General features: G+C 53.1%; 1 long non-coding RNA gene across 1 annotated transcript; it reads right to left on the bottom strand.

Annotated features, from left to right (window-relative positions):
• Window positions 1-27523: 27523 nt before the first annotated feature.
• Window positions 27524-54019, bottom strand: LOC122466842. The gene is made up of 2 exons (XR_006292726.1): window positions 53827-54019; window positions 27524-34107 (listed from the first exon to the last, which is right to left on the bottom strand). It is a non-coding gene; the product is annotated as an uncharacterized LOC122466842 (long non-coding RNA).
• Window positions 54020-71080: the final 17061 nt, after the last annotated feature.

Genomic DNA, 71080 nt, shown 5'->3' with positions numbered 1-71080 from the left:
GGCCAAAGGGAGAAAGGAGTACAAATCCCACTGCTTCGTGCTATTAACTCACTAGGTGCTTCTGAAAATCCCATGCTTAGTTCATAGTAGGCAAGTGTCTGGTCAGCCATTGATTCTGATGCTTCAGCCAGGGCTGTAAGTAGAAGAATGTGCTGTTTTATTTTCCCCATAAACAGCTCCACTCCGCCAGCCTCCATCATTTGCTCTGATTCCAATTTCCCAGCCGTCCCCCTGCTGTTATTAAAGGTGACGCCCCCCTCAGCCTGTGCTTTCCAGCCGGGAGAGGGAGAATGGACGAGTGGGTTATTTATTGCCTACCTTGCGTACAGCCAATGGGATAGCACCTAGTGCAGAGTTTGGCTGTTGGCCCAGTGGGGCGCAAACCAAAGTGGCGCACTCCGCTGTCTCTGTTACAGAACTGTCATTGGAAGGCGGTTGGCTCAGGGCGGGCAGCGCATTCTGACTGCCTGACAACGGCTGCGAAGTGTGCCCCGCCTGCCCTTTGGCCTCCCAGCACCGGCACGGCCCCATTCAGCAGGAGCTCTGCTCCTGTTTGAGGCCATCCTGTGGCGTAATTGCATTTCCTCAGCATTACCGAGAAAAGGAGACGACACTGCCTAAGGTTGTGTCTCTGCTGGAAAAACCAGGCTGTTTAACACCTTAACAAACACAGTGAAAATCCTAGTGTAGATAAGGTAGTCTAGTTTTAACACACTGGCTGGGGCCATCACCTGGCTTTAAAGCTAGTGTTAAATGCTGCTAGCATCTACACAAGCATGTTAGCGTGTGGCACGCATTACAAACTCATCTCTCTTTCCTAGTGAAGACAAGGTCTAAGGCTTTCATCTCATGTTCTCCTTCCATCATCACTGTGCTCACCATAGCTCACCAGTGAAGAAGGCTTTATTCCTGCTCCAGCTTCTATGGTCTACCATAGGCCAGCCCTCGCCAGGGCAGCTAGGTGAAAGGATTAGCTGTGCTCCATCTGATCAGAGCAGCTCGGCTGGGTGGCTGCGCAGCCCCAGTATAAGACACCATGTTAGGACATGGTGGCAGAATCCTCCTAGAATCCTCCCTTCTCCCCCCTTCCACAAAGAGAACCGCCTCCAACTGGACTCCCCGCGTCTCCCCTGACCCCCATTGCGCTGCAGTTCGGCCTTTCTGTGTCCCAGTTCCCGCCAAAAAAGCCCCCATAGTGCTGCTAAACCAAACTGCAGCCTCCCTCCTCTCAAATCCTCCTCCCATCTTGCTACTCCGCTCCTAAACGTGGCATCCTGTCGTTATCCCGCCAGAGGGCGCTGAGCCTGGTGTAATATTTAACAGTGAACTGGGCAATTGATTTAACAATGCTGGTTGTACTGAGCTTTGTGAACATGCTGGATTCAAAGATCCACGGGTATGTCTACAGGGTAGTGCACTGTAAATCCAGCCTGGTGGACTCGGGGTGTCCACACTGGATTGTAAACCTGAGCTTACAATTGCTGGATCCAGGTCTCAGAGTCATGCTAATGTGTCCATACTGCACTATGCAGCCCTTCTGACTTGGGTCTGCTGCTTGAGTTGTGTCCACTTGGCAAAATGACAGGGCAAGTTGGGCTCTGACCCACCCTCCTAGCAAGGTCCTAGGATCTGGGTCCTGAATGTTTGCTGACCTGAGTCAGACTGGCCTGTGTGTGGAGGGAAAGAGGGCTTGGGCTCAAACCTGAGTTAGAGCCCGGGCTTAGTGTGCAGTGTAGACATACCCCAGGTGGCTCTAGTGCTTCTAGCCCCAGCTGTTAAAGTGGAAGAACTGTAATCGGCTAACATCAATCAATAGACTTCTCAAGCAGTGCAAATGGAGCATGCCTAGTGCTGGATCACCCTGGTCGCTGTCAGTAGCTAGAACTTGTATCTTTCTGGATAACTCATGACATTCATGTTGTGGTGGTTGGTCTGTTCCCACTCCAAAGCCTGGTCAGGGAGGAAGGATTGTTTTGTGATGTCGGCACAGCACTGGGTTGGGAATCAGGTCATCTGGGCTCTAACACCTGCTCTGTCACTGACTTGCTAAGTGAGCTGAGAAAACCCCTTGTAACGAAAACAAGAGGCACTTCCTTATCTCCCAGGGGTAGTAATTCATGTGTGCAAAGGGAAGTGTCTCTGTGCTTTATGCCAAGTTAATTACTCTGCCTGCTCCAGGTGCTCAGAGTCCTAGCTCAGTGAGGGTTGAGGGGACTGGGAGGGGAGGTTGTCAAGATCAACAGGCCCTGAACTCTCCTGGCCTCTCCTTAAAGGTCTTCCAGGCCATAGTGCTGGGTCTAGGAATATGCCAGCAACACTGCTGTCCTGATCCTGTGATGGGCCTTCATGAAAACAAGAAAAGGAGGACTTGTGGCATCTTAGAGACTAACCAATTTATTTGAGTATAAGCTTTGGTGAGCTACAGCTCACTTCATCGGATAGTTTCCACAGTATGCATCCGATGAAGTGAGCTGTAGCTCAAGAAAGCTTATGCTCAAATAAATTGGTTAGTCTCTAAGGTGCCACAAGTACTCCTTTTCTTTTTGCGAATACAGACTAACACGGCTGTTACTCTGAAACCTGTCATAAAAACAAGGACACTACCAGCTGGTTATATCCCTACCCGAAACCTGTGGGCTGGCTTGGTCTGTGCACTCCTGGTGCCACAAGCTATTGGCCTTGAAGATGCATTTGAACACAGTCTCCTTGAGATGAAGTAAGATTTATAACAGAGGGACAACGGCATCAATCTATTGCCCTAGGGCTAAGGGTGCAATCTGAAGCCAGAGCAGTAGATTCTGGCCCCAGTACAATGAATTGTCCTAGTTTAAATTGCTAATCTTTGATGGAAGGCAAACAGAACTCATGCCAGTGCCAATGATGGTTTTGCATAAGTAGCGGGGGTGGGGGGTGATTCCCTCAGGGAAGGGACTCCAGTGGAGCTGAGGCCGTAGAGATCAGGCATTCCAACAGGTAAGAGCGTGATTTTCCAAAACATTCACCGTTGGCCTAACTCTCTGCTCCCATGTGAAGCCAAAGGCAAACTGATCAGCCAGCACCGAGTGCTTCTGAAAATCCCCTCCTCTAGCAATGAGGATTTTTAATCATTTCACCCCCTTTTTGCCCATATGTCCTCCAAAGCATTGAGTTGTTAATTACACACAGGCCCGAAGTTGCTCTAGTTCTCATATCCCGTGTTGTCTTTTGCAGCCATAGTGATATAAATACGGGCTGCAGCCATTCGAAACCGAGGGGTTTAGTCTGAGCACGTAGGATGCTTTGCTAACGCTGCAGGAAGTTGGACAATAGAGTCCTGAACTAATTGTGTCAGTTTTCTGCAGAGTTTCAGGAAGGGATAGCCCCAAAATGGTTATTAGCAGAAGAGAAATGGCAATAAGAGTACGTCCCAAGGGTGGGGGTGGAGGGTGAGACGGAGAATGTGTTGTTTGCACAGAAAGGGTCATCATAGGACACTTTTCAAACCAATTGTTGAGAGAAAGAAATAGCAATGCTGTCTAAGTTCCTTTCATGAAAACTTCTGTGCCCTACTCCCTCCTCCAGCCCCTCTCCACACACCTCTGGTGTTGACCTCCAGCCCCCAGCACTACCTGAGCCATGTACCCTGTCCTTGCACCCAGGAGTGTGACTGGCTTCCTTGGGTGACAAGGGAAAGAAGGGGCCATGTTGAAATATTGAGTCAAATTTACAGCTGCAGCATAGGAGTCTACTGTCCAGTCTAGGCATTCAGACGCCATGGTGAAGAGCATGGGCGTCATGGTCTTGTATGGCCACCTCCTGCTGTGGACGATGCAGTAGGTCCAAAACGCCCCGCTCTCTGTAATGAGACCCAGGAGCCTCCAGTTACCCTCCTCCTTCTAATGCCCCAGAAGTGACAGTCGTCTGTCTGCTCAGGGGCTGCTGTTGGAACTCAAGAGCCAGGATTGAGTTTCTAGCTGTTTTCTTAGCCATCCAGTGTAGAGCATGGGGGTGGGGAGAGGAAGGGGAGTCCTGCCACATGTCGTCTCCCTTGACCATCATTCAGACCTGCCTCCTGAGCTTTGCCCTCCTGCCTGCACCCCGCAGTCCCTCCTGTAGTTCCTCGCTGCAGGTGCCTACCTACGTTAACAGAATGGCTGGTTTCAGGTTTAAGCCGCGTTGTCTGTGGGTCTGGTAGGAACCTGTCAAACCTCTCTAGCAATGGAAGCCCAAGGGACTTGGTGTCAGAGGGGCGGGCCCTCCTGCTGCAGTCTGTGCTAGCAGTTGTGTGTTCGTATCGAGAGGCCGGTGTTCCCTACTTTAAATGCTGACATGCTTCTGGGGAGGAAATTGTTAAATGGGACCGGGGGACTGGATCAAACCAAGACCAGCGCCAGGAGGGAGAGCTCTTCGTCTCTGTGTCGCTGCTCTGAGTCCAGCCACAGGCCCGTAGCATCTGTCTGAGATGCAGAATGGCTGCCACTGTCCTGCCAGAGCTTTCCGCCCCGTTCCTACTGGATGTGGGTGTCTGCAGCAAGTTCTGCCGATCCACAGAGCCTGGGGGACTCGTCCGTCAGGGCATGGTGCAAGGGCCTGCCTTATTTACTCACATGTCTTACAGCCATGGTGGAGTTGACTGAACTCTCCTTGAGGGCCAGAGCAGTCTCCTTTGATTGCTAACCAGCTTTGCACTGCACCGGACCCATCAGCATGGGAGCACGGCACCAGCTCTCCACCAGCATAAGGCATGACCTACGGGGTGGGACTCTGATCAGTTGGGCCCAGGGTGCCTGATGCCAGGGTGAGGGGAGTACCTTGGAAATCCCCAAATAATTGGGCCCCATCCTGCAACCCAGTGGAAAGGCCAATCCTGGAGCAGAGACCACGCCAGCCTTCTCACCACTGCACAGACCCAAGGGTCTCACCAGGCTCTGGGTAGAGCAAACAGATTCCATGGTGCTGGGTGAAGCCAAGGGCTGGAGTGAGGAGAGGGGCACCGGGGATCAGTATTGAGGTGCCGTGGTAAATTGGAGGGGAGAGCTCAGAAGTGGAATAACGGGGGGGAACTGGAGGGGTAGGCAGCTTGTCAGGGCTGTGTGGAAGAAGAAATCTCAAAACTAACATCCTTAGTTTCACGCAGGCTAAACGAGCCCATGTGGCTGGAGTGTTGCCTCTCACACCCCACAAGCCCCTGGGCCCTTTCCCTGCAGAAGGGGATGAGCAGTGCAGTGTGGGGTGCAGCTGGTTAACAGACTGAGGAACCCCTTGGGCCTGCTCTCAATCCAGGTGCAGCAGCTGGAGCAGCAGGAAGGCAAACAGGCCCTACCCTGCTCAGGCGGTAATCCTCTGCAGGATTGCGTGCGCTTAGCTTTTCACTCTGTCCCCTGGCAACAGCAGGTGAGCGAGAGCAGCCCGGCTGAAGCGGATCCTTTAGACAAGAGCTGGTATTGGCCCAAATACAAACTGATCCCTCCACCCACTTCCTGTCAGGACTGATTTCAGCTGCAATTGCCGAATTATTTACATAGCCTCCCTGCGACCAGCCAGCCCTGATGGGCCAGGCTCCCGGGAAAGGGCTGGGGCGAAGGCGAAGTTCAGCAGCAGGCCGGGTTGCTGCAATGGTGATGCCCCAGCCAGCCAGGAAGCAGCTCGGTCCCCATCACAGGCAGGGGCTGGGAACAGAATCACGGGGAAAAGCTAGAGAGGCAGAACTCCTGCTGCCCTGACGCGTTGCAAGTTGAGATTTGAGCTGGGACGGGGAGGGGGTTCTCTTTGGAGCAGAGTCAGCTGGCTAGGGCGAGCCCCTCGTTCCCTGGGTGGAACCCCCCCAGCAATGACAATGTTGTATTTTTCCTCATTCCTGTGGCCAGCCCGTTGTGCTAGGGGTTGTACGCTCACAGAATGGTAAGATGGCTCCTGCGCTGGAGAGCTTTGTCCCCTGTAAGCAAGTCCGCCATCTCTCTCCTGCATCTCCTGTCAGGGCAGGCAGGGGCAATGCTGTGGCCCATTCCAGCAGGAGTATTCTCTCTTCCATGGTGATCCTCTAGCAAAGATATAGCTGGGGAGTATGTAGCAGACTCCTAATTCAAAAGGCACTGGGGGAGAGGGGAAACGTGCTTCTTTCTGTGTCCTCTCCTACGTAGCTGTTGTTATGCTGGTTAAGTCCCGCAGTTTGAAGTGGTAAAAGAGAGCCTGACAGCCCTGGCTTCTTAACTCATCAGGGAACACTCTTCCTGTCCTGTCACTGCAGTCCCTTTGGTTTGCAGCCCCTCGTGTTCCCACGCAGCTACCACAGCCTGTCAATGGCTGCAGACCAGCAAAGGACGCCGTGTGTGTTGGGGGGACCTGTCTACTGAAAAGCCACTGGAATGTGCAGAGTAAAGTCCAGCTCTGCAGGCTGGCGAGGGTCAAGCTCCTTTCTGCTGTAGCTGCAGGAGCTCCTGCCCAGGCTATAGGGTAGGAGCGGGCACTTAACCCCTACCAGCAGGTGCTCCTGCACCTGCAGCCAAAGCTGCTAAGTCTGCTTCACTTGTGTTTTATGGGTGTCATAAAGCGCCACCAGCTTTTGAATGGCTCAAAAGAAGAAGAAAGGAGCTAAGTAGAGGGCACTACCCTCCTTTCCCAGGTATTTCCCGCCACCAGCCTGGGGCCCAGAGGTCAAAGTGCAGGCTGCTTTGGTATCCGCCCCAACGGCCAGAATTCAATTGCTGATCTCAGGGGAGAGCAGGAAAGGACATGACTGGCATTTGCCTGCTTGCCCTAGCCCTGCCCTAGGCTCTCTGTGACCCTCCCACCCCTTCCTCTCCGCTAGTTTGGCCAACCTCCAGGCCCCCTTTAGCTCCTGGGCCTGTGCGTGACCCAGCTTGCCCTGCAACCACACCTCAGGCTCTTCCTAGAATGCCTGCAAGAAGAGAACAGCCCTCTCTCCCCACCAGGTCCTCCTCAGGGCCTCCTGGTGTGCCCCTTCTCCCTCTGTTGGTGTGTGAGCTCCTGGGGGCAGCTAATTTCCTGCCTGGTTCAGGGCTGTGCTTGCCACCCGCACTCAGCACCATGAGGCGCACGCCCAAGTGGGGGTGGAAGATCAGAGCTGGGCTCTATTCCTGGCCCTGCCATGAACGGGGGGCTTTCCCCCCACCTAATGGGGTGCAGGGGATGGATGTCTTTGCTGCTGCAGCCTCTCGCCTCCAGAGGACTCTCTGGTTGCCATATGCCAGGGCTTGCGTTTTGTCTGCACTCAGCTCACTTTCTGGTGCACTGGCCCCTTATCTCACTCCTGGTGCTTGCACAGCAGGCTGCGGTGCCCTGGGCGGGGCGGGAAGCAGCGGCCCCACCTCTCTGCTTTGCAGCACTGCTGTGGCCCATGGCCCAGCCCAGCCCAGCCGAGCAGGTTTTGAGCTGCTCTGCTCATCAGCATGGGCGGGGATGCCAGCTCCGCTCTGGGCCAGGAAGGTTGCTGACGATGGAGCTTTCAAGCCCTGCTTTTGGCTGACAGTCTGGGCATGTCTGGGCCGTGGCTCCCTCTCCAGGGCAGGGCTTGGCCTGGCCCTCCTTTCTTCCTGTGCCATCCTGCCCGAGAGCTTCGGGCTCCCATTTGTCTGCTGGCAGAGGAAGCTGAGGGCCACACCTGGCTTTATCCCCTCTATTAAAAAGGAGCAGAGAGCTGGGTCAGAAAGCCCCACACTGCCAGTGCCAACAGCAAGGGTGGCTGAGTGTAGCTGACGCTGCTGGCTCACAGGCCCGGGGGGCAGTGGGACAGGGCAGGGATGGGACGAGTAGGGTGTTAAGGCCATGGGTGCGGGTGGGGGCACTGGCATAGCTAGGTTGGCAGGGGGCACTGGAATGGCAGGCTAGACTTCATACCAATAGCACCAACATTTCCAGCCCCTCAGGTCTCGCTGCTCTCTTGTACTGGGGTCGGCAGCTCCTCCTGAAAAGTGACAGCCCCAGCACGGCCCCTCCCCTCGCAGTGCCATCTCAGGGGGGCAGGAGTATGACCTCCGCTCCTCTGCTGTCTTCCCACGGGCACCACAACCCCAGTGTACCCGGCCCCAGGCGCGCCCCCTCTGCTGCACCCTGGCCCCTTGGGCCTTTCCTGTGTGGTCCCCTCTGCTGAGTTTGCTTTCTCTGTGCTCGGCTGTGCCCGAGCTGCATAACGCAGCTGTTATCACGCACACGAGGCAGGCCTGGAAAACGCACTCGGGCCCTTCGGTGTTTACATGAATCTCCTGAAGTGCTGACTCAGGCAGGCGGGGAGCGGGAGAGCTGTGCTGCACTGTAGTAACTCCCCTGCTGTTGCGTTTGTGCTGTGATGGGTGAAGGGCAGACAGCGGGAATGTGTGCCTGGCCGGGGAAGGGCACCCAGCACCCCCTTCATCCCTAGCTTCTCAGCCTTGTCCTTCCTAATCACTCATACTGCATCTGCACTGCCACCCCTCCAGCAGCCCCTGCCAGGTGCTCTAGGCATGGCCTCTGGTCCACGCGATGCCCAGGGGATCGCTCTGAAGGCGAGCCTGGTTTGGGGTGACCCAGCTGGTTCTTTGTCCGCAGACGGAGGGAGAGAGACTATGAACCCAGCTCCTTCAAATATTTGTCTGCCCCATCAGCCAAGAGTTAGGCAAGTGGGTGCGGAGGCCTTCAATAAGCTGGCAGGAGAGCAGCTGTTGAATGGTTAGCAGGAAATGCTATTGTGACCACCCTGTGGGATTTAATGCCTCAGGAGGCCAGCTGGGCAAATGGTCAGACTTTGCAGCTCAGGGTGTCCTGACATTTGCCAGTGTCATGCTTCAAGGTGCAAACTGATCCCCCACGAGTCAGGAAGGAAACGTCCCCGTGTATGCCATCCAGGTTGCACAGCATTGCACCATGGCCTGGGTCTTCACTTGCCTCTGAAGTAGCTGGTGCTAGCAGTGCAGGCAGGGCACTGGCTGGGTCAATGGTCTCATCTAATACAGCACAAAGCAGCATAACTCAGTAGGTGGGTCTGTGCCTCCTGCATGGCAGAAGCTGGGCCCCCACGGCTCTGTCCCTTGTGGGTGGGGGGGTCAGGGTGCACTCTCTCGGGCAGGACTGGTTTGCTCCTGGTGACAGCTGGGTGCCCCGGGAATCACCTACAGAGAAGGCACTGGGGTGGGTCCTGGCTGGCAGAGGCCTGTGCAGGGGATTCCCGTGAGGCAACCAAGGGGCTTTGGTTCATCTTCCTCTCTCTCTCCCATCCTTTCCTGTGCCGGGGAGCGAGCGTGCTCCTACATGTGGGTCTGCTGGGGGTGACTGGGCCAGAGTCAGAGTGCAACAGAGGCTAATTACAGCCACGGTGCCCTTCACCCATTAGCAACCATAATTAGCAGCTGTGCTGCTTCCCCTTACAACATGGCAGTGAGGTGGGCCTCGGGGGTAGGCTGGGGACAAGCTCCTTGTTCCTGAGCAGTGCCTGAGGACAGAGGAGTGCACTAGCCGCACCCTGAAGAGCGTGTTGGGCCAGGCCTCCTTTGAGCTGACAAGCTGGGGCTTGAGCCAACCTGCTACCTCTCCCCTGGGGAGCCAGGGACACGTGGCTGCCCCGCCCAGGTTCAGCGTCGCCTGAAACGGCCATAAGTCACACATGGAAATGAGACCGACCAAGGCCTCTCTGAGCCAGCCCTGCTCGGTCACTGCAGGCGTATCTGCTCCAGTGCATTGGCAGCAGTTGTATCATGCCCCAGGAACGGTGTGAGCCCACTGCTGTGCAGTAGAATCCATGGACCGAACGCCCTGCCCCATCACACCGGGCACGGACTGGCTCCCTTTTGGGAAGTCATGGCAGAGAGGCCAAGGACTGAGTGAGCCAGAAGGGTCCCTCCAGCTCAATGGTATGACTCATGCTGAAGGTGTTTAGGCTCCCGGGCTCTCAGCCAGCTCCTCCCATGAGCAGGAACTCCAGGAAATCCTGGTCTACAAATACTGAGCACAAATGAGATGGGGGGGTGGGAGAGGAACTCTGCCTCTACTTACAGATGTGCTTATTTGTTCTAATTAGGAGGTCTGCAAAAGCATGTGTGCTGAGCAGGTGGCTGTCCCCAGCTCAGGGCTAGAAGACAAGCAGACCTGTGGCCCCGTGCTCCAAAGCACAACCCGCGGGGCGTGCAGGGATTGGCACTTGGAGCAGGCAGGTGGGTCTCGCTGCACAGGAGCTCGGAGCTGGAGCAGCCATGAGGACTTGGGCTAGCCCAGTGCCTTCCTGACCCCCACCAGGCCAAACAATGAACCATCCACTTCAAAACAGGCCCTGACTCCGGGTGAAGCTAGAGCTGTTGTATTGGCATGTTGCCCAGCGGGGCGGGGGAAAGGGTGAAATGCGGAGCTGAGGGTGCTTCCTGGGCCACTGCACAGAGAGGCTGAGCTGTATGAAAGGGTAACTCATTGGTGAGTGTGAGTTTCAGGGCCCCCTCTGGGCCGATCCATGGACGATCTGGGTTGGTGACGTCCCACAGCTATAACGCTTTAGCTTCGTGCTTTTAGCTCAGGAGGTCCATGGTTCAGTGACAGCATGTCAGCTAAGATGGCAGCCAACACGTAAGCACAAGGCGGGTGCTGCTCATACGGGAGCCTGTCTGTGTCTGCGGAAGGCGACTGTCGGACAGAGCTGGGGCGGACGCTGCTGGGGTGAAGGTGCTGTGTGACTGGGCCTGGAGGGGGCAGAGTCTGTGCTATTCTTGGTGGAAGCACAGGGTAGAGATTAAACCCCAGGGACTGTGGGTTCTGTTTTCAGGCCCTATTCCTGGCCCTGCAGACTTCAGGGCAGACTTCCTGGGGGACCTTGGGCAAAGCACTTACTCACTCTGTACCTCAGTTTCCCCATCCACAAAGTGAGGAGCAGGGGAGTGTGGGTGTCCAACCCAGAGAGCTCTGGCTGGAGCTGAGCCCTGGGGCTGCCTGAAAGATGGACTCCAGAGGCGTGTGCAGGGCTCGGCCATGTACACTCTCCTGGCACCGACCCAGCCGCAGAACCATGGCTCTGCTCCCCTCTGGCAGCTCGAGCAGCTGATGATGGGTGGATTCACCAACACAAGTTGCTCTCCTAGGACATGACTCCTTCCCCTTCCCGTTGGCACCAGATAAAAGCACGGAGGCCTCAGCTCCTGCCCATGGAGTGGTGCAGCATGTGAGAGGAAGCCTCTCTAGGGCCCTGGAGGCCAAAGCAGGACAAGGGGGATTAGTTTTAAGCTGATTTCTGCCACCTGTTAGGGAAGCGCTGACACTGAGGAGATGCTTCACGTCACTCCGCAGTCTCCCCCGCTGCTGGCAAGTCACGTGGTGCCCGCATGCGCCTGGGATGGGGTGGAATTAACATGGCACTGTCAGAGCAGAGAGGGGGTGTGGGAGGAGAAGGGAGTCCCAGCAGGGCCCCTCTGCCTGCCCAGACAGACCTGATGGCCCCGTCCAAGCACGGATCTCCCCCGTTACAAAAAAGCCTGGCTGGCGGGAGGCAGGTTTTGGAGAAGGGCAAAGTGAAGGCCAGAGGGAAGCGGCCCCTTTTCATCAGAACCCAGTTCAGCTCTCTGGTACGGCGCGACCCACCAAACTCTGAACCACTCGTCACCCTGGGGTGGGAGCCCCCTGCCTCGACCTGCTAGCTGATGGGCTTTCCTCAAGACACTATGGGACACCCAGCATCAAGCCCAGAGCTGTGGGAAGTTGAGTGAGGGGCAATCTTCCTCCTGCTGTTGAATGGGGTGGCACAGCTGGCCCCTTGCCATCAGCCAATCGGATGGGGGGGGGATGAGCGAGAACATATTAATTCCTGCCATGCCATCCTCCTCCTCCCTACAGCCCCGAATGGGACAATCAGATCTCTCCGTCACACATGCACACAGGTCTGATTAGAAACTGATTGTCCCTACAGGCTCTGCAAATAACAGCTCCAACACCTTCTCTTTGACAGCTGTCTCCGTGCTTGCCTCATGCAGCCAAGGGCACAGCCGGAAAGCTCCTTCCTGCACCCTGGGGCCCTGACTCCTGCCCCTCTCCATCGGGGCCACATGCACTGTGCTGCTGCAGGTGCCGGCCGGTGGAACTCAGGAGGCCCTCTCTGCATTTACTCCCCAGTCACGGCTGTGGCGCCCGAACACCCCTCCCACCTGCCTGGGGGCTGCTGGAGGAAATAGCAGCCTTATGCCAAGGGCCTTGGGATCATCCACTGGGGATGGGCGGAAAACTCCCACTGAACAATGGGAACAAACCCGACGATTTGTTTTGATTTCTTGCCATGAAGAATTAATCAAAGGATTCCTGCTCGGCTCGGAGTCCCTCTGGTAAGTTGCTCTTGGATCTTCTCACCCTACAATCTGCTGTTCAACCCCCGGCCCATTTCCGGGACCCCTTGCAGCCTGAGTATTGCTGTAAGCACAGCTTATCACAAGTGTTGCCGGGAGGATTTTCATCTCTGCCAGTATCCCCTGGAGTATAAACCTTCATTAAATGTATCCCCTGGAGCAAGTTCTAGCCCATCAGCATTTTTGAAGGTATCATCATTATTTATTGCTTACAATTTTTTTTCCAATTAGGCAGAATTTCTGCAATACCCATAATTGGACAATATGTATAATATCCAGCTATAGGCTGGATAATAGATCCATTATCCAACAGGAGCTTCTCCTCCATTGCTCTCCCGGAGTTCACCCTCTCTCTTGTCCTTTCTGTTCCCGATGTGTTTTGTCCTTGTCACCTCTCCTCACAAGGGCTAGGGCCTGAAGCCACTGTCAGGGCCTGTTTTCTCTTGGGCAATGTGGATTTCTTTGGAAATGTGCATGGAGAGAAACAGACAAGCTCCTCCTAGAGCAGATGTCTCCTGTACCCGCCAAACCACATCTTAACAAGGTGCCACAAGGAAGAGCATCAGCTGTGACCATTTGCACAGGCTGCTACGTTGGCTAGCTTCCATTTCAGAGGTCATCCTTAGGCAAGCAATTCCTGAATCACCCACATTTTGCACAGGAACAGGTTTTGCGGCTATCCTGGGTCTGCGTAACAGCATAAATACCAAATGGGGAGACCTAGATGCTATGCCAAACCCAGCTGCCGTGCAGCCAGTGTCCCACAAAAACCTACCCTTGTGTGCTCTGTTGGCATCCCCTCTTGCCACTGCTCTGATGCCCAGAATGCAGCCTTCAATTCCTAACCAGGAGGAACTGCTCTCCCCATTATGATTCAACACCAGCTGCAAAAAGCCAGCAGGCCAGCCCATAAAGCAGGCATGGCCTCGTTCTGGAAGCCTGGCCATGACTCATCTTGCAGAACTGGTAGATATCTGCTGAGTCACCACCATCCTAGCCCATGAATGGCATGTTCAGAGAGCAGCCTCCAGCCAGCGGAAGGCTGGTAGCTGGGGCACTAGCTGACATGTTACGAATTTGCATTCTCATATGGTTTCCCTTTTGTGTGTGTGTGTGTAAGAATTCACAGCAGCCGAGTCACTGTAATGACAGCAACTTTTCAGGAAACTTGGGGCACAGAGACCAAAATCTGACCAACAAGGGGAGGTTCTGTGAGGTATCAGATCTAAGGAGTTTTCATATGGATCATATGGATTCAAGCTGGATCTGGGATGCCCCAGGAAATCCAGATGGTTTCTAGAAATCACAGAAGCTTCTCTTTGCCATGTGAGGGGAGCACGATCCATAAATGAGACACCCCCCCCGAAGCCCACCTGTCTTGGCAAAATTGCCAGAAGGAGATGGGACTTCTTTCTGGCTGGTTCTTAGCACAGATTTCGTGAGGTTTCCCTTGGCTCTCATGGGCCACCCCAGCTCCTGCTGCTGAGCCGGGCTGGGCTAAGCTATAGCAGCATCTGGGAGGGAGACCTTCAAAGGAGCACGTAGGTGGGGCTGGAAGTGGTGAGGGTGACTGGGGAGGTGGCTCCCTTTCTTCTGCATCAGTACTGAAGTTACACCCCAGTGCATCGTGTGTCAGTGAGTGCTGGGCTGGTGGGGCAGCTTTGGGGCAAGGGGATGTAAGGCAGATCCTGCTGACCGAGGCTAGAAAAGATCCCACGGCATGGCCTGTGAGAGCAGCAATATTAGGCCTGGTGCCCTAGGCAGAAGGGAATTGCCTCTCTGAAGCCCCCAGCAGTTTCAGCTGGATACAGTGTTGTTTTCCTAGCCAGTTAGGTTCTGTTTGGTGCTGAAGAGCTGATGTCTTTCACCCAGCTGGTGATGGTTCACATGGTCTGTTTCCTGGAACTTTGTTAATGTATGAAGTGGGCTTTACAGAAGCTGCTGTGGAGAGGCAAAGTATTACAATGATCCTGATGGAAGAACCACCAGGAGTTTCATAGGCGCTTACCACCATGTTGTTAACTTTTGTAATTTTATCACATGTCTCACGCTACTCGGTGCTTTTCTTAAAGCCCCAGCTCCTGGAGTCAGGGGATCACATGAGGATCTCAGCTTTCATTTAAAAATATGGCAAGTTTCTCACCCTCATTATTGCAAAGAAAAGCATGAAAACTGGAGAGCCCTAAAGGCTCAAACCCACAAAGCCAAACAAAAAGAACCCCAAGTGGTATTCATTTTTTAAAACTCTCCTGATTTATTCAATGCTTGAAATTGACAATACTGTTATCATGTTTCAGTTTGCTGCCTATCTTTAGATACTTATACAGCCCACATCACCATAGGGCATGAGCCCCTCACAGTTTCTATGTATTTATCCACCCAACACCTCTGGGAGGTAGGGCAGTGCTCTTATCCCACATAGAAGCTGAGTAACTTGCCCAAGGTCACAACAAAGGGAAGGGACCATGGGTTTCTAAGTCAAAGGCCAGCCCCCTAACCCCTGGACCATTTGTTGTAGGGGATCCTGCTGCAGCAGGTCTGTCTGATAGCCCCACCACACCTGCAAACACTGCTGGCAGCTGTTTGATTTGTTCTCCTGGCTCTTCTGCCCCAGCTTCCTTTTCCAGGTCTCAGTGGGTCCATGACCCGCCTGTTGAGGGTCAGGAAGGGGTGCGACTCTCGAAGTGCATTACTAGGATGATTTGCTGAGTAGGGGGAAGTCCGGCAAACAGGGGAATTAGAAGAGGGCATTTCACTCTAGTGCTGCCTTCAGGGGAGTTGTGGGTCCTTCCTTTGCAGTTAGGATTAGAAGCAGCCTTGCCCTAAGGCCTTCAACCATGTCTCAGATGGACCCTGCAGCCAGGGTTTGCCATCTCCCCTGGAGACGGCCTCTGGCTGTTGACAAAATCCCAGCTGTGGCAAACAAATAGGCAGCCCAGGCTGGGACGTCCCAAAGCACTTCTCTGAGGATTTGTAGGATGCATAAAAGTGAAAGCTAACAGCTCCTGTTAGGCCTAGATGTGGGCAGCTTGTACTGTCCCACGCCTGGCTCCCTCCCAAAGTGCCCTCCATCTTGGTGTGACTGGCAGTGTCAGCTCAAAATGGATGGAGGCAAACGTCCACCAGAGACGGTGTTGAGACTCCACCAAATTCAACACATGGGTGACTGGAGGCAAAACCAGAGCTCAGAGCTGATCTGGACTTTCCCACAGTCTGGGGGTGTTTGAATCAGGGGTTTGGGGCCATCTCTACTTGTGACCAGACCCAAATGGGAAGCCTCCTGCATTAATCCACTCTGCTAACCTGTCATCACCTGCTGAGGATCAATGAGCATCTAAAGAGGCACCTTGCTGCCACATCCATCCCACTGAACCAGGATCTAACTGAATAGCCTTCGGGAGGGCTCTGGGGAGGGACAAGCTGCAGAAGCACTCCCTTTCCCCGTCAGGGTTTGTACTAGAGTGGTTCCACTGTCTCCGACCCTTGTGATTTTATTGAGAGTCTCATGTTATTTGGTGTTTTTCTTGCAGCCATCGGTTCCTGGAATTATGTGATTACGTGGGAATCTCAGCTTAAAAAAACAACAAAAAAAGGAAGTTTCTATCCTTCGTGGCTGGGGAGAAAAGCTGGAAAATGTGACCCAAGTGCAGTCTAACAGTTCAGAACCAGAACGCAAAGAAAAGAAAAATACCCCCTATGTATTTTTTCCAAACCAGTCTCATGATTTCTGGGGGCCTGGCTCCTGTTCTTCCAATGCTTGGGGTTGGCAATAGAGCAATCCCCAGCTTCCGAAGCCCCTTCTGTGCAGCCCAGGGGCTCTCTGTACAGGTGAACACTTATACCAGCACTGAAGGCATTTCTTTGCCTTCTCTAATATAAACACATAGCAACAGGTATATTTAACAACAACAACAAACCTTCCAGAGCAAGATACTCCATGCCACACACATCTCCCTTCGGGGAGAGGCAGAGAGAACAAACAACACGGGACAGATGTGCAGTCGTGTTGCTCAGATACTACGGTGATAAGCACGGTATAATAACCTCTGGAGAATAGCTTAAAAGGCCCTGCATGGGCTCAGACACCAAATACTCCTCCCCCACCTCCGGGAAAACAATCAGCTGGAAAAACCCCAGGTTGGGATGACTGGGACTAAGGCTGGAGGGCCTGGGCTGCCAGTGGGATGAAGTCAGTGTCTTCACTTCCCCTTTGAAATGCGCTCCGGGGTGACACAGGGAATCAGCCCTACTGGTGCAGCCCCCTGTGGACCTGCTGTTGCTCTGGGGCTTAGGAGGAGGCAGCTGGCTCCACCTAGCTACGACCATTATCTGCTTGCAGTGCAGCATCCCTGGAAGGTTTCATTAACTCTGCAAAGTCTCTAAGGTGGCAGCAGCTGGGCTGGAACCAGTGGGGAACTGGATCCTGGAAGAGGGATGCACGGACCTCGGGAAGGAGCTGCAGCCATTAAAGCAAAGGCTGATGTAGCTGCAGGGCCAACATTTAAGGATGCGAGCATCAGGCTTGCAGCATCCAGCCTGGCTAGAATCACAGATTCAAACCCCACTTGTGGCCTCTGAGCCCTTCACCCTTCTGAGGGAGAGGAGTCCCTTGTGGATCACTGTGTTGCGTCAGTCAGATCTGACCTTGGCCCCTAAGCTCCTGTCTCTTTGACATGGACAGAAAAGCTCCCATGGCACTTCTTGTAAGGGCAGGGGTTTGACTAGCGTCCTGGCCCAAAGCTTAGCCTCCCACCACGAGAGGAAGGAGGATTTTGTGACTAAAGCAAGGACTGGAAGGCAAGAGATAATTTCATTGTGTTGGTCACATAGGTGCCCTCTCTGTCTCAGTTTCCCCATCAGCAAAAGGATCTATGCTCCTTCCCTCCCTCCAAGGGCTGCTGGGAGGCTATATTAACTAGGTTTTATAAAGCAGGTTGTGAGCCTGAGATGGAAGGTGCGGTGGAAGCACAAAATATCATGATCTAGTATTGCCTGCAGGATGTCTGGTTTCCACCCTCCACCCCAGAGACAGCTGTATTTTAATGGTGCTATAATAATGTCAACAGTTTGAAATGTCTGGGGCATCCCACAGGGTGAAAGCTGCTTTTCAAATGGAAACATCCCTTTATTCTATTCAAGGGGCCTAGATGGAGGCTTCCCTACAAATGCTGGGGCAGCTGTTTTACTAGCAGGGCTCAGGACCTGCTGCAGAATTGTGAGGTCCCTGGCCCTAACCCTCCATTGTTCAGTTCCCACGGGTGCAGAGGAGGGTGGGCAAGGCTGCCTTGGGGGAGAAGGCAGCGGCGTAGCACTACACCAGCTTGGGTCTCTCCTTATGCCATGGGTAGGCCCTGGTGACCATTTCCACCATTTGTAGGCCCAGGATGGCGTCACAGGGCCTTAGTGCTGCAGAGACACCTGGCCTAGGGCCTGCACCCTTACAGAGGAGCTGGTCGGAAGGTTTTGACAAAACAGGGTTTTGTTTTTTGTTTTTTTTTTTTTTGGGGGGGGGGGGGGCTGAAAATGCTGACGAGGCTAAACCAAAACTTCGTGGAAAGGGGCGTTTGGAATGTCCCAACTCAAAAAAACCCCGTGGAAAGCAAGTTTTGCAATTGTCAAAACAACCCATCGAGACGTTTTAAAAATGCGGTCTGTTTCTGTGGCTCGGGATGCCCTCCCCCTTTGAAGTGGAACAATGTATACCAAAAGAAAGGTTTAAAATGGTTGAAATTGACGCAAACCTTTTGGATTAGCCCGAACTGACATTTCCCCCCAGGTTTTCGGCTTGTGAACATTTTCAGGAATGCTACTTTTGGCCCATTTCTGGGACGGGAACATTTTTTTGAAATCGCGAGCATTCTCCCAGGATGGAAACCCTCTCCCACCCAGCCTCGCTCCAAGGAGAGGGCATTTCATCTCAGGAAGTGCAGCGTTGTGTTTGGGGCTGGGGCCAGGGGGGATGGAGCCCAACGCAGGCCCAGGGGTGGCCTCTTCGGGACTAGTCTGTTCCATGTTGCTTGGGGGGTGGGAGCCCATACTGGTCACTGGGTTTCCCAGCCCAGCCCTTTTCAGCAGCAGGGTTCACCTTCAGGATGAAGTGGATCAAATGCAAAAGCTCAGAGTTTGGTTCCCGCTCAGCCAGCAGCAGGTGAGCAGAGCGGGCAGTCAGTGGGTCCTCCTGTGGTGGGGAGGGTGGCGGGTGCAGTTTGTGGGGGCCTTTCGGTGCACAGGGGCCTTTCGGCACACAGGAGTCTTTGGGGGCACTGTGTTGATATACGGTCTCTGTGTAGGACTATCCTGCCAATCCCACCCTTGCCCTGTCTCAAGGCACCCGGGTCTCTGCCAACCTACAAGCTTACAGGTTTCAGAGTAACAACCGTGTTAGTCTGTATTCGCAAAAAGAAAAGGAGGACTTGTGGCACCTTAGAGACTAACCAATTTATTTGAGCATGAGCTTTCGTGAGCTACAGCTCACTTCATCGGATGCATGCTGTGGAAATCGCACAAGACATTTTATACACAGACACCATGAAACAATGCCTCCTCCCACCCCACTCTCCTGCTGGTAATAGCTTATCTAAAGTGATCATCAAGTTGGGCCATTTCCAGCACAAATCCAGGTTTTCTCACCCTCCGCCCTCCCACAAACAAACTCACTCTCTTGCTGGTAATAGCCCATCCAAAGTGACCACTGTCTTCACAATGCATATGATAATCAAGGTGGGCCATTTCCTGCAGAAATCCATGTTCTCTCACCCCCTCATCCCCCTCCAAAAACCACACACACAAACTCACTCTCCTGCTGGTAATAGCCTATCCAAAGTGACCACTCTCCCTACAACCTGCATGAAAATCAAAGTGGGCCATTTCCAGCACAAATCCAGGTTTTCTCACTCCCCCACCCCCATACTCACACAAACTCACTCTCCTGCTGGTAATAGCTCATCCGAAGTGACCACTCCCCCTACAATGTGCATGATAATCAAGGTGGGCCATTTCCAACACAAATCCAGGTTTTCTCACCCCCGCCCCCAAACTCACTCTCCTGCTGGCAATAGCTCATCCAAACTGACCACTCTCCCCACACTGTGCATGGCAATCAAGGTGGGCCACTTCCGGATTTATGCTGGAAGTGGCCCACCTTGATTGCCATGCACAGTGTGGGGAGAGTGGTCAGTTTGGATGAGCTATTGCCAGCAGGAGAGTGAGTTTGGGGGCGGGGGTGAGAAAACCTGGATTTGTGTTGGAAATGGCCCACCTTGATTATCATGCACATTGTAGGGGGAGTGGTCACTTCGGATGAGCTATTACCAGCAGGAGAGTGAGTTTGTGTGAGTATGGGGGTGGGGGAGTGAGAAAACCTGGATTTGTGCTGGAAATGGCCCACTTTGATTTTCATGCAGGTTGTAGGGAGAGTGGTCACTTTGGATAGGCTATTACCAGCAGGAGAGTGAGTTTGTGTGTGTGGTTTTTGGAGGGGGATGAGGGGGTGAGAGAACATGGATTTCTGCAGGAAATGGCCCACCTTGATTATCATATGCATTGTGAAGACAGTGGTCACTTTGGATGGGCTATTACCAGCAAGAGAGTGAGTTTGTTTGTGGGAGGGCGGAGGGTGAGAAAACCTGGATTTGTGCTGGAAATGGCCCAACTTGATGATCACTTTAGATAAGCTATTACCAGCAGGAGAGTGGGGTGGGAGGAGGCATTGTTTCATGGTGTCTGTGTATAAAATGTCTTGTGCGATTTCCACAGCATGCATCCGATGAAGTGAGCTGTAGCTCATGAAAGCTCATGCTCAAATAAATTGGTTAGTCTCTAAGGTGCCACAAGTCCTCCTTTTCTTTTTACAAGCTTACAGTTTCCCAGACTCCATATCACAGCCATTCCCACCCGTGGCACCAGCATTCTGCCACCTCCATCAGGACACGAGTCCGTCCCCTGGCGGGCAGGACGTGGGGGGGGCAGGGCCATTTCGCCACACCACAGCATGGCAGCAGATTCCTAATTCACCTGGCAGATGTGTAGGTGCTGCTCCCCTGGTCCCTAGAGCTGGCACGGAGGCACATGCTGCTCGCCCCCCTCTCAGGGAGGGGTGTGCTAGGGGCGGGCCGGGCTTCAGCCCTGCTGCTGACTCCAGCTCCTTCTGGATGCAATGGGGCAGCCCCACAACACACATCAAGGCAGCTTTTCTAGTCTGTACTCCCACTCCCAGCCCTATTGGAAACTTTTCTCCGGGACTGGGAGCCTGCTGGGGTCAGGGGAGCTATGGTAGCAGGGATGGGTCTGGCTGTGCAGGGGGCTGTGACCATGTCTTTGTGTGTGTCTGGGGCAGCTCTGAGCACACTGATGGTGCTTACAGTGACACAGCCAGCGTGTGAGAGGAGCTAACGCTCCGCTCTCCCCGCGGGCGGCTCCGGTGAGACACAGGCGTCAGTGAGGTGAGACAGAGAATGGCACCAGGCTGTGTCTGGTACCTGCAACACAGAGAGGAGCGAGACGGAGAGAGCCAGCAAGGCGGTGGGGGAGGCAGGGCTAGCGACTTCTGCCAAGAAAAGGTGCAGGCTGCAGGAGTTTGTTCCCCTGCCCTGTCCTGTGCCCTCCTGGGGTGTGTCCTGCCTGCGCTGGGCAAAGCTGAGTCAGCAGTCAAGAGGCTTTGATCTCTGCTAACCTTGGGATGGCTGACGTGGGCGCCTGCCTACTGGAGGTTCAGGGTTGTTCTACTCTGTGTCTGTGTGTGTGTGTGTGAGACAGAGAGAGAGAGAGAGAGAGAGAGAAAGAGGAGGCATTAGTGTGAGCATGTGATGTGCGCAGATCCCTTGTGTGTGGTATTGGGAGGGTATCCGTGTGTGGGTTCACGGCTGCGTTGCTGTGAGTGTCTGTGAGGAGCAGCTGCTGTCAGTGGGAGCCTTTGGAAGCCGCGTGAGGCGTGACTGGAGCCTTACACTGATGGGAGCTGGGGATTGGTCCCAGTTGGTTGGGGTTTGGGTGGACTCCTGGGAACTGGCCACAGAAGCTGGAGGAAATGCTTTGCCCACCAGCTGTAGCAGGCGGCTATGAGCTAGTGAGAAAGTCCTAGCAGCAAGAGATGGGCCCAGACACTCCCTCCCTGCCCCTTGTGACAGGCAAAAGCCTGGGAGAGCCAGGCAGTCAGGGCTTGAATAAGCAGGGCAGAAAACAAACCGCTTGGGGGGTGGAGAAGGCCTGTCCCTTGGCATGGTGTGTCTGGGCTGAGGCGGGTGTGTGGGGAACAGAGCCTGGGGAAGCCCGAGAGACCACTAGCTAACTCCTGCAGAACAAATCCCAGTGTCCTTCCTCCTGCTTCAGGCCTTGCTTGGTCAAAGGCCCCTGTTGACCCCAGCACGTAACCAATATTTGGGGCTTCGAGGGTTGTTTCTGTTAGGAGAAGAAACTGATCATGGAGTCAGGTATCTGTGATGCAGTCCTGTTTATTTTCAAAGAATGCACAACGTCCTGTTTCTGCGAACACAGGAGAAATCAAGCAGCAGGAGGACGTTTCTCTGCTCTCAGTTTCAAGCCTCTTTCAGCCAGCACTCTGCCCAAAAGCTCTCTCGCTCTCATATTTCCTCAGGGCTACACTTGAGTGCTTGTTCAGTCTCCTTGGCTTTCGGCTGCTTCTCTATCAGGTTCTCTGGTGTTTCTGCTGCTTCTCCCACACCTTTCCCCTCTCGCACACACAGTTGCAATCAAATCAGTCCTCCACCCATGTGGGGACTATGTTTTTTATCAGTCTCCTAGGAAGCCTCTTGGACTGCATGGTCCAACCACCGCCCAGGCTTGTATGTGTTCTGGTCCTTGGCTGGTGGTGTTCCTTTGCTTCAGCTGTCACTATGCAATGGAGCACTTAATCATTCCCTCTTTCAGTCTGAATGGAAGGCAGTTCTCACACTCACCCTTGACCCCAGAGCCCACATTCAGGCTCCAATTCATCCCCGGGCCTGAAATGAGCCCAGCACAGGGACTGTGTTTTGCACCATCTTTGTGCCTCCCTTAAGCTGGGGCTGAAGGGAGCCATTTCAGGCCCTGAAGCTGGTTAGAGCAGCCTTTGGGGATGCCCCAACCCATGTCTAGCTGCCCACAGTCTCTGTGGGCCACTGCAGTAGCTAAGCCCTGGTCTACACTTAAACTTGAGCTTGACCCAGCTACATTGCTCAGGGGTGCGAACGGTTACATTGACCTAACGCTGGTATAGACATAGCTGGGTCAATGGAAGAGTCCTTCCGTCAACCTAGCTACTGCTGCTCTGGGAGGTGGATTAATTACAGCAACAGAAAAGCCCCTTTCCGTCAATGCTGGTGGTGTCTACACAACAGCTGTAGAGCCTGTCGTGCAGACATGCCCTATGACAAGCAGGGGCGATGTCCTGCTCAGAGCCCTTTATGCAAGGCTGTTCGCCATCATGCGCCCTAAGCAGCAGGCTCCTGAGCCACCGTCGGGGCCATTCCCCAAAGGTCCCTATACTTTATGCCACAGCCTGTGTCAAGTGACCGTGCTCTATCGCTCTCAAACTCCCCCCCCCACCCCACACACACAGACACAGCCTCAACAGCCACCCATGCCTCCAGTCCTTGCCCACCCACCCCCAGCCCCTCGCTCTGCGGCTTCCCAGGCAAGCCAGTGGTGCAGGGTGGCTGAGATTCAGGGCTATTCTTAGCCTCTCTGTCACTTGTATCCCCTGACAGACAGTAACAGGAACTGGGCTCCTCCCATTCTGCTTCCCTTCAGCTGCCTCCCAGGTCACAACAATGATCAGATCTGCTCTGGCTCCCTGAGCCAGGAAGGGCCATTGAATGGGGAATTTCACGCTGTGGGGCAGGCAGGTGCTGGGAGCACTGAGAGGCCTGGGCACTGGGTTGCGCTGGGCAGGCGCACCAAGGGGCCTGCACGCACCATGTATTCCTGGGGGTGGAAGCGTGGAGGGGCCCACTGCCACGAGGCAGGAAGCACCGAGGGCTGCTTCCTCAGTGACAGCCTGGCAGGGGTCACCCAGATAGCCCACACTCCTTCTCTGTGCTGTGAGCCCTGCAGAGCTAACTCTTTATGTGCCTCCTAGGACCGGGGCCCAGTGGTGAAGGAAACCTGCCAGGCAGTGCCCAGAGCAGCTGGCAGCGCTCATGGAGTGGGCAGTGGGGCCTGAGTGGGGCCGGCGGCTTGCTGGGATCCGCTTGGCAGTGACAGCTGATACGGTTCTCATGGTGCGCCCCATCCCCGCCAAACCCCGGCCGGCTCCGGAGCAGTGCAGACCCCCCGCTGGTCGCCCTGCAGCAGCCTGGAAGAGGGAGAGGGGAGGCACTGACCACCCCTAGGTGGAGCGAATGCGCCATGGGCAAGGCCCGGCAGCCTGGGCCCTGAGAATCAGCGCAGCCGGCAGCTGGCACGGGGCGATGCGATGCGTGGCCCAGAGGGCTGCGCTAAGGAAGCGTTTCCTGGCCATGAATCACCTGGAGATGATCCCTGGGAACCGCCCCTCCCCAGTGAGTCAGGCATCAGCCTCCCGGGGCTTGAGGAGATGGGGGAGCCTAGTACAGTCTTGCTGCTGCCCTCTGGTGGGGAAAGGCAGGCAGCATGAGTCACGAGGCCTCCTGCAGCTCCCATGGCCAGCTGGGGTGGATGTGGGTGGCAGGGCTACTTGCTCCAGACAGCACTGGGACCCTTCCCACACACTAACCCAGAACCTCTCCGCTCCCCCAGCGTGGGGCCCAGCCAGAGAAATGCAAGGTGGGGGGCCTGGCTGGAGAACTCAGGCACTTGGGGTGCCCCAAAAGTCCTGCCCCCGTAACATCTTCCTGGGGTAATGTCGGGCTGAGCTTCAAGGGGTCATGGCCTGGAGCCAAGACCATGGGCTAGGCAAGGGCCTGGGTACTGTGGGTAAGAGACATTGTGGGGCTGGTTTTTGACAGCAAACAGGGACATCAAGAGTTTTGTTTTAATAATAGTCAGCTAGTTCCTATCCAATCAGTGCAGCATCCGTCTAGCTATCTACCCACCCTTCGGCACTGCTAGGTTTAGTCCGGCCCAATGTTCTTCTTCCAGGCGGAAAGAGCCAGCTGGCAAGGCCTATGCCTGTGTGGGAGACCCCAGGGCTCAGCTGCCAGTGCTTGTTGCCTGATGCTGGCAGGGAGTCTGGCTCGGCTCAGCTCTGAGAAAGCTGGCAGCAGGGAGCCCTCTGTGACCATTTCCGATACAACTTGGGGGAAGGGGAAGCTCTCTATGCCCTGCACCCTTCACATCTGGGACTGTCCCAAGGAAATTCCCTCTGTGGCCCCTGGCGCCTCAGTGCTGAGCCATGCAGGCGGAGCTGGGCTGGGCTCCCTGCCTGTTTCACCCATAGCTGGGCGGGAAGGGGTGGGGGCTAGTGACATAGACGTGTTGCTTGCAGCTCCTCTGCGTCAGTGCGATGCCTCACCCCAGCCTGCTCCCGCAAACAGCTCTGGGCTGGCAGCTCCACAGCAGCTACTCCACCCCCCACCCTACAGTGCGACACAGCCCAGGGCTGAGGGGGAAGAGATTTGCTGTGTGTTACTCCAATACAGTGCAGAGTCTGCCTCTCCGGCTGCCAGGTAACAGCCGCGCCAGGCCGCAGGGGTCAAGGAGCCAAGGGGAGCTTGAGGCTGGGGGCTCAGGAAGAGCATAGTGATCTGGGTGGGGTGCCAGCCGAGGCTGGCATCACAGAGCTTCGAAGGTGTGGATGGGAAGCCAGGGACCGGGGGATTCAGCCAGCACAAGAGAAGGATCCTTGGGCAGCTATTTGGGGGGGCTCTGGAGTGTTGGGGTGGCAGGAAAGCGAGATCCCAATGGGCTTGGCAGACTGGAACATGGGTCTGCCCAGGTCACTCCTTCACCTGAACTGAAATGGCTCAGATTGGCCTTTCCATGCACCAGTTCCTGAGAGCTGCTGCTGCCTGAGCCCTTTTCCCTTGGCAGGAACGGGCCTGGGCTGTGTCCCCCTCCTTGTCCCACTCTCCAGCATGCCTCTCCCTCCCTTCCCTTCTCCAGAGCAAGTTCAGCTCAGACCAGTGGCTGCTTTTCACACAGGGTCCTGCCTTCACCCAGGCTCCCAGATATGCCCGGTGAAGCCAGGTGAGTAGCCCAAAGGACGTGAGGGCCTGGGAACCCCTGGGATCTGACAGAGAGAGAGGGCCTGTGCGGGAGTGGTGGGGAGGGAGATGCTGATGATGGTTGGCTGCTCCTCCCAGAGCTGCAAAGCCGGTTGTGTGCTGACATTCAGGGGGTCATTCGAGCAGCACCTGATGGCTTTTCCTCATTAGAGGGAGAACATGGGTGCTGGGGAACTGGCAGTTCAAGGGCAACTGGATTTTTTCAGCTGGAGCTCCCAGTCAGAAAGCACCTTTGGTACGTGTTTCACATGCACCAGCATATTTGCATGCAATGAGGCCCCTCAAGCCGGACCTGCAGCCCACCCCCACCCCAAGGCTAGTCCCATCCTGAGCTCCCCACAAAGCTATGCTAATCTCCTAGGCCTGATCCCACATCCCACACCCTGCTATTCCCGTCCTGGGTCACCCCACTCTGCTACTGCCCCTCAATCCTGAACCATAGGAAGCCTTGCTTGGCTAATCCTGGGCTGTGAGCCTGACTTGCAGCGCCATCTGCTGGTTGTGTGTCTGCCTTTACACAGCTCTCTGGAGGTGCCAGGCTCCTGGTGCTCTGCAGAGCAGAGATGAATGTGGATGCGGGCACCTCCCAATCCATGTCATTTTCTGAGAAGAGCGGGATTTGAACTCACGTCACCTGTCCCTCTCATTGACCTCACCCTCAGCAGCAGGAGCCCAATTGCATAGCCTGTGTGGCGATCGCAATCCCACTCTAAAAATGACCGAACGTGGCTTTTAAGTGCAGTAGCCCAAACCCTTCAGGGCTAGACATGCATGCAGAGTGTCCTGCTGGGAATCAAGCTAAAGCACCTGTGTCTAGCCCTGGAGGGTTAGTAGGCCTTGAGCCCATCACTGTGGCAGGGCTCTCTATTGCCCATCCTGGGCCTCAGGCCTGGGGAGAGTTTTGTAGGGAAAGCAGGAAACGGTTTCCTCTGGCAGGTGGCAGCTGTTTGAAGAGGCCTGGGCTGTTGGAGTAGCCCCAAGGCAGGCAGCTTAGTGAGCAGACTGCAGAAGAGGCGCATCATAAGTGTGACTGGGCACCCCACAGCCTCACTGTCCCTGCACCTGACCCCTGCACTGCTGTGAGGTTCACTGAGCATCCATCACTGGCCTAGGCAGAGTCCTGTTACTGCGGGGTGCCTTATGGCCTAGACAATGCCACCTCAAGCCAGAAGGTGGCGCTTGTGGCTCAGTCTTTGCACCACGCTGCTGCAGTCGGCAGGTTTGTACCTTGCTGTTGCCAGCCGGCTGCAGGTCCGAGGGGGGTGTGGGCATGATGGCTAAAGTAGGCCAGAGCACTGGGCCCAGACTGGCAGGGAAGGGAGGGCTTGCAGAGAAATGCCCAGAGCACTTACAGCCTTTGCACTGGAGCAGAAAGTGGGTGCACGCCGGGGTGGCGGTACTGCAGGGGCATGTGCTTGGGGCAGTCACAAGAGCTGGAGGTGGTGTGAAAGACTCACGCTCCCAGTGAAGGCCCTAGGGGCGGGTGGGGAGAAGAAGAGACCAGCCATCCTACTGCGGGGGTAGGATGGCTTATGGGGCATGCTCTAATCTGGGGCATGCGCCATGGGTGGGCGGAGGAAGAAGTCATTAACAGGCTATCAGAGAGCTCCAGTCACGTCAAAGCTGGTGATTCCCTGGCATGTGGAATTACTGAGGAGTCAGCCCCGTGGGCATCAGTGCCTCCCCCAGGTGTGAAGATGACCAAGGCGTGGTGTGGTGGTGACAGGCAAAAGGAGAGGAGTCACTGGGAATGAGGCGAGGCCCCTACACTGGGGATTCAGGTTCCGGGGCCTATCCCAGGCTTGCTGCACAGCCTTATGGAAGGCACCCCTGTGGGGCCTTCAGTTAGTGTGATTTAACACGTCTGTTGGGGTAGTACCAGGAACGTAAGTAGGCCAGGGCCTTGTGGCACTAGGTGGTGACCAGCCCTAGGTACGGAACAAAAGAGCTAGCTCACTGAGCTGCTCCTTGGCTAGGAGGGGCAGAGGCTGCAGTGGGTGGCGATCTGTGGAGTTGACTGCCCCATGCTGCCCTGTTTGTACTTGCTGATGGTGGGGCATGACTTCCCTTCGCCCCACAAAAAAACCGGCCACAGACAAGTTGCGTGATGAACCCAGATCTTTATTTACACAGCAGCGGCCAAGTAACACACCCAGGACCCCGGGGAGGCCTTTACTCATGTGCGACTCACCCCACAGCCCTGATGGCAGCACACCAGGGAGTGGGGTGATTGGGAGATACAAAGGGAAGCGGTGACTCCCAGCTCTGAGCTAATAAAGGAAGAGGCTCCGTTCCTGCAGGATCCCAGCACACAGGGCAGCTTCCGGGCCTGCTGGTGGTCCCCTAGATTGCTTTGCACTGCACTGAGTTATGATCTTGGGGGGTGCAATAGCTCCTATGCACTTGGCTGAGCTTGGGCCTTATACCTTGGTCTGGAGGAGCTGGGGTGAGTTAAACCAGGGCTCACACCCACCCCTCACACCCAGCATGGCCATGGCATGACAGCGCTGGAGGGCTCCGCCCTCCCATCCTCCCTCCCGCTCAGCCTGGAATTGCCAGAAGCGAATCCCCAGACGTGCTTCCAAACCTTGCTCTCCAGCTCCGCTGACTTCTGGAGGGCTCTGCATCGGCAGGGGGCAGGTCTTCTCCAGCTGCTGAGCCATGGCCTCAAGAACAGTATTTCCAGGAATCCCCGTCATAGTGCCTAAGGGATTCCTGGGAAAACTGGACCCTGAGGACACGGCGGGGAGAGAAAGTGTGGTTTCCGCCGTCCCCAGTACTTGAGCATCCTTTAGCCATCCACAGCGCCAGGTGCCACCCTGAGGGAGTGCTGCACAGGTGTCTAAACCCAGCTTGTGACCTCCCTGCACTGACCCCAGTCAGCCCCCCCCTTCATTCCTTTAGCCAATTTACTCCCACTGTGGAAGATGAATCCCCCTTAACATACCTTGCATTCCCAGGGGACTTTGGAGGGGGGTGCAGCACAAGCCCACAGGCACTAACCATGCAGTGCCAGCCCACTATTTGGGGTGTGCCACTTCCTTATACCTCCTGCAACTCCATGCATGTCTCTCTGCCTTACAGCTCGAGATAAGCATTCTGCGCCGTAGGATCCGCAAATGGCCAGCCCTGGGGGGCTCTATTGCCATGGAGTCCATCCCCCACAACATCTCCTGCCCAGGCCTAACAGATCTGAGCTCTTGTAAGAGTCATTCCCCAGAGCTCCTCTCTGCTCCGGGCTCGTTGCCGAGCGTTAGGGAATGTTCCCAAAGTGCAGCTGGGATAGGCAAGCCACCCTCTGCCCATGGAAGGGGAGGGAACTAGCATGGCTGGCACATGCACACTCACTGTGCTGACAGATCCACATAGGTGCATGCACACGTGCACACCCAGAGCTCTTTGAAACCCAACCCTAGGGTTCAGCGGGGAGACTGGGGAGGAGAGCAAGCAATGAAGGCAACTGCAGGGCAACTAGAGGCCACCTTGATAACAGGCTTCCTGAAAATCCCTCCTAACCTTCCCACCCCCTGCCCGGAACCAGAAGACCACCCTGTGGCCTGGTTGGTGCAGAGACCTTTCCCTCTACCTCTGCGCTGAACCTCAGGTGGCCAGGGGGTTTGTCTCCCCAGTTCACACCCTATGCCACTCCTTCGGTCTGAACCTAAGTGGCGAGTCATCCCTTCTTGCTGCCCATCAAGGGAAACTGCTGCCTGGAGCCATAAGTCCTGCTGGCCTGGGCTTCCGTGCGGCCTGTTGAACAGATGCATGTCCCTCTGCTGCACAGTTCCTCCCTTCCCGAGCTACAGTGCTTCATCTCAGACTCACAACTGACCAGAGATGCAGCACTGCACCTTGGGCTGGGAGACATTGATGGAGCTCCATCTGTAGCCATCCAGCGTTGCCTCGCGCAGACATGGGGGTGGGGAGGAGGGAGAGAGAGAGAGAGAGCTGTGTCTCTGTGAGCGTGTGTGACTGGGTATAGCTGACTTAGGATGGGTGTATATATGTGTGTCTCAGGCACCGTGTGCCTGTCTCCAGCCCCCTCCTGCTGTCACGTGTCCTGATCACAGAGTGCGTCATCTGTGACATGGCGCGGTTCCTGCTGGGATTTCGGGCAGAGCGGGGCGAAGGTGCAGCAGCAGCCATGGGTCAGCGGAAGGAGCTGTACGGCCAAGGGCAGGGAAAGGGCTGTCTGGGGTAGGAGCAGCTAATGAAACATGGGATGAGGCCGCCTGCAAAGAGCCAGCCTGGGTTTTATGCGGAGCCCAGAGCAGGCTGGGAGAGGAGCTGGGGAGTTGAGTCAGTGTGGCAGGTACCCATGCATGAGAGACGTGAGCAGTATGGAGTTGGACAGCCAGGGTTTTAAGGAGCTCACAAGAGCCTGGGGTGACCCACAACGATGTACAGATGCTGGGGGTGGGGGGAGAATACATTGCCATTGCCCCAGCACAGGGTGAGGCTGGCATACTCCTCAGGGGGGATGGCTCCAGGGAAGCCCAGGGTTCCCAGAGGCCTTGTACCAGCACACTCCAAGCACTTCACAGGGGTTACCGCTCACTGCCCCAGCTGCTGCTCTTCCCAGCGCAGGCTGGCTGGAGGCCTTGACTTGGAATGGCCTTGACTAGATCTGAGTTCACTTCCCCATGGAATGGCCACCGTGAATGACCTGACTGACCCCTTGTTGGCAGCTGCAGCAGAGAGGCTGAATGGGCCTGACTGCAGTGCCTTCTGCCAGGTCGGGGTGGGCAGCGGACACTTGCTGCCTAGCCGGGCACGTTCTGGGGCTAAGCAGGGACCTTTGGCTCCAGGGCTGTCAATCCGGCCAGTGGAGCTCCTGGGGAAAGGACACGAGCTTCTGTCTGAAAAGCAAAGAACAGACAAAGGCCACAGAGCCATGAGGTCCAGATACTGGGGTGCTGGGTGCAGGGTAAGCCCAGAGATAGCTACATAGACAGACAGTCCCCCATGAAATGGGAGCAGAAGGCGAGGAGAGGAAGTAAACAGGGCCTGACTGAGGTTCCCAGGCCTCTTCCATCCCGTATATGGCAGTGGAGGCTCCTGTCTCTCTGAAGCTGAGCTGGCATGTAGTTTATGCCTCCTGCACTAAACATGGCTGCAGATGGCTGGCTGGCCCTGGGAGTTCTGCTGAGGGGGGGGAGGGGCAGGGCGCTAGGGCTATGGAAAGCAGGACTGCGGTTTCCTCCGGAAAGAAGCCCATTAATCAGCCCCTCTGCTGTGGACAAAGAGCAGGACAGGCCCTGAGTCGTGCCTGGGGGCTGTTTAGGCAATTGGAAGCGTCTCAGTATGTTTATGAGGAGAGCTGATCCCAGCATAAACTGTTTGCACTGCATTTCCCAAAGTGCTGCGTGCAGCAGGGGCTGCATGGGTTAGAGCCGAGGGCCCGCCCAGCATGCCAGCCGGACTGTCCCTGCTGCTGGGGGACACTGGGAGGAGTCTGCGCCCCTTGGACCGAACAGAAGAGCAGACGGTGGTGGATTTCTGGGTCCCAGGATTTGCAGCAGATGTGGGGAGGGATGGAGGGGTGTTGCTGGAGCTGTTGCCTGGGCAGAGGGAAGAGTGGAGAGATGCTAAGAGCTCAGGGAAGGCATTACTAGGGCAATACTGATTTCTGTATGGGAGCCCTGGGCTACTGGGCCCTTCCAGCCAGAACTCGCAGTGAGATGTCTGCAAATTCAGCAGCAGGGAGAATGCCTCTGGCTAGTGGTAGGGCCAGGACATTGGGTCTCCAAAACAATGTTAGCAATTCAAACCCCTCCCTTGCAGGAGTTCCCCATCCCTGGACACGTGCCAGCTGGGAACGGCTCAGGCATAAAGGAGTTAATGGAAGTCAAACCAGCCTCTCTGATCCTCACTCCTGAATGAAGCAACAGATCGTCTTGATTGTGACAGAGGCCACACAGCTGGCCAACACCTGCTTGAAGGCTTAGGAGCCAATGCTGATCCCATCTGTCGCCCCTGGAGCTGAGACTCTCAACAAAATCCGCTCACTTGTGCGGCCTGACTAGCATGGAGGGGAGGCCTACACTGTGGGCAGAGGTGTTTCAGGAAGGAATCCCATGAGGCCTGCGTGCACAGATCAGAACCATAGATGGTAGCAACAGAGAGCACTGGAGGCGGGGAGGGGAGAAAAGAGGGGGTGAGAAGGAGGTGGGTGGAGAGAGCAAAAGGATAGTGGGGGAGGGCGAGAGACCAGACCCAGAAATGTCTTTTGCAGACAAGCACTAACATCCTGTGCAATCCTGAGCAGGGATGAAAAGCGGTAAACAGACCATCTGTCATAACAACGTTCTCATGCTGGGATCCAGCAACCTCCGTCAGCAGGCAGCCAGGAACGGACGCGCACAGCAACCTGACAAGAAGCAGATGGCAGCTCTCGAGGCTGGAGTTCCTTCCATCCGGTGCGCTGGCAGCGCCTCTTCTCTCCTCTACGTCCTCTATCCAACCCGTGGATCCTGGCTTGGAGTCCATAGGAACGGAGCTGCCTCCACAGAGCTGAGCAAAGTGCAAGCCAGGTGTCAGTTCTACAGCTAACTCCAACGGGCGGAGCAGGAACCAGGACCGTCCAACGGTACCAAGAGTCCTGGTCCTTCTCCAGCGCCAACCCCCCTGCTCCCAACCAATCCCATGTTTCCAGGTTCACTAAGGGAAAGAAAAGAGCAAAATTAAAGCCAGGCTTGTGCAGAATCGGAAAAACAGCTGGGAAAGTAGCTCTCCCAGCCTTCCCCAGCTATTTGCAGGCAGCCCACCTATAACAGCCCACAGACCAGGTATCAGACGCACAGGCTCAGATTAGCTTTTCCAGCTGCGCCACAGGAATCAACACCTTCCAGACATCACAGAGATCATCACACAAATGGGAGAAACCCTCTTAACACAACACCCTGTCCTGGCCAGGGTACATTTCTCCTATTGCAAGCTGCAAGCTTTGCCCCTGGCTTCTCTGCAGTCACCAGGGCTAGACAGGAGCAGAGCAGACTGGCTTACCACATCAGCTCTTTCAGGTTTCAGCCTTGAAGTGGTTTGAACAAGCCACCTGAAAGCACAGCCCTGAAAGATCAGGGGGTTAGAAATATTTCCAGCTGCGGCATTATCTCCAGGCCCAGAACTGGTTGGGCAAGCGAGCAGCAAGCTGCAGCCATGTTTGGAAATCAATCTGCTGGTGGTCAGAGAGACAGGAGGCACTCACTAAAGGACTAGCTGAGAGAGATGGCTCAGCACATGAAAGGAAAATGGCACACGGACTCCCAGGAGAACCTAGAGGATGATAACAAGGCAGCCAACTTTCAAAATGCTCACCCACTATCTCTTTCCTCCTGGCTAGCATGGAGAGGATGCTGACGCAAAGAGATCCCAGGAGTCTCCTACCCCCAGGCAATCAGCCAGCCCCAGATGGAGCGACCATCCTCTTCTGGGCCGAGCCACACAGCAAACCTTCGCTCTGTGCTGTGATACGAACCTGGCCTGGCCCGTTGTGAGGGATGCACCCTCCCGATCTGCAGAGAAAGGCATTTTTTACTCAGAACATGGGCAACAGCAGTGAGGGAATGTGTCAACTCACCAGAGCAAACCCGCCAGTGACAATGCAGCCAAACAACATAAGGCAAATAGCAGATGGGGGCAGATCCCAGCTTAGAGTAGGCAGGTCTGAGGTCGGTTTGGGGAAGATGGAGTTTTAGGTGATGAGCTATCACAGCACCAAAGAAAACACACAAATAAGGACCTTAAGCTGAAGCTACACTCTCCTGTATTCTGTATAGAAAGAGGCCAGCCTTCCCCTTATATAGTGAATAACTAACCGTGCAGACTTACCTGAGTGTGAGAGTACATACTGCACTACAGCCCCATTAACCGCCCCTTCTATACAACATTTACACTAGCTCCATGGAACTATTAGTACCTAACAATCCTGCACCAAAAACTGGCTTAGGGGGACTATGCCATTCCAGCTAACTGTGTGTATTAGCTAGAATCATCCTACACCACATCCCCAGTTCTTACCTGTGTATAACACTACTACGCTGCAAAACTTGACGCCTCTCCACACGGTATTTCACATAGCGTATAGACGAGAGCTGGACTGGAACAAAAGCCCAGGGCCCAGAACTGGATAAGCCTTTCCCAGCCTTTGGGCTGTTCTGGTTCAACTGTAAGCTCAGAACCAGGGGGTCAGAGGTGGGATTCTGATACAGAGCCAGTTCTCGTACGTACCTGTTTAACTGCCTGTAAATACCCCTCTGCAACACAAAGGGACAGGTTATAAAAGTGCAAACAAAAGACCACAGAATCCAGTCTGAGGCAATTTCACAAGCTAAAGATTGTGTCCATTAACTGGTAAATATGTGTGTATCTGTGCATGTGCCTGTCTGTGAGTGCTTGTGTGTGTGTGTGTGTGAAAGAGAGAGAGTGAGAGTACATACATGTCACAAGAAAGTTAGAGTGGTTGGAAGTGGTGGCGCGTGCGTTGACAGATGCTGGTGCTTAGTGACCATCAGCTTATGCTAACAGGCCATGTTGACCTGCTGCCAGTTGCCTGGATTTCTGAGGCTGTTCCCCTTAATGGGTCACTCGACAGCCCCTTCAGGCAGCCTTCAGTCATGACTTCTCCAAAGCTGTCAGCTGTGCACTGCTTCCGCTACTCAGCAAGTGTCCTCTGCGTCCCATGCCTGTAAGAGACAAAGAGAATGGGAGATCAACAGGCAGCCAGGAAAGGCCCTGTCACCAGGGCTTGCTAGCCAGGACATCAATGCAAACCCAGCTGAAAGTCACAAGTGTCATGAGTTTAGCTGCTTCTCAGCTCTCTGGCTTTTTGGGACATAGCAGCCCTATGGCCCGGAGAGACCACAGGCCAAGCTGGTGTGGATGCATAGTGAGAGTGGGGTGTTTCAAGGGACGGGAACTCTGCTGGGATCACGGGCTTTCATGGCCAGGCCCAGCGCCAGCCTTGTCCTGACCGGGAGCGGAGCACAGCCAGGCCAGATCCAGCCGTGTTCACGGACAATTGCCAAGCAAAGCTGAGCTGTGTAAAACAAGGCTAACTAATACTGGCCTAGCTCACCAGGATGAGAGGCTGGAAGAAGGGCAACATGCAGTGTGATTATTAGAGCCAGGCCTGAGCTGCAAAATTCAGAGCTGACTCTGGCTCTCAAAATCCCCTCCCCCTCCCTCCCCCCCGCCCCCAAAAGCCTGGCTTGGAGGAGTTGGGAGAGGGCTGGTTCTGGTAAATCTATGATCATTGTTATTGTTAGTATCTGTGGGCAGCAGGAGAAGGTCAGTGTAACACAGCAGGAGAAAGAGTGCGAGGCACAAGCTGACAGCACTCCTGTGGGGCTCCTCAGCAATCCCACCCAGAATATGGCAGTCTCACTTCTAAATTACCCCTTAGTACAGTTAGCTACAGTGCCCGATACACACGATCTACCCCACCCCGCAGCATCCTTCCCTCTGCTCTGCACCCCTGACACCTGTCAGGCCTGACTCCTCCAATGCTGCAAAACACTCCCAGCCCATTGCAGCCACCCCGCTCCTCGCCCAGACAGTGGGAGGTCAGGCCTCCAAACTGAGGCCAGGTCCCCTGCAGTTCCCTGGGGGGCGCTAGCCTTTCTCCCACTGCCCTGTCCTGTAAACTAGTCAAGTGCCCCAGTCCACCTCTAAAGACCCAGCAAGCAGACACCAGAGGGAAGCCTGCAGTGCAAACAGGGACAGCGTCTGTAATGTGAGCTGAGCAACAGACACACTCCAGGCCCGGCTCCACCATTCCTGTGAACCCTTCAGTGACCCCTGCGCTCACACACTGTGCAGTCCCGCTCGCACAATTCTGGGTGCACATTTGTGTGTGTGCAAATGCCCACATGTGCTGGCACATGGGATATGTGTGAGAGTCCATGGCCAGGGAGGCCCCCGGCGCCTGGGCCCAGTGCAGCCAGTATCAGCGCATGGCTCCTAGGTGTGCATAAGGCTATATGAGCACTGGGAGACTGAGCAGAAAGCTTCAGCGTATGTGCCAGGCATTCGCAGTGCTGCCCTTCCCCTTGGTGCTGTGGGCAGGTCCCGGCAGTGAGACTAGGCAGAGCTGGAAGGCACTAGAGCAGGGATGAGGTTCTCATCCCCAAGAAGTCACCCGGGGCATTGCACTGGAGATGCCTTGGCTGGGCCAGCTCCCACCCCACGTCCCGGGGGGCCTTACAGACACTGACGGCCCACCATTGTGATGTGCCGGAAGCTGCTCCAGGTATAGCACTGAAAGGTTGACTTGCGGGCCAATGGATGCTTTCTGCACTGCTCCCTGAACGGTTAGAAATGCAGCAGTTGCACAGATGGGAGCCAGCCATTCTGGTCAGAGAAGTCTCTGAACAAGGGACCACACACACACACACTGTAAACACCAGCACGCATGTGCCCAATGTATGCACTGACACACACACACATAGAGGTTCACCCCTCCAGTTTAAAAGGAAACACAACAGACTCGGCCCGGCACAGAGGGCCCAGGACAGAGGAGCAAACAGAAAAGATGAAGAGAGAGACAAAAAAGGGAGTGGCTGGCCGATCTGAGGGGTATTTGTATCCCTGGTACTCCCTGGCTGCTCAGCTCAGCCCCTTTCCCACTCTTTCCCCTCCGTGCTTTGGTCTAAAGATCACAAATCTCACACGCTCTCAGCTCCTGCAACCCCTGGGAATGGGGGATTTAAACTGCTGGCCCTGGCTTGCAGGCTCTGAGTGTGAGCTCTAGGGGTGAAGAGGGCCCAGCTGTCTCCCAAAGCTTCTTGGAGGATGATCCGCTTAATTTTCGCCCGTGCTTTCCCCCCAGAGCAGTTCAGGAGACACTGCTGTGCTTGGCAGACCTCACAGTAGGAGCCCTGCTTCACTCTCAGAGTTGAGTGCAAAGTACCTGCCACTTCTCACAGGTGGGTGTTGGTCTTCCAGGGAAATGCTTTAATACTGGCTTACCCTTGCCCTTCAAACAGGACTAATAGCACAGTGCTCAGAAGCAACCCTACAATAACAAACCAGGATATGCTCTGTCCCAGCATTTATAACCAGTCCTACAATAACAAATCACCGTTTTTAAGAATCCTTACAATCACAAACCAGTGTCTGAAGCCCCAGCACTCAGAATCAACCACTACATAACAAGCCAAGATGTACATGACCCCAGCACTCATGCACAACCCTACAACAACAAACCAGGGTGCATGCGGTAGAGGGTACTGGCATCTGGGGAGGGAGCCTCCTTTTAGCTCCAGGCCTGCGTGGGTTTACTCCAGTCAAGTGAGTAATGAGCTGTACGTTCCTGCTGCTGCTTCCAAACCAAGAGGCCTGGGGCATGTTCTGCTCTCCAAGATCAGAGCCGCGCTGGCACGTCCCCCACTTCTGGATGGTAATCAAAGCTTCCCGCGGAGAGCGCACAAAGCCCAGCTCGTGGGACAGCCTCCAAGGAGCTGCCCAGCTCCTGGCCCGCTCCCGGCCCCAGCCATCGCCCTGCATCAAACGACTTGGTGGGAAACACCAAAGCACAGAGTTCTCGTCATCCCGAACGCAGGGCTCTGAGGGCTCAGCTGCTGTCCCTAGGGAGGAGACGGCAGCCGAAGAAATGCCATGAAGCACTCTTGGAATGCTCAGGGCTGCGCGTCCTACGGCGCTTGGAAGAGAAACATCTGCTGGGAACTATTCCTCCCTCCAGTGCCAGAGGGAAGATCCTCCCATGCTTAGACCTTTCCAGTCCCTGAAGAGGGGCACAGAGCAAACACTTGGCCTGCCCCTATCACATAAAAACAACGAGGAGTCCGGTGGCACTTTTAAGACTAACAGATTTATTTGGGCATAAGCTGTTGTGGGTAAAAAAACCCCACTTCTTCAGATGCATGGAGTGAAAATTACAGATACAGGTATAAATCAATTGGCACATGAAGAGAAGGGAGTTACCTTACAAGTGGAGAACCAGTGTTAACAAGGCCAATTCAGTCAGGGTGGAGATTTATTTTTCTCCCTAATTTCTTTCTGCAGGGAAGCAGGGCTTAGGCTCCATGTCTAGGGAGCAAGGAGGTTCCTGCTTCTCACCCAATTTCCTAGCTGGATCTGACTCAGGCACAGGAAAATGGAGTGACTTGTCCAAGGTCACCACAGAGTCCGCAGAACATCTAAACCAGTGTCCTCCTGGACCACTCGACCACACAGCCACCCTCTAGTGGAGGGGGTTGCCTTCCTATGGATTGCTATGGTGCCATAGCTATGCTGGAAAAATCCCACAGTGTAGACACAGTCTACATTGAGCGAAGGGTTTTTCCATCATTGCAGGAACACCACGTCCGGTGGTAGCAAGGGCGACGGAAGCAGTCTTCCATCGACCTAGCTGCATCTACACTGGGGTTAGGCTGGCATAGCTATGGTGCCCCAGGGTGTGGATTTTTCACTCCCCTAAATGCCACAGCTATGTTGATCTACGTTTGAAGTGTAGCCCACGGCTCAGAATCCAGGTCTCAGCAGGTGATGCAATCTCTACCCTGGAGCCATGAGTCCTGGTATCCCACCTTCACATCAATGGATATCAGGGAAGAATTTGGCCCACAGTTTTCTGACCTTCCTGACAAAATGAATGTGTTTCTTCCTGCATTAGTTATAGACATGGATCCAGGTTAGGGAGATCTCCAGGCCCAGTGGATCACTGCATCTTTCTGGATTGTGTGCATCCTCCCAGGAACTGAGCCCTGCTACAGACAGATCACAAGGCCGGCTGGATTCCCAAGATAGCCCTCTGGGCCAGAGGGATTGCCAGCTGATCACAGTAGATGCTAAAAGATTCTGTTCAAAACCATTTTTCAATTTTAAAAAATTGATTTTTTTTAAAAAAAGGCCATTTCTACAGGCACTGTCTGTTGTCCCTAAAATTTGTTGTAATTGAAACTCCAAAACCCTATTTTTTTTCAGTTTTCAGCAACCAAAAGCCCCCCCCCCCCCCCCCCCCGGCGCTTTGATTTCTTCTCTTTTTTTTTAAAGGAAGCCAAGAAAATGTTGAAACAAATGAAAACTTTCTCATTGTCACAGATGTTTTTCACAGGCCCCAAACTTTTGCCCCGGTGGCTCTGCCCAGCAAGTCTGTGGCAGAGCTATGATTAGACCTCAGGCCTTCCTGGCTCCCCATCTTGGGCCATAATGCAAAGAGGCATTATTTGCAAAGACTTTGCAAAGAGGCATTATTACTTTCTCTAGCACCTTTCCTTCCTCCATGTGTTTTGCCAGCATTCATACACGGGGGGCTTGATCCAAAGCCCATTGAAAAGCTTCACTAGCCTTCAAACCTGCAGCTCTGTCTGGGGAACTCTAGGTGGATTGTGCTTTGTATTCAGTTTTCTTTGCATATTCCCAGCTGTGGCATCAGCACATTCCTGGATGAACCTGCCTGAGCCATCCTATTTGCCCCTGTGAGATCCCCCCTCAGGGTTTCCCCCCCAGCATCAGTGGGGGCATTTGCAGGCTGCAAAACACTAACTAATATTGCAGTCGCTTGTGCCTGGACCTGACCTCCCCTCTCTGCCGCCCAGTGCCCCACGGCTGTGCAACACTCATTGGACAATGTGCCAGGCAGACATGGGGATCTAGGACTAGAATCTCGCCCTCTGCCAAGGCACTTTGGTTGCTCTAACTGCAAGGAGCAGCTTGAGAACCAATGTCATGCTGTGACAGATGGAACAGAGACAAGACAGCTGGAGGGGGAGACCTCCCTGATGTGATCTTAGCTCTTACTCGCACGTCTCAAAGCCAGGCTTAGCTCCGCTCAGACAGACGTGCCTCTCTCTTTGCCAAGCACTGCACAGTGCACCTCCCTTGTAAACACTCCTCGGGTATATAGCCCAGTGCCTACAGCTCACATACTGCAGTGTTATTTCATACAAGGACTGTCAGCTCCATGGAGCCCCCACCGTGCCTCATGGAAACCCTTTGGGGCCCTGTAGGGTGGTTGGGAAGGGGCGGGGGAGGGGGGCATAGGAGAGTATTTCCCCAAAACCTGCCTCATCACCATGAGGTCAGGTTTTAAACCAAAGGTTTATGAGGAAAAAGGAGAGCGGGAGAGAGATCCCAATCTGGTCCTAGATTGGCAGGCTGATTAACCCCGAGTTCAGGCCCAGGCCCTGATGCTCGCTATAAATAGCGCTGCCTTTCCTTTCCCATCCTCCCTCCAGGGGATGAGAAATGCCTGTCCTTTTATGGTCAACGAGGCAGATTCCTGGGGCTGAGCTGGGGGCAAGCCAAGGGGGCCAGGGGATGCAGTCCTGGGCCTTTCATGCTGCTGCTCTTGCTCTGTGGGCTTTACTGGGATCAGTTATAATGCCAGGAACAGAGAGCAGGTTTTAATGGCTTAGAGGAAGGGATGAGTGCAGCGGAGAGATGATGTGAAGACATCTGGAAGCCGTGGCTGGGAAATGCCTCTCATTCCATCCTCTGGGCTCATGGTACCCATGCCCACTGCTGGTCTGAGCAAGCCATGCCAGGGACAGACATCCTATTTTAGTGCCCATGCTTGGGAACTAGGCTCCCTGTGAGAATGATGGGCAAACACACGTGCTCTCTGAGGCTTCCAAACTGCAGGCCACAGCTCTGTCGAAGTGAGCGAGGCCACAGGAAGGTGCCGTGGATGTGCATGGATGCGAGCCTGTATATGTATGTGCACGATATGTATACCGGCTGTGTGTATATCGTGTGTGTGCGATGTGTATACCGGGTGTGTGTATATCATGTGTGTGTGTGTGTGATGTGCACAATGTGTATACCGGCTGTGTGTATATCGTGTGTGTGCGATGTGTATACCGGCTGTGTGTATATTGTGTGTGTGTGTGTGATGTGCACGATGTGTATACCGGCTGTGTGTATATCGTGTGTGTGCGATGTGTATACCGGGTGTGTGTATATCATATGTGTGTGTGTGTGTGATGTGCACGATGTGTATACCGGCTGTATGTATATCGTGTGAGTGTTGTGCATGATGTGTATACCAGGTGTGTGTATATCGTGTGTGTGTGTGTGTGATGTGTATACCAGGTGTGTGTATAGCGTGTGTGTGTGTGTGTGATGTGCACGATGTGTATACCGGCTGTGTGTATAGCGTGTGTGTGTGATGTGCACGATGTATATACCGGGTGTGTGTATATCGTGTGTGTGTTGTGCACGATGTGTATACCAGGTGTGTGTATATCGTATGTGTGTGTGTGTGTGTGATGTGTATACCGGGTGTGTGTATATCGTGTGTGTGTGTGATGTGCACGATGTGTATACCGGTTGTGTGTATATCGTGTGTGTGTTGTGCATGATGTGTATACCAGCTGTGTGTATATCGTGTGTGTGTGTGATATGCACGATGTGTATACCGGCTGTATGTATTGTGTGTGTGTGTGTGAGTGTGTGTGTGTGTGTACTCTGAGTCTGACAGGTGGTAAGCCCTGTGGGCAGGAATCCTCTCTTCCCTGGGTCTGTCTCACATTCAGCACAATGGGCCTTTGGGAGTCATTATCAGAGAGAAAATATTTACGCCTAATGATGTGTTTGCATGTGATGTGTTTGGGACTGTGTGTGTGTGCGCATTTGTTAGGGTGAAAAAAACAGCTGAAGTTTCTTTCCTGACCCACAACTGTCCCCCCACTTTGTAACAGGGCAGTTGGGTTTAGCATTGTGGTTGGGGTGTGTTGCAAAGGGAGCGGGGGGTTCTTGCTGCCCTTCCCTCTGACCCCCCCAAAGATTCTTATCCTCTTGCTGGGAGGGTGCTGCTCTGTGCTCAGTTTTACGAGGCCTTAGTCTGAGCACTTGTAGACACACCTGCCAACTGAGTCTCCCTGAAATGGCAGGGGGCTTGTCATGGAGACAGGCTCCCCTCACCACACTGCAGCTGGTGAGCTAAGGCTAGGCTGCCATGGGGCCAGCTGGAGCCCAGGATGGGAAGCCAGCGCTGTGGTACATGGGATTCCTGCCCCTTTGAGGGCTCGTTTTGAAAGTTAGCAAAAAGTTCTGATAACAACCAAAGTCCAAGGCCAGTGCCATGCACAGGAAGACCCCAAATTGTGTGTGCCGTTGCCCCACCCAAGGGATGTTCCTCCCCACCATGGGCCCCATCTTCCCCACCTCGCCATGCTGCAAGTGGAGTCAGGGGACAGCACACCCTGGTGGCGGGGGTGGGGGTGGGAAAGAAAGGCACTGGGGGAGATGGTGCACACTATGGGAAGGAGGGAAGGGTACATAGAGGCACACACAGTTTGGGGGGATGGGCACAGTGCGGTGTGCGGGGAGGAAGGTTTAATCCATTATTTCTGAGGTGCGAGTTTCTATCTATAGAGAACTTCAGTTACATTCCCTAGCTCTGCCTAGCACCCCTCCTTCCATCAGAACCCAGCATTGTATTTCTCTGCCCACCCACTGGGGGCTCTTTAACTAGGGCCAGAGATGGGAACAGGCCAGGAGGGGATGGGGCCCAATTGCCACCAGCCCTGGACAGGACTAGGCGAGGGCATTTCTGGTCTAAGTTCAGCATTCAGGGTCTGCTGAGGAAGAGTGGGGATGACAGCAAATGGGCCTCAGGTCCTCGGCCAACGCAAGGTGGAGCCTCCCCTCCCCCTGAACAGTGCAGGGGTGACTGAGATGTGATGGGACAGCAGCCACCACACCGCTTTCTCCCAGGCCTCTCGCCCAGCCCTTCTCATTTTCTCCCAGCCTCATCCACTTTCCCCTTGCTCCTAGGCCCCTCCCCACCCAACCAGCCTGCCCACAATCACACCATTGCCCACCCTGCTGCCTTCACTCAGGCCTGCCTTCCTTCCTCCACTCTCCAGTAGCCAGACCTGCACAGCATCAGGGCCTGGCCCGCCTCTCCCCCCTTCCCCTCATGCTCAGGCCTGTCCCTTACCCTTCTCAGCAGCAGGCACGGGGGTGGCGGGGGGGGGGGAGGGGGAATGGGCGTGGGAAAGGAGACGCAGGGGAAATTGTGTCTGGAAACAAAAACTGTAGCCTTGATTTTGTGTCAAAAGTCTTGAGATGACCTCCTTTCCGCCCCCCCTCTCGCCCCCCAATCCTTACCACTTCCGCCAGTGCTCCTGAGGCGTGTAAGCTAGGGGCTCTGGGAGCAACTCTTGCTCTGTTTGCAATCACATTCCTAGCAAAGAGGAAGTAATTTGCAGGGTGAATTCCCAGGGGAGACAGCCACGTCAATGGCCCTGCAGGAGCCAGTTTTCTTTTAGTAGCTAGATCCATGTGATGCGGGGGACGGGGAGGGCGGGGGAATGGAGGGGACGGCGGGAGGAGAGGTGAAGAGGGAAATCTCTGGAGTCCAATTCAAAAGGTTGAAGTAGCCCGGATAAAAATCCCTGGCTGTCAGAATCCTGGATGCACATGGATGGCTGAGGCATAAACCATCAGTGCCTCCAGCTGGGTTGAAGGGAGACAAGCTGCAGAGGGAGCTGGCAAGAGGGCACAGAATTCAAAACAAAGCACCAAGCTCTACAGCAGAAGAAACCTGGCTAACATTTTAGCTCCTTCTCCTGGGCTTAGCTGGAAAGAGACAATTCTGCTGTTCCCCCTGCTACAAACACTTCCCGGCCTCCTCTTCCTCCTGCCCAAGCCCATGCCATGAAGTCACAGCACACCTCAGCCTTGGTGATGTCCCAGGCCATCAAGCCTCCCAGCTGGGATGTCATGGAATGAACCAGGCAGGAGGAGCTGACTGCATGGTCTTTGGTAATGCAGGGCCCAGTCCTGATGCAGGCAAAATGCCCACTAACTTGGGAGCTGTTCATAGATTCCAAGGCCAGAAGGGGCTTTTGTGATCATCTAGTCTGACCTTCTGTGTCACACAGGCCAGAGAACGTGCCCAAAATAGCAAATCTTTTGGACAAACACCCAAGCTTTATTTAAAAATTGCCAGTGTTGGACAATCCACCATGACCCTTGGTCAATTGTTCCAATGGTTAATTACCCTCACTGTTAAAAAATTGCACCTTATGTCCAGTCTGAATTTGTCTACTTTCAGCTTCCAGCCATTGGATCATTTAATACTTTCTTCTGCTAGCTTGAAATATTTGTTCCTTTCTGTAGATATTTAACCTCTTAATTTGCTCTTAGTTATGCTAAATAGATTGAGCTCCTTGAGTCTAGTACTGTAAGGCATGTTTTCTAATCCTTTAATTGTTCTTGGGGCTCTTCTCTGAAACCTCTCCAACTGATCAACCTCGCTCTTGTATTGTAGCGACCAGAACTGGGCACAGTATTCTAGCAGCGGTCACAGCACTGCCAAATGCAGAAATGATATAACCTCTCTCCTCCTACTCAAGGTTGTTAGGCATCCAAGAACATAAGAACGCCCTACTGACCAAAGGTCCATCTAGCCCAGTATCCTGTCTTCAGACAGTGGCCAGTGTCAGGTGCCCCAGAGAGAATAAACAGAACAGGTAATCATCAAGTGTTCCATCCCCTGTCGCTCATTCCCAGCTTCTGGCAAACAGAGGCTAGGGACACCATCCCTGCCCATCCTGGCTAATAGCTATTGACGGACGTATCCTCCATGAATTTATCTAGTTCTTTTTTGAGCCCTGTTATGGTCTTAGCCTTCACAACATCCTCTGGCCAGGAGTTCCACAGATTGACTGTGTGTTGTGTGAAGAAATACTTCCTTTTGTTTGTTTTAAACCTGCTGCCTATTAATTTCATTTAGTGATCCCTAGTTCTTGTGTTATGAGAAGCAGTAAACAACACTTCCTTATCTACTTTCTCTACACCAGTCATGATTTTACAGACCTCAATCATATCTCCCCTTAGCTGTCTCTTTTCCAAGCTGAAAAGTCCCAGTCTTATTAATCTCTCCTCATACGGAAGCCGTTCCATACCCCTAATAATTTTTGTTGCCCTTTTCCAATTCCAATATATCGTTTTTGAGATGGGGCGACCACATCTGCACACAGTATTCAAGATGTGGGCGTACCATGGATTTGTACCAAGGATCTCATTAGCCCCACTGAGAGCATATGTTCAGCCTATTATCCACCCTGAACTCCAAATCTTTTTTAGTCACCACTTACCAGGAGAGAGTCTCCCATCCTGTAAGTGTGGCCTACATTTTTGTTCCTAGATGTATAAATTTACATTTAAGTGTATTAAAATGCATTGTATATGCCTGTGCCCAGCTTACCAAGCAATCCAGAGCACTCTGTACTGGTGACCTGTTTTCTTTATTATTACCACTCCCTCAATTTTTGTGTCATCTGCAAACTTTATCAGTGCTGATTTGATCACTGATAAAAACATTAAATACCACAAGGCCAAGAACAAATCCCTGCAGCCCCCACTAGAAACACGCCCACATGATTCCCTGTTTACAGTTACATTTTGAGACCTATCCGTTCGTCAGTTTTTACTCCATTGAAGGTGTGCCATGTTAATTTTATATCGTTCTAGTTTCTTAATCAAAATGGCAGCCGGTACAAAGTCAAAGCCTTACATAAATCTAAGTATAGTACATCAAAACTAGTATTTTCACCAAGCAAATTGGTAATCTCATCCAAAAAGGTATCACATCAGCTTGACAGGATCTATTTTTCCATACACCCATGTTGATTGGCATTAATTATATTACTCTCCTTTAATTCTATATTAATAGAGTCCTGTATCCACTGCTGCAATATCTTGCCGAGGATCAGTCAGACTGACAGAGCTATAATTACTTGGCTCAGCCTGTTTACCCTTCGTCTGAGCAAGGATTGCAGGACTGGGCAGTGAGCAGCAAAATATAATCCTTAAAGTTTCTTTTGTGTGGGGGAGGGATGAAAACCCATGAACTGCCCCTTTAAGAGTCCCAGTCATGGTGGGGCTGGTGCTCATTAAACTGCCATGCTAGCTAGTGTTTATTAAGTGGCTGTTCCCTTTTTATTGCCTTTACTCAAGCTAGTTCTGGAAACTGTATGGGTCCCATTAGCAAACCACTTCCTTTAATGGGTAGCATCATGACCAACTGAGAGCTTTGCTGTTTGGTGGCTTTCCCAGCATTGCCGCCCTATGCTGATGAGTCTGCTAAGCAGAGAAGGGTAGGTCCCTAATCCCATCCCCCAGTGGAGGTGGGACACGCAGCTATCAGACCCTCGGGCCCTGAATGTCCCTGGTTTGAGTCCTGCCAATAGCTGGATTTGAACCCAAAACCTGCAACTCCCACAAGGGGAGCCTACACTTGAGGAGTAAATCCATTTCCGGGGACTAAATGATAACCTGCCTTTCCCCTGTTCCCTTCCCTCGCAAATAAAAATTTGACCCTGGAATCCACCAGTTCTCCCATCTCCCTGTGCTGAGCCTCTGAGCATACGAAGTCTCCAGCAGCGTGCTGTGGGGCCTAGGGAAGCTCATTAATTTATGTGGCAGGATAATGTGTTAGGAGGAATTCAGTCTGAGCAGGAGTCGGCTCCCCTCTGCATTGCTGTCCAGGGCAGCCAGCGAGTTATTGAGGCTGGATGCAGCTCTTTAATAAAAGCCACTTGGGAGTTGTTGAGCCACTCCAAGGAGCCAACTTCAAGGCCTTAGCTGTTGACCACTCTTCTTCCAATCTGGGAGGGCTTCCCCTCAGAGCTGATCCCCACAGCTGCTCAGTAGGGTGGGAGGCATCACATGAGAACGTGGGGCATGGGAAGGGACACAGTCAAATTCAAGTCTTTTTAACAAACTCGTGGTTAAATATGACTCTCTCTGACAGCGTCTCCTTTAAATAACATGGCCAGATTTTTTTTTGAAATCATTCTTTTTGCAAGAAGGCTTTGTTCTGCTCTGCTCTTGCTATACCTCTATAAAAGGATCTTTTCAGCCAGGGAGAAACTGACGGGTCCCCACTCCTACCGTGAGCTCTGCATGGGGCCCATTGCAGTGGATGGGATCTGCACAGGCACTGCACTCCTTGCAGGACTAGGGTCTGACGGGCTCTCCAGAGCTTGGACAGTGCCAATAACAAAGGGCTGATGAATGCATACCATAAACGGAGACAAAGGGTCTTACTTCCTTCAGTTACTTGGGGGCTACTTGTAACTCTAGTGGGTGCAGCATTGTCAGACAGGTTAGGATTTTCAGATGGATGGGGGTCTCTATTCAGATGGATGGGGGTCTCAGGGACCTAAGAGCTATGTGTGCTCGCTGGAATTAATTTGAGCCTGTATAAGAAGTAAAAGGAGCCTGTTCTTAGCAGATCACGGCGCACAGTATGCCTCCTACACAGGGCCGTTTGTTAAACCTTCCCCCACAAGACGTGTCTGTATTGTGTGCATGCACATGGGAGAAGGTGTTCTGATACCCAGGGGTGGCCAACTGTGCTTGGCTCAGAGGAGTTTGGAAAAGAAAAAGAAAGAGGCACAGAAAGGTTTAATTGACAGAAAGAAATGAGGGTATGAAAGAAGGGAAGTCGAATTCACGAGTGAGGGCGTGAGGAGAAGCAAAGAGCTGCAGCCAGACTAACAAGGTAGCATGTAGCTACACAGGAAAATGCACAGTGAAAAGGTTCAGGCTGAGAACGAGGAAAACTCCTCCTGGCATCTGTGTCACAAAGGCTGAGAACTGGGAACTCAGTACGTTAGTGAGAGGTAGGCTTACCCCTCGATTAGACAGAAAGACATCTCTGCACCTTCATAGGACAACTTGGGCAGCCAATTGTGTCCACTGGCTCCTGCCGGTTCCAATGACCACATATAAAGTGGATGCTGGTCACTTCAGTACCTGAGCACCAGACCAGATTGTGGCTTGAGCTGAGACTTACAGTGTGTCTACACTTCCAGGTGGGGTTGTGATTTCCAGCGCGAGGAGACATACCCGTGGTAGCTAGCACATTAAAAATAGAAGTGTAGCCAAGGCTACTCACACTGCTGTAGCTACCCTTCTGCTTTTAACGCACAAGCTCAATCAGAACTGCCTCAGCTATGTCTGCTTGAGCTGGAAACCACACCGCCAGCTTGAAGTGTAGACATACCCTTAGTAGCTATCCTAGCCGGCAGGAGAATACGCTCACTCATAGCTTTAAGTACACGTTCTAACTGCAATAAACATCCTTGACCCTGAGCCTGCAAACCCCCTTATGTGCATGCTTAACTTTACTTGTCTGAGTGGTGCTACTGAATGCCAGTGAAGCTCATGTGTGTGGGCAGGGCTGGGGCCTAAACTTCTGATGCGCATGTCCCGCTAAGACTGCCTCTCGAGCAGTAACAGCAGAAAGCATAAAGAGCCCGAATAACTCTTCTGTAAAGGGGACACTGGCCATTTGCATTTTCTGAAGCTGACTATGTTTTGAAAATGTCCATTTGCTTCAAAACGCATGAGCTGACCTGTTTTAACAAAATCCTTTTTACAAGCTGTAAGGGTTTTTCTGTGCCCCTCCTGATGGAGCATTTTAGCAAGGGAGAAACTGATCACCTCTCTGTAAAGGGGAAGCAGAGATACTAACTCTCCCAAAGTGCTGTCAAATGCACAAAATAAACACACCTACATAACCCTTTGCTGTGGCTCTCCAAGTATTCTATGGGTTGGGTTGATGGTTGTGTGTTTTGTGCTGGCCTGATACTGAGAGTCAGCACTATTAACATATAATCCTTCATTAATAAATATTGGTTACATTCAGTATCTTCAAAATGAACAGAGCTTATAAAAGGTTGTGTTGCTCACACATAAACATTTATAACTACACACTGTGTGTACATCCAAACACCACCATACACACACGCCAGCTGACATACATACACCAACACACATGCAAACATACTTACCCATACATAGACACATGCACAAACATACATGTCCACACGTTTGCATGCACCCTACTCAGCTGCATGCATTCGCGCGAGCACACACAATCACAGGCATACATGTTCCTGCATATACACACAAAGTTGGGTGCTGCCTATACATTCACCTGCATAGCATGCACATAAGCACACGTGTCCCTGTGCCCTTACACATCCAAACATATGCATGGTTTCTGGCTGTACAACCCCAAGTGCACATCACCCCATCTTCGCTCTCCCCTCTGTCCTATAGAGAGGGCGTCCAGCATTGTCATTCTGGGAGAGCCCAGGCCCCAGCCCGGTGCTTTTGTAACACACTCCGAGCCAGCCTCTTGAAACAAGACAGCTCTCACCTTCCATTTACCTATAGCCAGAAACTCCCCTTCACCATCCTGTGGCCACAGCTCCTACCATGTGGAGGGGAGGGGAGACCCATCACAAGGTGTTCTGCCCTGCATTGGGGGGGTGGGATGGTTCATTTGGGATTAGACATTCCACCTTAATGGGCACCCGCACTGACAGCTAGGTAACACCCCCCTGCTCTGATGGCATATTCCACCAGGTGGGAAAGGAACCCACTTGCCAGTCAATCAGGATCCCTGCACCCAGGGACATAGGGTAAGAAGCAAATCCTGAGAGGTGCTGAGCACTTGCATTGCCCTCTGGCTTGGCCCAGGACTTCTAGTCAAGGTCAAGCAATGCAGGGTGCTGATTGGCTGGGGGGGAGCAATGGTTTATCCTAGACAGGCAGCCGGGGGGGGGGGTGGGGGGGAGAGGGAGGGGACTGGGGGCTGAAGGACCTGGCTGCGTGGAAAGTCACTGGGGTCTTCATGACTGAAACAGCAACTTCAGCCCATCTCTTTGCTGTTGCTTTGTGCAGTGCATTAGCCTGGGCACCCCTCCGTTCAACGCATCTACTGTTCTTTCAGTCTCTTTGTGTGTGTTTTGGCCAGGGTTTCTAATGATGAAATGGCCCCAGAGCTCAGATTTCCAGCCTCTTGCCTCATCCTTTCCTATCTGACTTCAAATCACTAGCAAAGGCAGCTTTCTCCCTCTCACGCACGCACACAGGTTAAAACCCTGGGCTGTGTTAGCTGAGGGCATATGCCTCAGCCCATAATGCACACTACTACCGGCACACACATACACACACACACACACACACAAATGCATGCACAACTACACAATTACCCTGTAACACACTCTCCACACACATTCTCACCAAAACATGCCCAAACATGCCCAGTCTAGCACACACACAAATGTACACACAACTGCACGCTCATTCTGTAAAACACATTTCACACCACACTAACATAAGCACACACAAATATGCATGTTTTAAACAACACACTTGGACACACAGTCTTACACATTAAACACAAATGCACACGTCAACACTCAACCTGACTCACTCACACTAAAACACGCCACTATTAATTGTTGTGATTGGCACGAATCACACAATAGACAATACAACACAATACCCCCACTCCTTTAACCCTTGTAATATCTGGCCCTGCTGAGCAGGACAGAAGGGAGAGGAGGGAATGGAGATGGCAGGTTTTGTCTGGGGTGGGTGGGAAGGGGGGAAGCTTCCCAGCTTCTCAGCCTTGGAACCCAGAACCTATTTTGCAATCTGTGGTTAAAAAATACAAAGCTTAATCATCTCCAGACAACACTCCTGACAAGCAAAGAGGGAAATGCAGCGCTGCCCAGGAGCAGCTCAGAGCTGCAGCCTGTCTAGACACAGCCTTCCCCTTAATGCCTGCCGATAACGCCTTGGGAAAGCTTTGGCAGAGGTGCGTCACGCATGAGTGTGTGCTGGAAATGAACTCCTCACCTAGCAGCACGAAACTACAAAGGCATTAAAGCCCCCTCTCTAACTAGGCAATTCTAGGGCTTACGACTGGGTAAATCATTCGTAACTCTACAGCTGGTCTCTGCGAGAGCAGAATCGGGCCCCTGAATGCTACTAGTATGGTGAGTTGGAAGAGTGGGAGTCCGGGGGGACTAAGTCCCTGTAATACTGACACCTGGTCATATGCCTGATGGTGACCTGGCCAGTTGCCGCTGGAAGAGTAGCAAAGGGATTGAATTCCTCCCTTTAGCCAGAAGATGTAACTTTCTTTTCCAAGCAACTCCAGCTTGTGCTGCAACATGCAGAGAAGGGATCATTAGTCCTTTAAAAGAGGCAGGGTTCATGTGAGGGTCCCCCACAAGAGCCATTACTGGGCAATCTGCTTTAAGGGGTTCTCTGAGTGTAAGCCATTGTATGTCAAGCCTGCCCACATGTCCCAAGCGCGACCCTTCCTGGGGTCAGATTAAGGTGCAAGAGGATGATTTCCCCATCTCCTCCTCCATCAGACCAAGGACAAGGAGCCACGACCTTCGGAGTCCAAGCCCAGCTCCAACATTAACATACTGTACAAGTCAGGGTTGCACTCTGTGCCTAGTTTCCCCATCTGGATACTGGGGATAACGAAACTGGCGGCGGGGGGTGGGGGGGGGGGAGTTTGAGAGGGGCTAGTGGGAAGTAGATAGAGCTGTGGTTACAATTTTTTTGACAGAACAGTTTTCCATAGGAAAAGAAAGGTTTCATTGAAACTGAAAAGGTTCACTGGAATGTCTCAATTTTGATTAATTTTTTCCTGGGCAACAGTCTAAACAAATAATTTCAGCTTTCTCATTTCATTTTGATAAGGTAAAAATATTTCCTTCTGACTTTATCATTTCAATTCATTTTGTTTTGCATTTTATATTAAATACAACATATGAATATACTGTTACATTCTATAGTGTCATATAATATAAAAGTAGAAATAAAATGAATTGAAATGATGAGGTCAAAAGGAAGCATTTTCCCAAACTGAAATGACACAAGTGCATTGAATCAAAACAATTTGACATTATTGAAGTGAAACGATTCGACAGTCCCAGATTGATATTCTGCAGAATTTTCATTGTCTGGGAAGTTTCAAAGTAACAGCTTTGTGCTCCAGTTTGGAACAATCTCCTCTCCCCTTCCCTGTAATGTTGGAATTTCCCAAGGAGTGGACAGCTGCAGTGGGAAGTACCGGGGTGGGGTGAGGGTGTGTGTGTCTTGCCAGCCCTTCCCTCCTGTTACTGATTTGGTTACATGGGCCAACCTTTGGCCTGAGATATTGCAACCCTCAATAGGTACCAGTGTTTTTACTTTGGTGCACATATGGGGGGGGGGGTGAGCAGGGGGGTTCTGTTGCCATGGTCAGCTCTGATCTGCCCCTGCAGCCTGAGCACGGTACTCGTCCTTCCCACAGCCCTGGAACTGTCCATCAGTCTATCCCCTAAGTTGCACAGCTGGCAGCAGGGGAGAGTGACTGGGTCTCTCTGGGAGAGAAGAATCCCCTGGATGCAAGCAACCCTCTTAGCAAAGAGTCCTGCTATGACCAGAGATCTGAGCAGCCCTGGGGTTACTCCAGTGCCTGGGGAAGGTCTGGGCTTGGGAGACACTCTGTTCCTTGTGTGCTGGGTGACAGGGAGAGGGGATGGTAAGGCAGAGATTTAACGGGGGCGTGCCAGTCGTGACCTTATGGAAACGTCAGCCCTAGCAGGGCAACCAGCTGAGCTCTGCTGTTGCAGACCTTTCTGGAGCAGCCGGTGCAGACATGCCTGCTGGATCTTTGACTAGATCAGAACAAGGCGACATTTTGGGTGCCAGGAGAGGGCACCAGCCTAGCAAGCCCTCCAGCAGCCTCCTGAAAGTGCCTTGTGACCCTCCCACCCCGTCACTGAGCTCACCTGCCAACTCCTAAAGGCAGACAGACAGGCAGAGAGGCACAAAGCCCGGTGGCAAGACACGGATCTCACACCCGTGTCGATGCGCCACAGCTCCACTGAAGTCAGTGGGATTACTCTGGATTTACACAGGAACTGGGCTGCTCCGGCAGCTGCGGCTGGGGGCAGGCTAAGAAGGCTGGACTCTGATCCCTCGAGGATCTAATAGTTTTCTGTCTAGCCCTCAGCCCCATACAGTGATTTGCTTTCAGGCAGCTGCCTCCCCATTGTGTTCTCTAGGAGTTCACTGCAGCCTAATTAGGGGGTGCTAAGTGGCTCGGTCACAGGTCCCCTCTTCTCCCACGCGCTCTAACCATGCTGAACAGCAGCTGGAGAGAGCAGCAACCTTTTACCAGGGCCACCAAGCAGGGAGCTGCGGAAACTCCTGATTGGGAGGAAGCCAGCGCTGCTCGCTGGAGGAAAAGCAAGCCAAGCCAGCAGCAGTGGGTCCCGTCAGCCTGTGAGCCAGGATCCTGTCAGTCACTGATCCACAAAGAGTTCCTGGGCAAGGAGAGGTGCCTCCCTAAACATCTTCAGAACAGCCCCTCCCCCTTCCTCCAGAGCACTTGCTTTGCCTGCTGCAGGTCTCCGGGGAAAATGGCAGCAACATCTCTGGCCAGATCAGTTGTAACCCAATGCAGCTCACATGGTCTATTGGCATCTTCCATTTGGGGAGCGCAGGGAGCCAGCCTCAGCTGGGATGTCAACTTACTTATTTTTCCGCCCGGAAATATATGTGGAGCAAAACGCAGCCCAGCGTGACTCGCTGTGCCTTGGGGCAAACTATTGGCCCTGGCTGCTGAGAGCTGCCCTGCAGGGCATTGGCCAGCAGCCCTGGGGGTCAGGAGCACCCTGCTCCCCACTCTCACAGGGAGCCAGCTGGGCTGGCCACTCAGCCTTTGGAACTGCATCTCAGGGCAGTGGGTTCATTCACTGCAGGTTCAAACAGTCTTGGGGGCTGCCCGGAAACCCTCCCCCGATCCCAGGGCTGCAGATGCTCAGAGACACGACTCAAGCAATTTCCCCAACTCACCAGAATCTCTCTAGTGTAACCAGCAGGCCTAACACCCCCCTGAGCATTGTTATCCCAGACCCCTACCTCCTCGCAGCACTCTGCAGAGCTGCGCGTGGACACGGCTGACTCCAAAACTACAGCCTCCCCCTGCAGAATAGAGGAGAGCAGGATGCAGAGCTCTACCTCCCTACACTGGGGAGAGGGGCTGTCCTGCCCCACTTGGGCAGGCAGCCCCTGATACTGTGTTCCCCTGAAACAGACACCATCTGAAGGCTGGTCGCTACACAGCAATCCCCACCACCCCCAGTCCACATGCCTTGAGCCTTTGGGTGTGACCTGAGTGGGGAGAGACATAGGCAGAGGCCCCATTATTTGCTAGAAGGGGGACCCTGGCAGACCCATTCTTGTTTCCCCCCTGCCATTCCCCTTCCTCCTGTCCATCTGCTTTGCGCTCTCCTTCCTACCCAACCTGGGAGAAACTAAGTTGTTGCACGAACAGAGACTGAAATTTCAGCACAGAATAAAGCAAGCGTAGCAAAGCCGGGTGATCGGGTACATTTACAAGGGGAAGCCGGTGTCTGGTACAGATTGGTATTCCCATTAGCAGAGAATTTCAGCATGGGGACCATTACAGCTATGGATTTCCTATCGCTAGCTCTCTCTCTCTACCCAGAGCTACGTACATATGATAGATAGACATACAAAGAAATGCAGCTGTGCCAAAATGAATCTCACGCACACACTCAGCCCTGCTTCTCTCGGTCTCGGCGTGTACGTACCTATGTTGCACGGTGATCCGAAGGACTCACTCACACCTGCTGTGCACTAGGCCCCAGCCGGGGAAGAAGGGGGGGCCTCACCTCCACTCTTCAAAATATAACGTGCTACTGGGACCCGGTGCTGCCAGCCTGGGTTTTTTAAGCAGCTGGCATGGGGGTCTTCGGCGAAAACTCCTTCCACGCTGCTCAGAATCTGGAAAACCTTTTTCTTTTACCTTATATGAGCTGAAAAAGGAGGCCAGGCTGCAGACGGCCACATCTGTCAGGGGCGTCGAGGGGAGCCATTGGCTGCGGCCCGATCACGTGGGCCTGCTGCCTTGACCTGCGACAGTTCAGCTGAGTGTTGGTTTTACCCCCTAAGGAAGGAGCGTTTGACAATTTTCATATTTCTTCTAAATTTGGAGATTTCAGACAATGCTGGGAGGCTTGGCTCAGGATGCCAGAGGCCCATGTGGAAGTCATTAAGTCTGAGAGGGAGAGCGAGAGAAGGAGGGGAGGTGGGGAAAGAGGGGGAGGAGAGGGAGAGAGGCTTGTGGCAGTTGCCAGCTACATGCCTGGGAACATAAGTGAACTCACTCAGAGAAAGTTGTTTGTAATAACTGACTTCCTCTCCGGCCTCCTGCCCCATATGGGAAAGCAGAGGAGCCCTGAGAACTGTGCGCGGAAGGAATAACTCCTGCCTCAATGGCAACAGGACCCCCTGCTGCTCCAGGAGGGAGAGGAACGCACTGGGGAGCTAAGGGGAAATACTCAGTAACTCGACTTCGAATGCAGCCCCTGCCCATTCCTCATGGCTGGCCGCATCCCCGATTGCAGGGCAGTGCGGGGAGTGGAGATTCTCCCTGGCCTGGCTTAGGGTGTCTTGTGATTCCCATTACTTTGAAAAGCTCCACCTGGTCAAGCTTGAAAAGGGCATTTAGGCATGTAAGCATCTGAGCATGTGAGTGACAGAGCCTGACCTGTGCTGGGTGTGTGTGTGCGTGCTCGGGGGGGACCTACCAGTCTGACAGAAGCTGAGTTGTTCTTCTCTGGAGCAATAGTGGCTTTCTGCCCAGCAGAGGCCACCGTTGATCCTCCTCAGCCTGTCACCCCTCAGGGAGGTGTGGGACCTTGAGTGCAATGCCATCAGCAATGGGCTAGACACCTCACCCTGCCGCTTCAATGCAGACTGCACCACCAACCACTAAGGCAAGTGTTCCTCACGAGGGCCCCATGGTTGCGGGTCAGACCCAAGAGGCTTGGCTCTGGGCTTGCAATCCTGGATGTTCAAGGTGAACTATTTTGAGGGTAACCAATGCCTCAGAGCTGGGGAGACAGGACTGCTGTCTTGAGGGTGCAGGGTGGAAAGGGGGTTCTCTTTTGCTTTTGGTGGCCTTCCCTTCAATCTTATCTGCCTGGCCCCACAGATACAGTCCTATGTGTCTTTTTCAGGGGATCTTTGAGGAGCCAGTACTCTAGCCCCCAACTCCCACATTTGCAAAGAGCACCCTAGAGTCTGAGCATGCCCAGATGTGGAATGCAAGCCCATGTATGGCATGTACCGTTCCCAGAGAATGATTTAATTCGCAACTGCTTGGCAACTCCTGAAAAACACTCAGGTTAGAGACACCCCCACTTCTCTGGTCCCTGCATTTCTGTCCCTCTGGTTCTCTATCACGAGAAACGTTTGCAGGAATCCAAAGTCATTGTCCCTTGTGGGGAGGGGGAGGGGTTCATCTGCTTTTGATGCAAATCTCCCCAACCCAAATTCCTCAAGGCTATAATCCTGTCTGCAGTGTCACAGTCATCTCCACAGCAATCAACTGTGATGGAGGATCATAAAGCCAAATGAGGAATAAGCAGGTGGAGCAGAGGAGGACTCCAGATAGTAAACTGACCTTTCGACAGAGCTCATGCAATGCAAGGCCAGGTTCATTAGCCCATTTCATACACATGGACACTGAGACACAGGCAGTGGAAGTGCCTTGGCCTGGAGCCAGGAACAGAGCCCAAGTCACCTGACTCCCACTCTAAACACTAGACCATGCTGCCTTTCCTAAGGGTTCAGAGATCTCACTTTTCAGTATAGGTCCTTGGCAATAGACAATAACAACAAATGGGGAGCGGAGAACCAGAAGTTATCTAACAGCAGACCCGGCTGCTTCTGCCCCATGTTTTTCCAGGTGGTATCAGTACCTATTAAAAGCAAAGGTCTGACCTTCAGGGCTCCGAACAGCCCCAGGTGCCTCTCAGGGTCAGTCCATGAGTGACCAGCAGTGTGTGGGCAGAGTTACAAATGCTGCATAGATTCTACGGTGCAGAGGAAGCTACTGACATGCCTGGGAACGTCTATGCACTGCACACAGCAGGAGATAACCCATCACGCTGTGTGCAATGGTCTTGATCAGCTAGGATCCATCCACGGTTATAGTCCAACTAGGGAGACCCTCTCTGTTCCCCCTTGCGGCCCTCTCCTACTTTGCTATCACTACAAACTGCTGCTCCAGGGCTATTTCTCATAAGGGAATGTGAGGCATTAGGAAAGGGTCCTGGCTGGTGTTGCATTTTCCTTGGCAGTTTGGATACACTCCTCTAAGTAAGGCAACAGGCTGTAAACAAGTGCCTGATGGCATGGGGAAGGAGAACATATAAAGAAAACAATGAAGGGGATTATTCACACCGTCTCCAGTTCCCTCAGGACCCAGGAGTCCTGTGCAATGCAAGGGACAGATGGAGAGGCAGACCCTGGAAACAAGGCTGGATTCCCCTCCCATCCTACTGCGAAATACAGAGCTTCCCACTACTAGCGTGCCAGTGTTCAAACTCCATCTCAGGGTACCAGACCTGATTTGCCACCTCACTCTCCGGAATCATTACCAGCTCCTGGAATTGATCCTAATGCTATACCCATCTCCTGGGACATTCAAGGAATGAGGTGCCTGTCCTGACATTGGTTACAGGGTTTGATTCAATCCATACACACTGCACACAGCATAGCAAACTGTACGGTTTCAGTGCAATGGGCAGTCGTTCCCTTCTGATTCCTCCTTGCTCCTCAAACCAGAACCAGGATTTAAAAAGGTAAAAGCATGGCAATCCCTACAGAGCTTTGCCCATCACAATCCATCACCACACAAATACAGAGACCATGGCCGCCAATCAACCTCATATGTACCATCACACACAAATAGAAACCAGGGCTTCCAGTGAGTCAACCACACATGTACAATATATGGAATATATTTAGGGTCAGATTTTCAAGCAATTTTGGCATACAAACAATATGTGTCTAGTTATCACAACTGCATGTGCAAATCAGGCAACTGGGCATGCAAATGACCTGACTACATTAAGCAATCATGTACTTAGTTATTTCAAAGTCTGACCTGTGAGATCGATAAAACAAGCCAAGTTCTCCCTTGGTGGTTCTCCCTTCAGCCACTGTTGAATCTTCTGTGTGCAAAATATGGATCAGAATACACAGGGAAGAATGGTCAACGAGTCTGGAAACATTCACCACTGGGCTGAGATAAGCCAGGGAAAAAAACAGTGGAAAAAAGATTATGAAAAAGGAGAGTGGGAGAACTGAGCCTTTTGCTACAGCATGTGCTACCAGCTGAGCTTGCTATACTTCACACTGCAGAGGTAGCATGGTTTGCAAACTCTGGACCTTCATCTCAATAAACACAGGCCTCTAGCTGGTAAGAGTAAGGGGCAACTCCACTATCTGAGTGGGGGAATGGGGGAGGAACAGCTAAGTGAGGAGGTGTCATTCACTAGCAGACGGCAATGGTGCACATAAACCAAGAAACATCAGAGGGCCAAATTGGTGTCACTAGAGTGACACCTGGGATGGACTTGGCCCACAAAGCCCAAAATACTTTTGGAAGTTGCCCCGAGAGTCTGAGGTTTGGATTGCACTTGTCATATTCCCCTGCCGACAGCACTTCATAAAGCACTGTGCATGATGCGAGGGTGGAGTGTCCAAACAGGGAAGTGGACCAACCACCTTGTGCTCCACACTAATTCCTGCCCATGGTGGGACACTAGCACCTGAGCTGTTGCTGTGGAGGGAGGAAAGTTTGCCAGTGGCTTTAGACGTGGGGAAAGTGTCATGAGATCTTCTACTCAACTGGCCAGTCACTAGAGATGTGCAGGCAAGAGGCTGATTGACTAGCTCACCTGAAGGTCAGTGGCTCTGGCCCTGCAGCATCCCAGCAATGAGCATGATTGAGTCTGGAGTATGAACAGAACCTTCCCCATTCTGCCTTTAAGGAGAGACCACCACCCACTGAGGCATTTAGTTTGAATCCTGAAATACGAAGCCCATCTATTGAGGCTGCCGCAGACAGGCGGAGCTAATGGGCACTCCCCTCCCTCCCCTGGGGAACCACAGCTGACTCTCTACCCCATCCACGGGTGGCCTAAGTCCCTGTAGCAAGATAGCCATCAGATCTGCCACTGCCACAGGAGCCATTAGCTCCTATCAGCTCTTGCTTTGTCATTCCCACCACCCGAGCCCCCGTCTCCCACCACACAGACACATCATCTCCCTCCCCCGTGTGAAGAGCTGAGCCCATATGAAATTGGAGGACTTGTGGCACCTTAGAGACTCACAAATTTATTAGAGCTTAAGCTTTCGTGGGCTACAGCCCACTTCATCGGATGCACAGAATGGAACACATAGTAGGAATATATATATATACACATAGAAGGTAGAAGTTGCCATTCAAACTGTAAGAGGCTAATTAATTAAGATGAGCTATTATCAGCAGGAGAAAAAAAACTTTTGTCGTGATAATCAAGATGGCCCATTTAGACAGTTGACAAGAAGGTGTGAGGATACTTAGCTTAGGGAAGTAGATTCAATATGTGTAATGACCCAGCCACTCCCAGTCTCTATTCAAACCCAAGTTAATGGTATCTAGTTTGCATATTAATTCACGCTCAGCAGTTTCTCACTGGAGTCCGTCTTTATGAAATTGAAACTGGGTTGCAAAAGGATTTGCAGTCCTCCTTGCTTCTGCTGGGCTGGATCACAGGCCGTGCCCTGCCTCAAGTGCTCATTGCCTGTACTACCAGGCAGCAGGCACTGTGCTGGACCCATTAAAGTGCATTGACAGCCCATTTCCAGGCAAAGTCATACTGCATCAGACTCAAAGCAGAGAAGGCTGGCAGCAGGTAAAGCCAACTCTGCCCATGAGCCTCAAATGAGCTCATTGCTTTAGCCATCTTTGTTCTAGAGCTTGGGTTCTCAGCCTGGGGTCACGACCTCCAAGGAGGTTGTGAACAAGTGGCAGGGGGTTGCATTAACGTTCCTCTCCTGCCCATATTGTTAAATGGCAGGGGACCCGGGTAAGTCCTGGCTAGATGGGATGGGGTCACAGTATTGAAAAAGATGGGAAAGACCATCCGAGAGAAATGGTCCCAAGTACCTCAGTAACACAGCTGAAAGCTGTTTGGGGCTCTTCCAAAGACACTTAGGTATGATGGTGATGATAGATAGAGTATATGGGGATAGTAGATAGATGCCTCTAGTACTAATTCTGTATGATTTTTTACGCTCTCTACCCCCATTTCCCTAGCCCTGGCTGTTGGTGAACTGCTTTGATCCGTTCCTTCTCCCCATGGCTTTCTGAGTCTATCCACCACATAGAAAGCCCCTCCAGCTTGCGAGCAGTTCTCCTTCCCCTCCCTCCCCTCTGGCTCCTGTTCCCACCCACACACAGCCCCCCAGTCATCTCTTTCACTGACGGGCTGGCTCCGACTGAAACACAAATAAACTCTGCCATTAAACAAACCCTATAATTAGAAACCAGGTTTCCTAAATGAAGTGAAAAATGTAACGTTACCCTCTGTTTGTTCGCTGGATGCTCCAGTCTTGTTCCATGACCCAGAGGGGTCATGCCCCGTGGTTTCTAAGAAGCCTTAATAAGGTAATGTTTAGGAGGTTACTATCTTTACAACTCTTGTCTTATTACAACTCGGTAAGAAAAACATTTGGGGCAAAGCATTCTTCCAAGAGGAGGGTTTGTTCTTTTACTGCTTCACTGAGATGCTGTGGAAGGACTCTTCTTTGCAGAGGGTTCAGTTTCAGTATCTCCACAAAGATGATCCCTGCCTGCCCTTTCTCCAGTCCATAACCTCTGTCCCCCTGGCTGGCCATGAAGGCCTGGGTGGTCCCATTTGGCTCTGGACTTCAAGGCCAGCAGTGAGCTGATTCAAAGTAGATTCTTGTACAATTTCCTCCTCCCTCATCTCCAGGACAAAGAGTCCTCTCCGCTAGGAATAGGACTGATCCCCCCTGTACCTCCCCCGCCCCCACCTCTTTCCACAGAGGCGTCGCCATTTGAACTAGGAAATGGGGCATGGCTGACCATTAGAGTTGCCAAGGCTCCAGGACTGTCCTGGAGTCTCCAGGAATAAAAGATTAATGGTCAATTAAAGATAATGTCATGTGATGAAACCTCCAGGAATACAGCCAAGCAAAGTTGGCAACCCTACTTATTATAGATATATCCATGGAGGTCTATCTGGGGAGTGGATCCATGACAATCCCTCATTTCCCCTGTATTTTATACATCCATTGATTGAGAGCAGTGTCCCAGCTCTCAGGCGTGTGCCTTGCAACACCTGTGCTCTGGCCCTTGGCACATTATGCTGCTGTACAAGTGGGATATGTCCTGGCTCTCTGCAAAGCAGCATGCTACATCCAATAGCCCGCAACTACCTGGTGGAAACATCACTCTCTTCCACGTGGGGCTGCATTACAAGGGAGCTTACAGCACCCCCAGCGCCACTATCCCAGGTAGGAAGGCTGCCTGCACTAACCATCAACTGGGAACGACGCATGTAGGCCAACATGCACAGCAATTCCACCTACCAGGCAGGGATCCCCCTGATTGGCTAAGTGGGATCTAGCAGAGGGGACTGTAGTGCTCAGGAGATTGATCAGGCATTAGGGAGGGTTTCACCTCTAGGTCACCAGCCCCCCATCACTCCTAGGCTGGGAGTGATGGGAAGTCCTTACAATCCAGTGACCCTATGAGAAATGGGTTGGCGGGTCTTGATCCAGTCTCTAGCAGGAAAAGTGCTCATCTCACACAAACAGCCATACCAGTTAACATTCTGGCTGCAGTCAGAACAGGCAGGCCACAGGCTCAACGGGCCACTAAGGCCGAGCCATGTGCTCACCTCTAGAGTGTGACTGCTTCCTGGTTGAGGTGTGTTGCCATGGAAGGATGGGGAAAGCTGGCCTTGCCGCACCTCTTCTGTGGCTCAGCAGAGGACTCCAGTCCCCAGTGTTGTCAGCCCGGCACCCTGCCCCAGCCAGGACTACAGTCAATAACAATGTAAAACAAAAGAAAAGGCCGCCCTGCTCCCAGCACACGGTGAGTTAGCAGACACAAGCCAGATGGCAGCCTTTGTTCAAGGCGCCCAGGCAAGCTCCTCTAGGAGAGGATAAGCAGGCGTAGGACAAGGTGCGTGTGTGCTCTGAACTTTGCTGTACTTCAGACAAAGAGCACAGACACTGATAACAAAACTCCCTCTCCAGTAACTCCAAGTTAATGTAAAAACATATTACATTTACAGCCTTTTAATCTGCGACATGACATCAGACAGGGACTGTTCAGAGATAGGCTGGGGTTTCTCAGCCCATACATTATTATTAAATGCAACAGAAGGCAGAACCTGGCTTCCTTGTTCCTCAATTGCATGTGCTGTCTAGATTAAACTTGTGAAGGCTGGAATGATTAATGCGCATGCCAAGGTCAGCACTGCTCTGAAGGGTCACGCTCAGAACATGGCTGGGGTAGGTTTTTAGCCCACTTCGCTCTCTGCAGCTCTGATCATGGGTTTCGCAAATAAATGTTCCGGTTTCTCCATGGCCCAGGGGATAGGGAGTGGGGTGGGAGGCCTTTCACCTTGAGGTCTCTTCAAATCCAGTCCAGGCTGGGAAGTGCCCAAAAGTTGTCACCAAAGGGTGGCTACTCAAGTTAACACCCTTGGTGACTGTCTCAGTGGAAGACTGGGATCTGCCAGGGTGCCAGCGAGGTAACCTCTGGGGTTTCTATGGCCTCATCCATCCTTGGCCCCTCAGCTGAGGGTGATATCAAAGCTGCTAACTGTGGCAGTGGTTTTCCTCATGTCACCTCCTCTCCACTAGGAATAGGACTGAGCCCCCCACCTCTTTCCACAGAGGCATCACCATTTGACCTAGCTTTGAACTAGTGACTCTAGCTGTGACAGCTTCTTTATGCTATTACCAATCCCTTAGGTCAGCAGCTCTCGCCCTGCCATGCCTATCAGGAAGTAAAACATTTACTGCTGCACAGGAAAGCACTGCCCAGCAGCCTGAGCAGGTGAGCCTCACACACAGCTCTCTACAAGGAGGGAAGCTTGACCCTGGGACAACTAGCCACCAAAGAGAGTTGTAAACGCTTGGGGGTAGAGTACTGCTTAGCCCGCCACTCCCCTCAAATGGGCAATCAGAGCTGTGGCCTTGGTCTTTTCTGCACTAGGAAATGATTTACTTGGGCTTCTGCCCACAAGCAAAAATCCTCACAAGAAACCCCCTAATCAAATCTTAAAATGGTGCCTTTTATCACCAACCCTGAAGGAACTGATGGCCTGGAAGAGACTCCAGCTCCTCCTGGCCCTGTCTCCACCAAGTGGGAGATCAGGCTGTACGGATCAGCTGGCAGCAGGTGCCAAAATGGCAGTGTGTAAATGAACACATACGGGACTCTTAGGACATGGCTGGCAGTCACGAGAGAACGTGCTGTGCCTGGAGGGGAGTGAGGGGGAAATATCCCCAGCACAAAATCAAACTGAGCCAATTCTAATTGCTGCTTTTTGAAGTGGCTAGTGTGCTCTGGCAGAGACTGCAGGTGTGGGCCCCAGAAGACCAGGAATGATCAAAACTGGCCCAGGCATGGTCTAAGAGGGCAGCTGTGAAACAGTGCCCTGTAATACTTTGATGTGGTTGGGCACAGATTAACTCAGGGCCATTAGCTGCGAAGTGCTTGCCAAGGGGCTGTGTGATTTGTTTGGCAGGAGAAGGCTTAAAGAAGAGTTTAACAATCCATCTCAAAAATCCCCACGAGACCACTTAATGGTTTGAAGTGAGAGCCAGGTACTGGCTCCGAAGTAAATGTTAGGATGTCTGCAGCCCATAAAACCCTCCAGCAGCTGGAGCCTTGGCTGGTGTTGCTCAGGGCGCTGCTCCATTCCTCTAGGCAGACACAGGACCAATTAGGGAATGGTTTGGAGTCTTAATTTAGAATGGCATCCTGGCTGGCTGCATGGACAGCGCTGCTGGCGAGTGGTGGAGACACTGGCAGCAGCCAAGCCTAGATGGGAGCGCAATAGAAGGGGGCTGTAGGGAGAAGCAAGTGGAAGTATCTGCCCACCCTGTACCTGTCTGTCTGGGGACAGAACTGGAGCCGCAGCCAGTTGTGGGTGCAGCAAGGCAGAGTGACACTGAAGGGAAGTGTAGAAGGGCCACGGGTGCTAGCGACCAAGAGTCATTACCATCTGGTAGCTGTCTGTGGTCACCATGTAATGAGCTGGGGGGGCGGGGTCTCACTCCTGCCTTGATGACAGGTGCCAACAGCCAATAGCTGGTGCTAACTGACCTCCATTTGGCAATCTCAGCAAAGACCCAGGATACCAATGAGCCTTGGAAACTGAACGGCACGCTCCTCCTCAGTGCCAGTCTTTCTATAGCAAGAGGGTGGGACACTTGCACCCCTGCTGCCCAGGCTGAGCCTCTTCCAGAGCTACAGAGACGCGCTATCAGCAGGTGCATCTTATCTGGTGATCTCGAGATGGGGAGGTTTGATGTGCACACGCTGGCCAGAGACATCGAAGACTGCAGAGCATAATCAAGCTTAGCTGCTGTGCCTTCCCAGACTGGGCATGTGTATGGGTGGCTGCCATGGACACGCAGGTGTGTGCGTGGTCGCAGCACACAGGTGTATAGTCCAAAGGCATGCCGCACACAGCCAGAGCTGCCAAGCTGCAGTGCATACGGATGCATGGCTGTATTGCTAGGAGTTCCTGGCTGCAGAGCTACCCTGCCAATGTGCCCTGTGCTGTTTGGCTTGTTTTAATTTAGCTGACTGTGCTTCGGTCTCTCTGTGAAGCAGGGGGAGGGGCTGCACCTCAGCCATTAGCCTGGCCCGGCTCACTTTCTTTCCCAAGAACAGATAGGCGCTTTGCCTCCTTCCCGCCTGCCTTTGGACACTCCTGTAAAGGGAAAGTGGCTGTGCAGCCTGGACTGCGCCTACCTTGTTCAGCCCGCCGCACCCTAGGCCAGACGTGGTTGCAGCGGCAGGGTAGCTGGAGCCTTTGCCTGGGTCTCTCGGGAAGATCAAAAGCAAGGCAGAGCACTCAGGGCCCTGCTGCCCTCCTGCATTTCCACAGCTGCAGCTGATTATTGCTGGGAATCCTATAACCCATTACTCCTGGAACATCAAACTTGGGCTTTGAAAGGAAACAAAAACAAGCGGTGGAAAGGCCTGCAGCCCTCCCTGCCCCTATCCAGAGAGAGCGCAGCAGGGAATCAGAGCGCAAAGCCCCAAGCAGCCTGGGTGAAGCTGATTCAAGGGGGTCTAACAGAAACCCCAGTCACCTCAGATGGGCAGGTTCCCATGGGCCTGGCCTTTGGGAAGGGGCAGGAGCTTCCTTAGGGGAAATGTGCTGATGGTGCCAGAGCTTGAATAGTCTCTTTGGATCTCTCCTCAATTCGTGCTCTCTGTGCAAACAGCCTGAGCTGGAAGGGCTGCCAGGCCAGGAATCACCCTTAAGGCAGCCCAGAATCACTTGTCCTGATCATGTCTCCCTCGGGGAGGCTGGTTCTCAGATGGGCTCAGGTCAGAGGCCCTCTCTCTCTGGGCCCAATGTCTGTTTGTGCTGGGTTCAGGGGGTCATTTCCTCAGGCCCTTTCTTCCTCCTCCACTTAGCAGACATCCAGCTGTCATGGCCCCCTCCTGGGACGCTCTTGCAGGTCCAGGCCCTGAGCAGCAGCAGCATTCCCAGCTTCACCTTTCTCTGTGGGTCTATCTACACTGCGGCTGGGAGCGAGCCGCCCAGCCTGGGGAAGACAGACTTGCACCAGTGAGACTCCAGCTACCGTGCCAAAAATAGCAGTGTAGACATCAGTGCAGTGATGGGGGCTTGAGCTAGCCACCTGAACTCAGACCACCCGATCCCTGGGTCCCAGCTCGAGTGGCTAGTTGGAGCCTCAGTCACGTCCACACTGCTCTGTTTAGCACGCTAGCTCGAGCCCTGCTAGTGCAAGTCTGTCTACGTGGGCTTGGACATTTGCTCCAAGCTGCAGTGCGGCCGGGGGGCTAGGCTTCTCTTCTGCAGCCACCTTGGCCACCTCCACGTTGGCTTTGAGCTTGAGGGCTTTCCTCTAGGACTGTCCTTCCAATGAGCTCTCCAGGCCTCACCCCTAGTCCCAAGAACTACAGGCTGGTCTTGGGCCAGTAGGGCCCACGTATGGGTGTATCAGTCTGACGATGCCCGGGTGCCGAAGCGAAGGACACATTGGTCAGCGAGGGATCCCCACAGGTGACATGTGAGTCGTCCGAATTTCAGGCACCCAACCTGAGCAGTGGGAAGGGTATGAAACCCATGATCCTAACCCCAGGTGAACAGCCTTTGCTTGGCAGCTGCTCACAGCCGGACGGAGGGAGGCTGTGGGAAGGAGGAAGGAAGCTGCTAGGGTGATCTAGGAACAGGAGTCCAAGCAGGTTTTTTCCACCAGGTGCTCGGTATCAAAACACACCAAGAGGAGGAAACAAAGAGACAGAACAAAGCCAGTGCAGTGGGAAACCTGTGCATCTGGAACTCGTAACAGGCGACGCGCTGTCAACTCTGCCCTGGTGATAAATGCACTGGAGCAGCGGCGGCAGGATGTGCTGGAAGCCCTGGCGCCATTGGCCCTACTCTGCTGACATGCTGTTTATTGACGACAGAGATCATTTTTCTTCCTTGGGTTCTGAGAGCCTCCTCCCCTGGGCCTGTGTGACTGTGTTGCCGGGCGTGCGCTGGAATGGGTCGTGTCAGGGCTGAGCTCGGAGTTGGGCTGGAGGAAGCTTGAAGCAGAATGGAGATGGTGCATTTCGGCTCACCCCATAGGATGGCTCTCAACTTGGCTGTTATCTAGTGTCTTTTGTCCAAGGATCTCAAGGCAATTTACAAACATTCATAAGCATGGGTCAAACCTCACATCTCTCCTGTGAAATAAGCCAAAGTTCCAGCTAGGCAGAAGCAGTAACATCCCAATTGCACAGGGAGGTTTAGTAATTAGGCCAAGATCATACAGCAAGTTAGTGGCACAGCCGGAACTGGAATCCAGGAGTCCTGGCGTCTAAGCCCCCTGCACTAGTTGCTAAGCCACGCTATCTCCTTAAAAAGGCATCACACACTCAGCAACAACAGTATGTTTAAAGCTCTGCTACTTAAAGTTTGTGCATTAACTAAACAGCAACAACATTAAAGCCAAAGATAAAGTGATACTAAAATCCAATGGAAATTGCATGGGAAAAGCCTTCCTGTTGTGGGCAGGAACCACTGGGAAATGCAACTGTAGGCAACGGGACTTGAACCCCTACCCCATTGCACTGACAGATGACATGGGGAGGGCATAGAGAGGGCACTGACCTCGACCGAGTGCCAGTAACAAATTCCTGGCTCCCTCTCCAGACGGGACATGTCTCTGTGTTTATGTAACTCAAGGAGTCGGCAGAATTAAGCGCTTTGCCTTTTTCCCTTTTTTGAGAACAGGGAGTTTAAATTCCCACCAAACAATGTTCTTGTCCAACAAGCTTAAAATAAGCTCTTTTGGCCGGGCCTTCTCGCGAGTGCTAGCACGTCAAGCAGCAGTTTGTGCAAATATGGACTTGAGCAAAAAGCCCCAAGGCTACGCGGACTAGACCAGCTAGTACCTGCTGGGGGGAGGATAGTCAGGCAATGACTGGGACAGCTGAAAAGTCTCTGCAATGCCCCAGGTCTACCTCCTCCCCACCCAGCCGGCTGCTCCTTTCATGGAGTGGGATTCGCTCTGGTGGATGCTGCTGTTAGATGAAACATATGCGGGTCTGATGGATGGAAAATGTTATTCATGGAGCAGATGCGGGGGCCTCTCAGCTCCCACCATGCAGACCCCTTGGCTTCAACTGCCTTGCACTGGTACAGGTGAGAGCAGGGCTAGGCACCTTGTCTGTTAGCCCTCTCCCATTTCTCTTCTTGTGCACTGGGAGGTTAGCTCCTTCCCCCAATTTAGTCCTTTAACCTGCAGTTACAAGTTCAAAGCCCAGAGGGGACTGACTGAGCCTTCAGTTTGCTAAAACAGAGGAGACAATTGCAGTTTACTGTCAGAGGGTCTCAAAAAACACAAAGGTCCTGTCTCCTTGCTGTGGGCACGAACAATCCCAGCACAGGCCTCTCAAGGGTGGGGAGGGAGGGTGCGCCCTGATTGCCTGGCTAAAGCTAGTGCACTGGCTGATCACTTCATCCCCAAGAATGAGTAAGAACATAAGAACAGCCATACTGAGTCAGACCAAAGGTCCATCTAGCCCAGTATCCTGTCTTCCAACAGTGGCCAATGCCAGGTGCCCCAGAGGGAATGAACAGAACAGGTCATCATCAAGTGATCCATCCCTTGTCGCCCATTCCCAGCTTCTGGCAAACAGAGGCTAGGGACACCATATGTGTTTCTGTGCACTGGGTGCAGAGCACTTTGGGAGGCAGCTGGATTCAGATCCTCTCTGTCCCATGGCCCCCTTCCAAACGACTACCCCACAAGTCTCTCCACCCAATCTATGTCCAGCTGCTCTCTGAATTCTAGTTCTCCTGACACTTCACACCTACAGCTTCCATGCTTTTCTCTGGAATACTCTGGCCAGTTCTGTCCCGATCAGCCATCACAATGGTACCTTGCCTTCCTACCAGGGGTGCTGGAACAATTTGTATAGTGGGGGTCCTGAAAGTCATTGAACCAAACTGTAAACCCCGTCTATGAGGAAAACCACTTCAAGCCAGGGGGTGCGGCAGCACCCAAGCGCCCCTACTTCCAGCACCTATGCTTCTTACTGAGATTTAATGTCGGAGTCTTAGAACAGCATGTGTAACTATGGTCTCTGCATGCATTAACTGCCCACGGATTCTCAGTTGGTATATATGTACCACAGACACTGTGCACATAACCGCACATGCAAATTACACCCAAGTATTTTTGCCCATGCAGTTCTGAAAATCTGGGCCTTCCTCATTAATACTAATCATCCTGCTGCCTGGTGGTCACTGGCTGGTCTCACCAACTCCATCTGCCTCCTCCTGGGTTGGCCATGGCTCTACTCCTTCACCCCCCACTGCATTGGCTACAGCCCCTTAAAGGTACCTCTAGTCTGCAGAGGTGTCGTCACTTTCTCCTTTGGGTGAACCTGCCCCCCAGCTAGAACAGAGAGTACCCAAAAGCCAAAGCCACTGTGACACCAGCTGTTGGTGGAGTCATCAGAGGCATGGTTTCCCTTTCCAAGCAGGGCCAAGGTTTCGGCTATCCTGTGTGGCTGAGCAGAGGAGGCTGGGCCCAGCCAGGGGATAGGCCTGAGAGGAGATCTGGATCTGCATGTCCCCAGAGTTAGGGGATGTTCAGACCTGGGGGCTGGATTTTGGCCCCTCCCTCGCCTTGAGGGATGGTGACTTTTACCTTTCCATCGTCACATATCCTCTCAGGCTAGGCTGTCTCAGAACTCACTAGGTAGCAAGGGGCAGGGGAAAAGGCCATGGTGTTTGGAGTAAGAGCTCGAGTGGAAACCCTAGTGCCCTGGGCAAAGTCCAGCTACCACATTAACGTTCCACCTCCCTAAAATCTTCACCTGCAGTTTCAAGTTATTCCTCACTTCCCCTCCTCAAAATGGCCATTCCTGATAGAAAATGGCTGCTGCATCCTACATCCTACCCTAGGGACGGCTGCATTGTAGTGGGGGTGAGTGATGCCTGTAGACACCATTTGTAAAGTGCTTTGGGATCCTTCAGGAGAGGGATAGCTCAGTGGTTTGAGCATTGGCCTGCTAAACCCAGGGTTGTGAGTTCAATCCTTGAGGGGGGCATTTAGGGGTCTGGGGCAAAAATTGGGGCTTGGCCCTGCTTTGAGCAGGGGATTGGACTAGATGACCTCCAGAGGTCCCTCCCACCCCTGATATTCTAAGCACAGAGTGTGTGTGAAATTATTAGTTTGTTAATCACAGACCTGAAACATAGAACAAGAACCCAGATGTGGATCTCACCATGGACTGTCACTAATGAAGCAACAAATGGCACAGGCAATATGCAAACTGGGTTACAGCATGGGAGGTGCACACTTGACTTTCTTTCTTCACCTCTCCTCTATCTTCATTAAAATTCTTGAGCTTGGCTCTTTGTTTTCAGAAGGGTCATTTTAGCTGATTTGCATGGGGACCCCCACTTTATCTGATTTCCCTGGGGACCTCAAAGGCAGCGACAGCTTTTCCCCAGGGTGGGGTAGGGCACATGGAAAGTCAATAGGAATAGGTGGAAACTGGGAAATCACAGTAGTGGGTGATGATGGGGACAATTTTATGTAAACAAATTAAAACAAACAAGAGCTTTGACCGGGATCTTACTCCCCAGCTTTGGGGCACACACTGATCTCTAACTATTGGGTAGAAGGAAACTTTCCGGGGGGGCATGTTACCCCATAACTGCCCTTTCTAGGTTTGTTTCTCTGAAGCAGCTGGTGCTGGCTGCTCTTGGAGACAGGCTATGGGGCTAGATGGACCTCAGGTCTGACCCAGTCTGGCAGTTCCTAGCAAGACTGGGAGCAGTGGAGTGTGCAGCAGGACAAGGGCGGCTGAGCACGGCCTGGGAGAGTAACTGCCAGGAGGCTGGTGGCACCTCCGGAATGCTGAGTGGGCAACAGGCAATGGCAGGTCTCAGCAGAACTTTGCAAAGCTGAATGCTCCTGGCCCATGTCCTCTTCGCTCTGGTCGTGGGGCAGCGGCGCCGGATGGCAGAAGCGAGTTCCCTCCTAGAACGCAGTGGTGGAGTAGCCCTGTGATCCATCCAGTCCATCTCCTTGCTGGGGCTGGGCTCAGCTCTGCTGCACCCTCACCCATGCCTTGTCCCATCCAGTTTTAAACATCACCCTGGGGTTTCCAACACTTTTCCCTGCAGACTCTGGGCCAACTTTGGTCCTGGCATAAGCAGCGAAGATTCCACCCGAGTTTCACCTGCTTGCAGCAGGCCTATGCTTGGCCCATTCCTCTACACTGCTGCTCTCGCTCGCTCGGGTGCAGAGAGCAGCAGCCAGCACAACCCAGCAGTGCCAAAGACAAAGCCCTGGCTGGAGAGTGGTCACCAGAGCTTGCCCCTCCCACAGAGCCAGGATTTGGCCCGGCCAGGAGAAATGGCCCCTTTTCTTCTTTAAGGAGAGTGGGAGAAACCACCAGCCCAGCTTATCAAATTTGGCCATGTCTGAAAAGCCCTCATTTCCTTTTCACCAAAAAAGATCAAAACCGGGTAATTGGCTCCCAGCGCAGATGCCTCTGAGCCTCTCTCATGTGTAAACAGCATATCCAAGTGTTGATACAATCCAGACTGCTGCCGCTGCAAAAGCATCCCAAGTATTCCCAAGGCGCAGATGACCACAGAGTGGCTGCAGGCTGTGGCATTGCTGTAGGAACATGCCCTGGGCAGTGGGGTGTGGAGCCTATGCCCCGATGTGATCCCAAGGCACCAGCAGTGGGTCCCTCCTGGACTCTGGTGGGGCCCATTCAAACACCTCCTCCTTGAGCGGTCTGGGACAGGGATGGTGGCAGGAGGTCTGGGGTCATATGCTGGACCCTCTAGGAGCTAGTCCCACAAGCATCAGGGAATTAGAGACAGGATGCACTTGGGAGCCAAATCCCTGAGTGTGCTGCAGCCCTGGGGATCGTTTCCCCGGTGACCTTCCCGCAGCATCCCCTATTGGTAGATACCTAGTGCTAACACCTGGAAGTTGACATGTCACCCGCTGATGACTAAGAACAGCTGCCAGCCTTTGGGCTAGATAAGGGTTTGAGCCCCAGATTTCGCAGCACTCCAGATTGAGGGGTGTTTGGATTCAGGCACCTGGCTCAGCCCATTAGAGGCAGAGGGACCCCCTACAAAGTCTGGCTCTGATTGGAGTTCAGACTCTAGCGTTTGGGGACATTTGATATGGGACCCAGCTCTGTATTAACAGTCCCCTCTGCTCTTGTGT

The sequence above is a fragment of the Chelonia mydas genome, chromosome 8, assembly GCF_015237465.2.
Source record: "Chelonia mydas isolate rCheMyd1 chromosome 8, rCheMyd1.pri.v2, whole genome shotgun sequence".
Lineage (NCBI taxonomy): Eukaryota > Metazoa > Chordata > Testudines > Cheloniidae > Chelonia > Chelonia mydas.
The sequence above is the reverse complement of the archived record's forward strand: the minus strand, read 5'-3'. Positions and strand labels throughout refer to the sequence as shown.